The sequence below is a fragment of the Haliotis rufescens genome, unplaced genomic scaffold, assembly GCF_023055435.1.
Source record: "Haliotis rufescens isolate VD_foot unplaced genomic scaffold, xgHalRufe1.0.p SCAF_2, whole genome shotgun sequence".
NCBI classification, from domain to species: Eukaryota; Metazoa; Mollusca; class Gastropoda; order Lepetellida; family Haliotidae; genus Haliotis; species Haliotis rufescens.
The window spans coordinates 27,158,895-27,230,983 of record NW_025963890.1 but is presented as its reverse complement, the minus strand read 5'-3'; the positions used below and the strand labels follow the sequence as shown (position 1 = coordinate 27,230,983).

The 72,089-nt window shown below is 38.9% G+C and overlaps 2 long non-coding RNA genes across 2 annotated transcripts; one reads left to right on the top strand and one right to left on the bottom strand.

The window, feature by feature from the left end:
• The first annotated feature begins 46,678 nt into the window (after positions 1 to 46,678).
• Positions 46,679 to 48,569, top strand: LOC125382044. The gene is made up of 2 exons (XR_007222204.1): positions 46,679 to 46,927; positions 48,362 to 48,569. It is a non-coding gene; the product is annotated as an uncharacterized LOC125382044 (long non-coding RNA).
• A 721-nt stretch (positions 48,570 to 49,290) lies between these two features.
• On the bottom strand, positions 49,291 to 65,523 carry LOC124120812. Its single transcript, XR_006858900.2, has 2 exons — positions 65,278 to 65,523; positions 49,291 to 49,775 (listed from the first exon to the last, which is right to left on the bottom strand). It is a non-coding gene; the product is annotated as an uncharacterized LOC124120812 (long non-coding RNA).
• Positions 65,524 to 72,089: the final 6,566 nt, after the last annotated feature.

Sequence of the window (72,089 nt, the reverse complement as noted above, 5' to 3'; positions counted from 1 at the left end):
TTATCTTTACAATATGTCACTAAATTATATTCTAATCAGTCCAATCCAGCTTTTAATTGCGTCTTCAATCCTCTTTACCAAGATATTTACAATAAACAGTCATCTCTTGTTCCACCACTCGGAATCAGAATCCAGTCTGCCTTGTTTGCTTCCAATATTAAACTGCAAGATATAGCTCCAACTCAACTGTTTTCAACACCTCCTTGGCAAATGGTACGGCCAGAGGTTGACCTTACATTAACAAAACTAAAGAAATCAGACACTAACGAATTAATTTACCAACAAGAATACAGTCAATTAAGAAACAATTATGACACATATAAATCTATCTTTACAGATCGATCCAAGGATGGTGGCGCAGTTGCTAGTGCCACCGTCATTGGATCCAGAACAATATCTTCACGTTTACCTGATAACAGTTCCATATTCACTGCAGAAGCAAACGCCATTTTTACAGCACTTAAATATATCAGTAATCAAGCTAAACATAAACAATTCATACTGTTTTCAGATTCTCTTTCATGCCTTCAGGCGATTAAAAATATGTCATCAAAACATCCACTTTTAATCGAAATTCTCGAATTATTTAATGATCTTGCTACTGGCCAATATGACATCGTCTTCTGTTGGTTACCAAGCCATGTTGGTATCATTGGTAACACAATGGCCGATGCTGCTGCAAAAGCAGCCCTCAACAAATCTGTGACACCACTTCTGATCCCATACACTGATTTTAAACCCATGATTCGATCTTACATCCGAGATCTTATGCAACAGAAGTGGGACGCCCAAGTAGGTATCAATAAATTACATGAAATTAAACCAAATATCGGTTACACCTACTTGGGCTGTCAGTCCAGATTTGAAGAGGTCATTATGCGACGATGTCGTATTGGCCATTCAAGATATACACATGAGTATCTTTTAAATGGTGAGGATCCTCCGTTTTGCATCCCTTGTGATGAAAGAATCACAGTCAAGCATGTCCTGCTTGACTGTATTGATTTTTCCATCACAAGGGATAAATATTTCAGTGTCAAAACAGTTAAGGACCTTTTTAATGATGTTAATTCTCATTTAATATTAAGTTTTTTAAAAGAAATAGAACTTGTCCATAAATTTTGATGTGCTTAATGTATTATTTTATAAATTGGTAGTGCTAATAAATAACTTAGATTGTGAGTGGCTGTACCCTCGAGGGGGGTTGAAGTAGCGTAAAATTATTGTCCCCCTAAGAGGGTATGTAAGTCCCAAACCATTCGTAGTATTTTTATGCATACCAGACTTTTAAATCGTAGTATATTTGTTAGTTTTATTCAATGGCTAAACGGCACTCGTGAAGAGCAACCTCCTCGTGGTGAGTGCTGTGGAACCGGGGCAGAATAATTCCACAGCACCCCATTGCTGGTCGTAAGAGGCGACCAAAGTGGGCAGCCCGTTTGCCGTGGGTTGCGTCCCTGTGTCGGCGGAGGACGGGAGTCTGGTAGTTGAGGGCACTGGTTCCTGGAACTGTGTTCCTTTGCCCAACACACTACTTCGACCCTTACTTCGCCTAGACGGGTGGTAAGATGGGCCCGGTCTTATCAATCGGCTGGTCATGCCAGGCCCTGTGCGTACTATTGTATATGCACTCCTGTGTTGTATTATAACGTATATTTTGGACTTGGCCAAGCATACTTTGTATGAATTACCAATTTTTGATGGAATAAATTGCCTAGAGTCTTACGCCAGAAGGCGGTGGCTCATGGGCCAATCTGGTGATGTTGACCTCTGTATTCTGTATGTCTCCAGTTTCTTGTCATGGACTGAACCTGCCTGGCACTACATCTGGTAGATAAATATAGCTATTCAAGTCATATTTGCTGGAGTATAGCATCCCTGTATCCCTGGTGTTTGCATCCTGGATATCCGGTGCAATATAACACTGTCCTTGTTGATACTCGATGGCGGGTGGGGAACAGGGGTGCTGAATTATATTCTTTCATCATGGCTCAACAACAATCTGGTTCTTTTCGCAATGAAAAAAAGAGACGATTAGAAGACATTGATATTTCGTCTGGAAGTATTTCTCAAAATATTGATACCTGGGCTAGATTCCTGGTTATTGAGGCTGCTGATAACCTGCCTATCAAATTAAATCCTTTTGCCATTTCTAAGGCTGTGTCCGGGATTTGTGGTGAGGTCAAGAACGTCACCCGTCTCCGTAGTGGTTCGCTTCTGGTGGAGTGTGCACGGAGACAGCAATCTCTCAATCTGTTGTCTATTTCTACATTTGCCAATATTGAGGTTGCTGTGTCTGTGCACAGAACCTTAAACTCTTGTCGAGGCATTGTTCGTGACAGGGCTCGTTGTCTGTCCGACATGTCTGAGGATGAAATTGCTACTGAATTGGAAGACCAAGCTGTAACTGCAGTAAAACGTTTCACGATCAAGAAAGACGGTGTCATCACGAACACCAATACCTATCTCATGACGTTTGCCCAAACTTCCCTTCCACAGTCAATAAAAGCAGGTTATTTGAACATCGGAGTGGATGTGTATGTCCCCAATCCGCTCCGATGCTACAAGTGCCAACATTTCGGTCATGGTTCAAAATCCTGTCATAACTCTGTGGTATGTCATCGTTGTGGTGACAACCATGAGAGCATTGACTGTAATCATGATCTGAAGTGTGCAAATTGTTCAGGCCCACATGTTGCTTCATCCAAATCTTGCCCTGTGTGGCAAATGGAATCCAAAATAATGAAAATCAAATGTGAAAAAAACATATCCTATCTGGATGCCAAAAAACTATTCAAAAATCAGACCACTACCCCCTCAACTATGTCCTACTCCGCTGCAGTCTCCCGCTCTGTTACAACATCTACTATTTCGTGTCAGACTGACTTGACATGGGTCACGTCAGATCAACCAGTTGATACTATTCCAATCACTCAGCCTATTCCTACCATCAGTCTATCCAGTTCAGGATCTCAGACTGAGATTCAGTCTGAGAAACCATCACATACGTCAGTCAAACAACCAGTCGTTGTTCATTTGTCGACTAAAGAAAAAAAGAAATTGAAGAAAAAACAACTGCCAATCGTCCCTTCACCTTCAGAGGTTCCTTTACAGAACTCCTTTGGGCCTCTGGACATGGAGGTTACTCTGTCCTCACAGGACAGTCGGGGGAGTAGTTCCTCCTCCCATTCACGCGAGCGATCTCCAATTGAGCCACCATGACTCAATTGTCTAATATAATGCAATGGAATTGCAGAGGACTTAGGCATAATTTTCATGAACTGCAGTTATTAACAAGTGATTTAAATACATCAGCAATTTCTTTACAAGAGACGTACCTTAAAAATACAGATAAGTTTGATTTAAAGCAATATAGTTCATATCATTCCTTCTCTCCTCCAGGAGATAAAGCTACTGGAGGTGCTTCTATTTTAGTGCGGCGGGGCGTTGTTCACAGTCCTGTTCCGCTTGACTCGACTCTGCAAGCAGTTGCAGTTAGACTTACACTGCATATTGCCTTCACACTTTGCTCCTTATACATTCCTCCATCTTCAAATCTTCAGCGTAATGATCTACAAAAACTATACGACCAGCTCCCAAAGCCCTGTGTCATCATGGGTGATCTAAATGGGCATAATCCTTTATGGGGAAGTTCCACCATTAATCAAAAGGGAAAAGTGATCGAGGATTTTGTTTCTGATAATGACCTTTGCATCTTTAATGATGACTCCGACACCTACTTACACCCTGCAACTGGTACGTATTCATCATTAGATCTGTCTTTGACGGATTCAGTTTTGTTAAATGAATTCTCCTGGTCAGTCCATGATGACCTATGTGGGAGTGACCATTTCCCCACGGTGCTTAAGCCCATTAATCCAGCTGTTGATCCACCTTCACCTCGATGGAATTTTGTGAAGGCTGATTGGCTTTTATTTCAATCTTTATGCAAAGATAAATTAAAACCTACTTCTTTTCAGAATGTTACTGACCCGATTCAGTTGTTTTCAGATCAACTGAATGAAATTGCTAATGAATCAATACCTAAGTCCTCTGTCAACCCACGTGTTCGTAAACCATGGTTTGATGCTAATTGCAAACAAGCTAGGAAATGTCGTAAGAAGGCGGAGAAGTACTTCCGTAAACATCCCACTGTCCATAATTTAAATACTGTTAAAATTTCAAATGCCAAGGCAAGACGTCTATTTAAGCTAAATAAACGTCAATCCTGGCAGACTTATGTCTCAAAAATTAACTCCCGTACCCCTATCTCCAAGGTATGGAATATGATAAAAAAGATCAAAGGCAAGGGATCAAATTCTACAGTTAACCATCTGAAGGATGGCGATACTTTGTTAACTGATAAATCTGCCATTGCCAATAGCATTGGTGAAACTTTATCTCATCATTCTTCTTCATCTAATTACGCTCCTGAATTTCAAAAATATCAGCTCCAACAGGAGAAGAAAAAAGTAAATTTTACATCTGATAATGGTGAAGATTACAATGAGGTATTTTCACTACATGAGCTATATACTGCCTTAGGGCAAGCTCATGATACAGCAGCAGGCGCTGATAATATTCATTATCAGCTGCTGAAACACTTGCCCGAATCATGCCTTGAAACTATGTTAAATATATTCGATGATATTTGGACATCTGGGATGTTTCCACCTTCATGACATAAAGCCATTGTTATACCAATACCCAAACCTGGGCGGGATCATTCTGATCCATCAAATTACCGACCTATCTCACTAACTAGCTGTGTTTGTAAAACGATGGAACGCATGGTAAATAATCGATTAGTGTGATACTTGGAAACAAATAATCTTCTTACCAATATACAATGCGGTTTCCGGAAGAACAGAAGTACTATCGATCACTTAGTGCGTTTAGAATCATTCGTTAAAAATTCCATTGTAAATAGACAACATGCTGTATCGATCTTTTTCGATTTAGAAAAAGAATACGATACAACATGGAAACATGGTATTTTAAAAGATCTTCATGATTTTGGATTAAGAGGCCGTCTGCCTCATTTTATATCCCAGTTTTTAACAGACAGGCAATTTCAAGTCCGAGTGGGTACAACCCTGTCTGATCATTATAATCAGGATCAGGGTGTCCCACAAGGCAGTATTTTGTCTGTCACTTTATTCAGTATAAAAATTAACAGTTTGTCAAAAGTTTTAAATGATTCAGTTGATGGATCACTTTTTGTGGATGATTTTAATCTATCTTGCCGGGGTAAAAATATGCACACAATTGAAAGGCAATTACAATTATGTCTTAATAAAATTAACAAGTGGTGTCTAGAAAACGGGTTTAAATTTTCCAAATCAAAAACTAATTGCATACATTTCTGCCGAAAATATAAACCGCATAAGGACCCTGAACTATTTCTGAATGGCACCCCTATCAAAGTTGTTAAGGAAGCCAAGTTCTTGGGACTTATTTTTGATCATCACTTAACTTTCCTCCCGCATATTAAATACCTAAAAGCTAAATGCCTGAAGGCACTCGATCTATTGAAAGTTGTTTCTAATTCAAAGTGGGGAGGGGATCAAACAACCCTCTTACACTTATACAGGTCACTCATCCGTTCAAAACTTGATTATGGCTCCATCGTCTATGGTGGAGCCTGTAAAAGTAATTTAAAAAAACTTGATACGATACATGATCAGGGCCTTAGGCTTTGCCTTGGTGCCTTCAGGACGTCTCCAATTCACAGTCTATATGTAGAAGCGGATGAACCTTCTCTTAAACAACGCCGTCTAAAATTATCTTTACAATATGTCACTAAATTATATTCTAATCAGTCCAATCCAGCTTTTAATTGCGTCTTCAATCCTCTCCTCAATAAAAAGTCATCTCTTGTTCCACCACTCGGAATCAGAATCCAGTCTGCCTTGTTTGCTTCCAATATTAAACTGCAAGATATAGCTCCAACTCAACTGTTTTCAACACCTCCTTGGCAAATGGTACGGCCAGAGGTTGACCTTACATTAACAAAACTAAAGAAATCAGACACTAACGAATTAATTTACCAACAAGAATACAGTCAATTAAGAAACAATTATGACACTTATAAATCTATCTTTACAGATGGGTCCAAGGATGGTGGCGCAGTTGCTAGTGCCACCGTCATTGGATCCAGAACAATATCTTCACGTTTACCTGATAACAGTTCCATCTTCACTGCAGAAGCAAACGCCATTTTTACAGCACTTAAATATATCAGTAATCAAGCTAAACATAAACAATTCATACTGTTTTCAGATTCTCTTTCATGCCTTCAGGCGATTAAAAATATGTCATCAAAACATCCACTTTTAATCGAAATTCTCGAATTATTTAATGATCTTGCTACTGGCCAGTACGACATCGTCTTTTGTTGGTTACCAAGCCATGTTGGTATCACTGGTAACACAATGGCCGATGCTGCTGCAAAAGCAGCCCTCAACAAATCTGTGACACCACTTCTGATCCCATACACTGATTTTAAACCCATGATTCGATCTTACATCCGAGATCTTATGCAACAGAAGTGGGACGCCCAAGTAGGTATCAATAAATTACATGAAATTAAACCAAATATCGGTTACACCTATTTGGGCTGTCAGTCCAGATTTGAAGAGGTCATTATGCGACGATGTCGTATTGGCCATTCAAGATATACACATGAGTATCTTTTAAATGGTGAGGATACTCCGTTTTGCATCCCTTGTGATGAAAGAATCACGGTCAAGCATGTCCTGCTTGACTGTATTGATTTTTCCATCACAAGGGATAAATATTTCAGTGTCAAAACAGTTAAGGACCTTTTTAATGATGTTAATCCTCATTTAATATTAAGTTTTTTAAAAGAAATAGAACTTGTCCATAAATTTTGATGTGCTTAATGTATTATTTTATAAATTGGTAGTGCTAATAAATAACTTAGATTGTGAGTGGCTGTACCCTCGAGGGGGGTTGAAGTAGCGTAAAATTATTGTCCCCCTAAGAGGGTATGTAAGTCCCAAACCATTCGTAGTATTTTTATGCATACCAGACTTTTAAATCGTAGTATATTTGTTAGTTTTATTCAATGGCTAAACTTGCATATAATCGCCAGCGACTGAAGGGATGGTGTAAATCCTGCCGGGGTCCATGCAGGAAGCAAAGGTACTGTAAGTCCCCATGGTCCCTGGTGTGGTGATCTCCCTTTAGTTACTGCCGATCTCTAGCCCATTTTTATATTGTTTTGTTCCTTAATACTTCATTCTTTTAAATGTTCCGCAACTAGTTTTAAAATCTTATCTGTGATATTCTAGTTCTCATACTGTCCTTCGATGACAGATTTTTATAAAGTTTAAATATATGTATATTTCATGTCTAATGTCTCGTCACGATATGGCTGAAATATTGCCGATGTGACGTAAAGCATTACCTCTCTCTCTCTCTCTGTGCTCTCTTTACATTCCTCCATCTGCACCTCTTCAGCAATCTGATCTTCAAGCTCTCTATGACCAGCTTCCTAAGCCCTGTATTATAATGGGCGATATGAACGGACATAATCCACTCATACCAACGGTAAAGGCAAGCTCTTAGAGTGAGTGAGTGAGGTAATGCTTTACGTCACATCGGCAATATTTCAGCCATATCGTGACGAGAAGATACATTTATGATACATGTATGATACATGTATGATACATTTATGATACATTTATGATACATATATTTAGACTGAATAAAAAGCTGTCAACGAAGGACAGTAGAATAACTAGAATATCACAGACTTGACTCAAAACTAGTTGATAATGAATTGTTTATGTTGATTGATGACTGATATATTTTAGTGCTGTAAAAATGACATGTGTTTCTGCTGTAAATATGGAACTGTTATCGGGTAATCGTGAAGATATTGTTCTGGATCCAATGACAGTGGCACTAGCAACTGCGCCACCATCCTTGGATCCATCTGTAAATATAGATTTATAAGTGAGTGAGTTATTATTTAACGTCACATGGGCAATATTTCAGCCATATCGTGATGAGAAGTTACATTTATGAGACATATATGTAGACTAAATAAAAAGCTGTCAACGATGGACAGTAGAATGCTAGAATATCAAAGACTTGATTTAAAACTAGTTGAGAATATTATAAAACAGTAAGCATTAATGAACACCACAATATAAAAATGGGCTAGAAATCGTCAGCAACTGAAGGGAGATCACCATACTGGGGACCATGGGGACTTACAGTACTTTTGCGTCCTACATGGACCCCGGCAGGATTTATATCATCCTCTCAGTCACTGGCGACAGTCACAAGAAAATATACCCATATATACAAAATATACAATTTTTTATATTTTGTATTTCCAAAATATACAATTTTGTATAGTTGGTATTTCCGAAACTATACAATTTTGTATATATGGATAGATTTTACCACTGCTTCATTGAATTTTTTGAACTCGTAAGAGGTTTTCTTGGGGTTTGAAACTAATGTTACCGAACAGTATTTTTGCACGTGACAATAACACGTTAATACTATTTCATTATGGCAACTATGTTTGGAGTGTTATGAAATAATTTTTATTTCTTGATGTTGACAGCATTTTACATAAGAAATAGAACATTTGTGCAGATTTTAGTAACAGATAATGTAAATAATACCGCTGTCTTAATTAGATTGCAGTTTGAAAAAGCACTGTTTGTATAACGAGTGAGTGAGTGAATATGGCTTAACGCCGCATCAGCAATTTTGCAGCTATTCGCGGCGAGAAATGTCTTTTTCGTAATCAGATATCAACCAATAGAATAAAAGTGATGTTGAAAATCACTAAAATCTCAGTCATATATCACATTCAGAGGTAAAAAACTGACTGTTCAGGTAAAAATCTAAATTTTATCATAGAGCTTGATTTCCTTTAAATACGCTAAAATCAAGTGATTAGAAACTGTGGTAAAAAGTTCAGATAAGGTACGAACATTATCATAAAAACGTTGCCTGACAAGTGCAAAATCAACACATTCCAGCAGAATGTGCTTCATAGTAAGAGGGCTATGGCAAGGTATACAAAAAGGTGGATCTTCACCCTTCAATAAAAACGAATGTGAATAATAACTATGGCCAATTCGGCACCGCTGTAAAACAACCTCATCATGACGATGTAAACCAGAACATGCATGACCTCCAATCTGTGGTTTGATAGCATGAAGTTTGTTCATATTCTTGGTATTCCAACTTTTTTGCCAATGGTCATTCACATATTGTCTGATGGAAGGTTTTAGATCAGAATATGGGAAGTTTGTGTTTGAAATTTGTTTATTTAGAGCAGCTTTTGCCGAAGAATCTGCTTTACAGTTACCACTGATGCCAACATGACTGGGCAGCCAACAAAAAATTATATCTTTTCCAGCTACGGATAAATTGAGATGACATCTTAAAATGTCAGCTAAAAATGGATGATCCACTTTTCGATTTTTGATGGCCTGTAAACAGGACAAACTATCAGATAATATGAGAAAACTGCTTTTAGGAGACTGTTCAATATATTGCAAAGCTAATAATATAGCCTGAGCTTCTGCAGTAAAGATCGAACTTCCGTCAGTAATACGTATAGACATAGTATAATTGTTAGCAACAGCTGCAGCAGACACCTTTTCATCATCTTTTGAACCATCAGTGTAAATACTGGTATAAGAGGAATATCGGATCTTCAGTTCATGAAATTCTTGTTGATAAAATAATTGATTAGTGTCTGACTTCTTCAGGTTCACTAATTCTAAATTAACATCAGGTTGTATCGATTGCCAAGGAGGCATTTCTGAGATTTTGTATTCGGCAATGGCAGATAGATTTAAATGGGCATCCTTGATATGGGATTGCATGCGAATTCCAAGTGGTGGGATTGTGTTTGGTTTTCTGAGATATAAATGCTGATATGGAGCATTGAAGATATTGTTAAATGCTGGATGAGAAGGATGGGAGCGGAGTTTAGTGATATATTATAATGCCAGTTTTATTCGTCTTAAGCGAAGACTGGGTTCATTGGCTTCCACATATAGACTGTCAATTGGCGATGTCCTAAATGCTCCAAGACACAACCGAAGACCCTGATGGTGAATAGTGTCAAGTACTTGAATGTATGATTTACGAGCTGAACCATAAATGAAGCAGCCGTAATCAAGTTTAGACCTTATCAAAGTTCTATAGAGATGTAATAGTGTTTCTCTATCACCACCCCATCTAGTATTTGACACTACCTTTAAAATGTCAAGCGCTTTCAAACATCTAGCTTTAAGATTTTTAATGTGGGGTATAAATGATAACTTTTGATCAAAGGTAAGACCCAAAAGCTTGGTTTCTTTGACCACTTTTATTGGAGTATTATTTAAAGTCAATTCAGGATCTTTATGCAGTTTCCGTTTATTGCAAAAATGAACACAGCAGGTTTTAGTTTTGGAAAACTTAAAACCATTTTCTAAGGCCCATTTCTGTATTTTATTGAGACAAAGCTGTAACTGTCTCTCAATGCTATTCATATTTGCACCACAGCATGAAACATTAAAATCGTCAACAAACAACGAACCATCAATATTTTCATTTAAAACTTTAGCAAGACTGTTGATTTTAATGCTAAAAAGTGTCACTGATAAAATACTGCCCTGAGGGACCCCCATTTCCTGATCATATATCTCGGACAATGTGGATCCAACTCTAACTTTAAATTTTCTATCTTCTAAAAAGCGAGTGATGAAATCAGGCATACGGCCACGTATACCCATGTCGTGGAGATCTTTTAATATACCATACTTCCACGTGGTATCGTAAGCCTTCTCAAGATCAAAAAAGATCGACACAACATGTTGCTTGTTTACAAAGCCATTCCGTACAAATGATTCCAATCGGACAAGATGATCGATGGTGCTCCTGTTGTGTCTAAAACCACACTGAATGTCTGTGATCAGATTATTTGATTCAAGAAACCAAACGAGACGCTGGTTAATCATCCGTTCCATGGTTTTACAGAGACAACTTGTCAGAGCAATAGGTCTGTAATTAGAAGAATCTGTGTGATCTTTACCAGGTTTAGGCACAGGTATTATAGTAGCCTCATGCCAGGAAGGAGGGAAGTTACCATTTTCCCATATACTATTAAATATGGATAAAAGGGTTAAAAGAGAAGGCTCAGGAAGACGTTTCAAAAATTGATAATGTACGTCATCTGGTCCAGAAGATGTATCAGGAGCTTTGTTCAAAGCCTCTTGTAACTCAACGAAAAGGATTCATTGTAATCCTCTGCATTATCAGACCGAAAATTCAGAGTTTTCCTTTCCTGCTGATTTTGAAATTTTTGAAATTTTTGAAATTTTGGGTCATAGTTGGCAGATGAGGAATTTTGGCTGAACGTTTCTGCCAACTTATCAGCAATATCCTGTTTTGATGTCAATACATCATAATTAGATTGTAGATGCTGAATCTTGTTCTGTGACCCCTTTCCTTTTATCTTTCTTATCATATTCCATACTTTATTAAGGGGGGTTCGAGAATTTATTTTCGAAACAAACTTTTTCCAGCTTGTACGTTTATTTTGTTTAATTGTTCTACGAGGCTTTGCTCTAGACATTCTTAAGCAGTTTAAATTATTGGCTGTTGGGTGTTTATTAAACACTCTTTCAGACTTTTTCCTATTTTTCCTAGCTTTCCTACAGGCACTCGTGAAGAGCAACCTCCTCGTGGTGAGTGCTGGGTAGCGCTAATAGCTCTTCCCCCGTGTGGAACCGGGGTAGAATATTTCCACAGCACCCCATTGCTGGTCGTAAGAGGCGACCAAAGTGGGCAGCCCGTTTGCCGTGGGTTGCGTCCCTGTGTCGGCGGAGGACGGGAGTCTGGTAGTTGAGGGCACTGGTTCCTGGAACTGTGTTCCTTTGCCCAACACACTACTTCGACCCTTACTTCGCCTAGACGGGTGGTAAGATGGGCCCGGTCTTATCAATCGGCTGGTCATGCCAGGCCCTGTGCGTAATATTGTAAATGCACACCTGTGTTGTATTTTGATGTATATTTTGGTCTTGGCCGTCCATAACTTGTGTGAATTATCAATTTTGGATTGAAAAAATGCCTAGAGTCTTACGCCAGAAGGCGGTGGCTCATGGGCCAATCTGGCATCAATGACCTCCGGGTTCTATTTGTCATCAGATAACTGTCTTGGGCGGAACCAGTCTGACTTTTAACCCTGTTTGACTAAAATAGCTACCTGTGTCCTTTTTGCTGGAGTATAGCACCCCTGTAGCCCTAGTGTTTGTAGTCGGTTTCCACTACATCACTGTCCTTGTTGTCACTCCATGGAGGGTGGGGAGCAGGGGTGTGGAACATCTTTCTTTCATCATGGCTACCCCACTTCACTCTGGTTCTAGATCTAAAACTAAAAGGAGGCATGTAGACACAGATATTGCAATATCTTCTGATGAAGATACTGTACCAAATATCGATTCTTGGCCACGATTTCTTGTTGTAGAAGGAGTTGATGGTCAGCCCCTGAAACTCAACCCCTTTGTAATTTCCAAATCTATTGAAGGTATCTGTGGAAATGTTTCAAATGTTACTCGTCTCCGGTCCGGTTCCTTGCTTGTGGAATGTGCTAGGAGACAGCAATCTCTAAATCTGCTCCAGGCACATCATTTCGCAAATACTGAGATTGTTGTCTCAGTGCACAAGACTCTGAATTCATGTCGTGGCATTGTACGGGACCGTGCGAAATGTCTTTCTGATATGTCTGAGGAGGAGATCGCAACAGAGCTGAAGAATCAAGGCGTGACCTCTGTGAAAAGATTCTCAAGGAAAGATGGTGAGAATTTCATAAAAACAAATACTTATCTCTTCACGTTTGCTCTCACGAAGATTCCAACATCTATTAAAGCAGGGTATTTTAACATCGGAGTGGATGTATATATACCAAATCCACTCCGTTGTTTCAAATGTCAACAGTTTGGACATGGTGCGAAATCTTGCCGTAACTCGCCTGTTTGCTCCCGCTGCAGTAAGTCCCATGATAGCACAGACTGCACAGATACCATCAAATGTGCAAACTGCAGCGGCGATCACATGTCTTCCTTTAAATCTTGCCCCTGTTTTGTGAGACAAACAAAAATTCTAAAAATAAAACACACTAACGACATTTCATTCACAGCTGCTAAGAATTTATTAAACCAAGAGTCACCCAATTCCTCTAGCATGTTGACCTACTCTGCTGCGGTCTCCTCGTCTCCACTCAAAGTTGATGCTGCATGCCAAACAGCGATTAACTGGGTCTCAGACGAGCAGACCCTTTTGTTTCCAGTTAATACTGTCAAGACAACTGTTTCATCTTCAACAGCTTCACAAACTGTACTTTCTACAGAACCTCTGCCAGAATCTGCTCCTGCACCTGAACCTATCCCTGAAATGAAAAATGTGTCTATGTCCAAAGAAGAAAGAAAACGACAAAACAAAAAAGATTCTAAGGCCCTGAAAAACATTGTGGTGCCTTTACCATTGACAGTCCCTCTGGAGGTTCATAACCCCTTTGAACCTCTAGATATGGAAGTCACCCCATCTCCGCCAATTCAACGGAGAGGGTCTTCCTCCCGTTCACGATCTCCAGTCGAACCACCATGAGTTGCTCGGCTAACCTAATACAATGGAATTGTCGAGGACTTCGGAATAATTTTAATGACCTTCAGCTACTCATTCAAGATTTAAAACCATCAGCATTATGTTTACAGGAAACTTTCCTGAAAGCAACAGATAAATTTGATTTACGAATGTACGACTCCTACCATTGCTTTTCCCCTCCAGGGGATAAAGCAACTGGAGGGTCTTCTGTTATGGTGAGGCAGGGCGTCCTTCACAGTCCTGTTCCTCTCAATACCCCTCTTCAGGCTGTTGCGGTACGTGTAACATTAAATATTGTTTTTACATTGTGTTCATTGTATGTACCACCGTCGTACTCTCTTCGACAGTCTGATATTCAAGCACTGTATGACCAACTCCCTAGGCCTTGTGTTATCATGGGAGATTTGAATGGCCATAACCCTCTTTGGGGTAGTAATGACACAAATAATAAAGGAAAGATACTTGAGGATTTTCTCTTGAATAATGATTTGTGTATTTTCAATGATGGTACTCACACGTATCTACATCCTGCAACTGGCACTTACTCTTGTTTAGACCTGTCCGTTGTAGACTCTAATTTACTTGATGAATTTGAATGGTCAGTCCACAATGACCTCTGTGGAAGCGACCATTTTCCTACCATTTTACAATCTGTGACACCATCTGATGTTTCTCCGTCATCACGATGGAATTTTACTAAGGCGAACTGGGCTTTATATGCAACCCTTTGCTCTAATCATCTAAAACCTGATGGTTTTATTGATGTTTCTGATCCCATAAAACTTTTTTCCGATATACTAAATCAAATAGCTGATGAATGTATTCCGAAGTCCTCTTCAAATCCTCACATACGTAAGCCATGGTTCAGCAATGATTGCAAACTAGCTAGGAAGGCAAGGAAAAAAGCTGAACAATATTTCCGTCGCCATCCTATGGTCCACAATTTAAATAAATTTAAAATATTAAACGCTAAGGCACGGCGTACTTTTAAACAAAACAAGCGTCAGTCTTGGCAAACTTATGTCTCCAAGATAAATTCACGTACGCCGATATCGAAGGTATGGAACATGATTAAGAAAATTAAAGGTAAGGGTTCTAAATCTAGTGTTCACCACCTTAAAAGTGGGAATGACTTATTAACAAATACTTCTGATATTGCTAATAAACTTGGTGAAACTCTGGCTCAACATTCTTCCTCCTCGAACTATGCCCCTAAATTCCAAAAATATCAAAAGCAGCAAGAAAAGAAACCAATAAATTTTAATTCAGACAATGGGGAGGATTACAATGAAATATTTTCCATTCATGAGCTCAATACTGCCCTTGGGCAAGCTCATGACACTGCTGCGGGGTCTGATAATATACATTATCAACTCTTAAAACATTTACCGCAACCCTGTTTAGAAACCCTTTTGATGATTTTTGATAAAATCTGGACATCAGGAGAATTTCCTTCTTCATGGCGTGATGCTATAATTGTTCCCATACCCAAACCTGGACGTGATCATACTGATCCTTCAAATTATAGACCCATTTCATTAACAAGCTGCGTTTGCAAAACCATGGAACGCATGGTCAATAATAGATTAACATGGTACTTAGAATCAAATGACTTAATTACCAACATTCAATGTGGTTTCCGTAAAAATCGCAGTACCATTGACCATTTAGTTCGACTGGAGTCATTCGTTAAGAATGCCATTGTAAATAAGCAACATGCAGTGTCTATCTTTTTCGATCTAGAAAAAGCATATGACACTACATGGAAGCACGGCATTTTAAAAGACTTACATGACTTTGGATTGCGAGGCCGTTTGCCTCAATTTATATCCAAGTTTTTATCTGACAGACAATTTCAAGTCCGCGTGGGTTCTACCCTGTCTGATCATTATAATCCGGATCAGGGTGTCCCACAAGGCAGTATTTTGTCTGTCACTTTGTTTAGTATTAAAATCAACAGTTTAGCAAAGGTTTTAAACGATTCAATTGATGGATCGTTGTTTGTAGATGATTTTAATGTTTCTTGCCGTGGTAAGAACATGCATACGATTGAGAGGCAAATGCAACTGTGTTTAAATAAAATTCAAAAATGGTGTCTAGAAAATGGCTTTAAATTTTCCAAATCTAAAACTAACTGTATTCATTTTTGCAGAAAATATAAACCTCACAAAGACCCGGAACTAATATTAGATAACAACCCCATTAAAGTTGTAAAAGAAGCGAAATTTTTGGGTATAATTTTCGATCATCATTTAACCTTTTTACCACATATCAAATACTTAAAGAATAAATGTCTGAAAGCCCTAGATTTGTTAAAAGTTGTCTCTAATTCCAAGTGGGGAGGGGATCAGAAAACCCTCCTCCAACTATACAGAGCTCTTGTACGCTCAAAACTTGATTACGGCTCCCTCATCTATGGTGGGGCTTGTAAGAGCAATTTAAAAGTATTAGACACCATTCATCACCAAGGCCTGAGACTTTGTCTTGGAGCTTTCCGTACTTCACCTCTTCACAGTTTGTATGTGGAGGCTGATGAGCCATCCCTTCAACACCGACGCATTAAATTATCTTTACAGTATATATCTAAATTACGTTCTACTGAATACAATCCAGCATATGACTGTGTTTTTAATCCTCTGTACATAAATCTATACAATAAAAAGCCATCTCTTATTCCACCCCTTGGAATAAGGATACAATCTGTTGTTTCTGCTGCCCAAATCAATCTTGAAACCATAGCCCCCACTCGGCTGTTCACTTCTCCACCATGGCAGTTAGTGAAGCCCGAGGTAGACCTAACATTAAGTAAACTAAAGAAATCCGACACAAATCAATTAATTTATCAACAGCAATATAATGAATTACGAAGCACGTATGATACTCATAAATCTATATTTACAGATGGATCCAAGGATGGTGATGCTGTTGCCAGCGCCACCGTCATTGGATCCAGAACTATCTCAACCAGATTACCAGATAACTGTTCTATCTTCACAGCAGAAGCACATGCTATTTTAACGGCTCTAAAATACATCAACAACCAAACTAAACATAAACAGTTCATTATTTTTTCAGACTCTCTTTCTTGCATTCAAGCTATTAAAAACATGTCTTCCACGCATCCACTTTTAATGGAAATTGTTGAATTGTTTAATGAGCTTGCTACTGGCCAATGCGACATCATTTTCTGTTGGTTACCAAGCCATGTTGGAATCACTGGTAATACAATGGCCGATGCTGCAGCTAAAGCAGCACTCAACAAATCTGTGACACCACTTCTGCTTCCATACAGCGATTATAAACCTGTAATAAGAAACTACATCAGAGATATAATGCAGCAGAAGTGGGACACCCAAGTAGGTATTAATAAATTACATGCTATAAAACCAACCATCGGTTACACCTACTTGGGTTGTCAGTCCAGATTTGAAGAGGTCATTGTACGACGATGTCGTATTGGCCACTCGCGATACACACATGAATATTTGTTAAAAGGTGAAGATCCTCCGTTTTGTATCCCTTGTGATGAGAGAATCACGGTCAAGCATGTCCTGCTTGACTGTATTGATTTTTCCATCACAAGGGATAAGTATTTCAAAGTTTCATCGTTAAAGGATCTTTTTAATCAGATTAATTCTCATTTAATTCTTGGTTTTTTAAAAGAAATAGAATTGCTTGATAAATTTTGATATGTACATGTACTGTAAAAAGTATGTGATTTTAATTTGGTAGAATGACGTAATAACTGAGATTGTTAGTGGCTGTACCTTCAAAGGGGGTTGAAGTAACGTAAAATAATTGTCCCCCTGAGAAGGTATGTAAGTCCCATTTCATTCAAAGTATTTTTCATTTTCCATGTTTTTAATCGTAGAATTCTTGTTGTTTTTAAATGTTTTGGCTTAAACTTGCCGACAATCACCAGTAGCCAGAGGGATGGTGTAAATCCTGCTGGGTTACCATGTAGGTAGCAGAAGTATCGTAAGTCCCCATGGTACCTAGTATGGTGACCTACCTTTGGTTATTGGTGATCTATAGCCCATTTTTATTGTGTACTGTTCTGAATTGTTCTGAATTTTATCATGATATGCTAGTTTTAAATCTACATCTGTGATAGTCTAGTGTTTTTACTGTCCTTTGTCGACAGATTTTAATGTCTCTATGTATTAATATATAACTTGATTTAGTCACCATATGGCTGAAATATTGCCGCTGTGACTTAAAATATCAACTCACTCACTAGCTTTCCTACAATCTTCTTTATACCATGGTGTTTTTACATGTGGATTAATCGAGGTCTTGGGGATGGTTTCTGTGGCAATGGAAATCAATTAATCCGAAAATGATCTGATTGGGTAAGGATCATCAGTAAAATTTTCGAAGGTCAATTCATCACTGCACATGGAACTAAACGTTTGCCAATCTGCCTTGTTAAGTTTCCATTTAGTAATGGGTGGGTCTTTACAAGGAACGATAGTTTTGAGTAAGGTTGGGAAATGATCAATCCCACACATTCATCATGTACTGACCATGAGAACTCATCCAAAAGAGACGGATCAACAAAGGCTAAATCAAGAGCAGAGTAAGTACCAGTCGCTGGATGTAAATACGTGTTGCTACCATCATTAAATAGACAGAGATCATGCTTCTGAAGCAACTCCTCAAGTATTTTCCCTTTATGATTTTGATCACTGGAACCCCATAATGGGTTGTGACCATTAAGATCGCCCATAAGCAAGAAAGGCTTAGGAAGTTGGGTGATCAGATTATCTAAATCTTTAATCTGAAGTGCTGATGATGGTGGTAAATAAAGCGAACATAAAGTTACAGCAATATGCAAAGTTAAGCGGACTGCAACCGCCTGTAGGTTGGTATTTAGGGGAACAGCACTATGGATTGTCCCTTGTTGAACGAGAATGCTCGCACCACCTGTCCTTTTACCATTAGTAACCTTCGCATATGAATGATACATATCATATTGACGGAAGCTAAGATTAACGCAGTCACCTAAATACGTTTCTCGAAGACTAAAAGCCACTGGATTAAACTCTTTTGATAAAAGTTTCACCTCATCAAAATTCGCCTTAAGCCCTCGACAGTTCCACTGTAGGATTGTATTATGATACATTTAAAGAGCATTGACAGGAGACCGGTCTCGGTCTTTCTTCTTTGGAGAATGGCTCCTTGAACGTGTGTTTTGTGGAGAGGACACGTCCATGTCCTCGAACACACCAAACCTATTAAACATTGAGACTGGATCTCTATGACCTTTTGGGACACGATCTGAGTTATTCTTATTCTAAGAGGCACTCGTGAAGAGCAACCTCCTCGTGGTGAGTGCTGGGTAATGCGAATAGCTCTTCCCCCGTGTGGACTCGGGGTAGAATTTGTCCACAGCACCCCATTGCTTGTCGTACAAGGCGACAAAATTGGGCAACCTGTTTGCCGTGGGTTGCGCCCCTGTGTCGGCGGAGGACGGGAGTCTGGTGGTTGAGGGCACTGGTTCCAGGAGTAGCGTTCCTTTGCCCAATACACCACTTCGACCCTTACTTCGCCTAGACGGGTGGTAGAATGGGCCCGGTTCTATCAATCGGCTGGTCATGTCGAGCCCTGTGCATTATTTGTATTTGCACTAAATTTGTATTCAAATTTCCTTTATCATTTAGGTCTTGACACATTGTTTATGTCACAAAATTTGTTTCTTTGTTTGACACTTCATTCACATGCCTAGAGTCGTATGCCCAGAAGGCGGTGGCTCATGGGCCAATCCGGTGGATTAATTAATTTTCAATTAATTCTTCTGCTTGAGTATACCATCTCAGTATCCTTGGTGCTGCCAGTTGGAGATCCACTGGTGTTAAGCATCGTCTTTATGACACTCCGTGGTGGGTGAGGAGCTGGGGTGATGAACCGTATCCAAAATCAACATGGCACAATCCAAAAAAACAAAACGTTCGCTGGATGATTCCTCAGACGATGAAAATACTATTTTGAAGAATTCTTCAAACAACAGTTGGTCTCGATTTTTAGTGGTTACTGCTTCTGATGGTACCCCCTTGAAGCTTAACCCATTCGCGATTTCGAAGGCTCTTTATGGCATCGCTGGCGATGTACAACATGTCAAGAAAATTCGATCTGGATTTCTGCTGGTGGAGTGCAAAACTCCGAAACAATCTTCTATCTTACAAGCTGCAAAACAGTTGGTTTCAACTCCTGTTCTGATTACTCCTCACAAAACTCTAAATTCGAGTAAAGGCATTGTCAGAGACAGGGATCGTTGTCTCTGTGATATGACAGAACATGACATAGCCGCCGAATTACAAGATCAGGGAGTGACAAATGTAAAACGTTTCACTTACAAAAGCGATGACACGATTTTTCAGTCAAAAACCTATCTCATGACGTTTTCAAAACCAACTCCTCCAAGAAGCATTAAAGCTGGATATTTCAACATTGAAGTGGGCAAGTATATTCCAAACCCCCTTCGTTGTTACAAGTGCCAGCAGTTTGGGCATGGTGCTCAATCATGCAAAAATCGTTTGATCTGCCATCAATGTGGAGAACATGACCATGGAACTGATGAAAAATGTACCAAACCACCTAACTGTGCAAATTGTTCTGGAAATCATGTGGCTTCTTCAAAGACCTGCCCACAGTTTAAACTTCAACTCCAGATTGTGCAATTAAAACATGAAAAGAACATAACCTTCCCTGAAGCAAAGCGTTTAATCAAGGCTACTACATCGCCAACCACAGCTGTTTCCTACTCTGCAGCTGTCACACGCACATCTTCAAAATCAACCATGTCTGTGCAATGCCAGACCGACATAACTTGGGTTTGGGGAGACAAATATTCTTTGTTACAATCCAGTTCTTCTTCCCAAACAGATGAAGCACCTGTGTCACCACCATCAGTAGCAGCTGCGCCAGCACCGGCTACTAAACCAACTCCTGTTGTAAAATGTGCAAACAAGAATGTTGATTATTCACAAAAATCAGATCGTGTACCCAAGGGTCAACGTGACCCTATACAAATTTATAACAGATATCAAACCTTGGAGGACATGGATGTCTCTCCTCAACCTAATGGGCGCAACAGAAGTAAGTCGCCTAGAAATGGGAGACGCAGATCTCCTGTTCACCCGCCAGTTACTTGAACATTATGAATCCACTGATTCAGTGGAATTGCAGAGGTCTTAGGACCAATTTTAATGAAATACATTTATTAGTTCAAGATTTTAACCCATCGGCAATCTGTCTCCAGGAGACATATCTAAAAGAGACTGATAACTTTGATTTGCGTCGGTATAGTTCCTACCATTCATTTTCTCCTCCAGGTGTTAAAGCTACTGGAGGATCCTCTGTTTTAGTGAAGCAGGGAGTGATCCACAGCCCTGTTTCACTTCATACCGATCTGCAAGCTGTTGCAGTCCGACTGACTTTACACATCACCTTTACACTTTGTTCTTTGTATATTTCCCCTTCTTCTGTGCTTCAGCGATCTGATCTTCAATCTTTATATGACCAGCTCCCTAAGCCATGCATGATCATGGGTGACTTAAACGGCCATAATCCATTATGGGGAAGTGTTGCCGTCAATCCAAAGGGAAAAGTACTTGAAGATTTTATTTCTGATAACAATTTATGCATCTTCAATGATGGATCAAATACTTATTTACATCCTGCTACTGGAACTTATTCCGCTTTGGATCTGTCGATAACAGATTCGAATCTTTTAAAAGAATTCACGTGGTCAGTCCATGATGACTTGTGTGGGAGTGACCATTTTCCCTCCATATTAACAGCACTTAATCCATCAGATGTTCCACCTACATCAAGGTGGCATTTTACCAAGGCCAACTGGCCTTCCTTTCAGGAACTCTGTGCGGACAGATTAACACCTGATATGTTCAGGACTGTTATTGACCCAATCCAATTGTTCTCTGATAAGTTGAACGAAATTGCTGATATCACCATTCCTAAGTCCTCTGCAAATCCACACCTTTCGAAAACCATGGTTTGATAAAGAATGCAAACAGGCTAGAAAGTGCAGGAAAAAAGCGGAGAAATATTTCCGCAGACATCCAACTGTCCACAATCTAGATCGTGTTAAAATCACAAATGCCAAGGCACGCCGTACATTCAAACAGAATAAGCGTACGTCTTGGAGGAATTATATCTCTAAAATAAATTCTCGCACGCCAATTTCCAAGGTGTGGAACATGATAGCAAAAATTAAAGGCAAAGGTTCAAAATCTAGTGTTCACCATCTTAAAGACGGTGACCATCTGTTAACAGATAAATCGGACATTGCCAATAAATTGGGTGAAACGCTGGCCAAACACTCTTCATCATCGAACTACCATCCTAAGTTTCAAACTTATCAGAAACAACAGGAGAAGAAGAGGGTTGATTTTACTTCTCAAAATGGAGAAGATTATAATGAGGTATTTTCGCTCCATGAGCTAAATACTGCCTTAGGTCAAGCCCACGATACTGCAACAGGAGATGATAATATTCATTATCAGCTCCTGAAGCATTTGCCTATCTCATGTCTAGAGACGCTTCTTGATATATTTGGCACTCGTGAAGAGCAACCTCCTCGTGGTGAGTGCTGGGTAACGCTAATCGCTCTTCCCCCGTGTGGAACCGGGGCAGAATATTTCCACAGCCTCCCATTGCTGGTCGTATGAGGCGACTAAAATGGGCAACCTGTTTGCCGTGGGTTGCGCCCCTGTGTCGGCGGAGGACGGGATTCTGGTGGTTGAGGGCATTGGAGCCAGGAACCGGTGTTCCTTTTGCCCAACACACCACTTTGACCCCTACTTCGCCTAGACGGGTGGTAGAATGGGCCCGATTCTATCAATCGGCTGGTCACGCCATGCCCTGAGTATGGAAAATATTCACGTTGAATGTATTTTGCTTTTGCAATATTTTGATGCTGTTTGTACAACATTTTATATTGACAATACAAATTTTGCCTAGAGTCCTATGCCAGAAGGCGGTGGCTCATGGGCCAATCTGGTTATACGGACCCCTGAATTCTGTGTTTCTTGAGACGCGTGTTATGGGCAGAACCAGCCTGGCACTTGTTCTTTTAGTTATCATAGCTATTCATGTCTTTATGTACTGGAGTATAACACCCCTGTAGCCCTGGTGTCGCAGACTGGCTTCCACTGCAGCATCGTCCTTGTTGACACTCCATGGCGGGTGGGGAGCAGGGTTGTCGAATTTTATTATCACATCATGTCTCTCCACAATCAATCTGGTTCTTCTAAAGCAAACAAACGTAGACATATTGAGTCTGATGAAGAAGTGTCTTCACACAGTTCTGATTCTTGGCCACGGTTTATCGTCATTGCTTCTGCAGACGGTCTTCCATTGAAGCTGAACCCTTTTGCTATCTCCAAGGGCATCCAAGGTGTCTGTGGAGAAGTTAAAAATGTCACTTGCCTCCGTAATGGTTCACTGTTGGTGGAATGTGCTACGAGGCAACAATCTGTCAATCTGCTAGGTCTCAAGCAGTTTGTTAATACTCAGGTTGTTGTCTCGGTGCATAGGACACTGAACTCAAGCAGAGGGATTATTAGAGATAGAGCTCGATGTCTTTCATACATGAGTGAAGAGGAAATTGTAGCTGAACTTACCAGTCAAGGTGTCACGGCTGTAAAGCGTTTCACCAGAAAGCAAGAAAACATTATTATCAACACAAATACGTACCTGTTTACGTTTGACTGTCCGACTGTTCCGAAATCCATTAAAGCGGGATATTTCAATATTGTAGTGGAGGTATACATACCGAACCCTCTCCGTTGTTTTAAGTGCCAAAACTTTGGTCATGGGGCAAAGTCCTGTCGTAGGAATAAGACCATTTGCTTCCGTTGCAGTGGAGCTCATGAGAGTTCCGAGTGCACATCTGAAACTCTCAAGTGTGCAAACTGTTGCGGGGAGCATGTAGCCTCTTCCAAGTCATGCCCTGTCTTTGAGCGTGAATCAAAGATCCTGAAAATCAAACACACTAATAACATTCCATATCACGAAGCCAAAAAACAAGTTCCTATCTCTTCTTCAGCTACTTCAACAGTTACCTATTCAGCTGCAGTTTCCTCTCCTCATCGACCCGTTGTTAAGCCGACCAGTGTCTCTATGTCTTGCCAAACGTCAATCAGTTGGGTCAATGATGATTGGATCATTCTTGAACCAGTTGTCTCTGTACCATCAACTTCAGTATCAGAAACACAAACAGATGTCCAACTGACACAACAACCAGACATAACATCCGAACCAGAATCTGTTACGGAAAATGAAGTAGTCCAGGGCGTTGCCCATAAAACCAGACATGAAAAGAGACAGATGAGGAAAAAGACCAAGGCCCTCCAACACTTGGAGGTGCCTTCTTCCCTCTCAGCCCCTGTCCAGGTTCACAATCAGTTTGAACCTTTGGACATGGAGGTCAGCCCTACACTCCCTGTTCTTAGGAGTGGCCCTCCATCACGCTCGCGTTCACCGGTTGAACCACCATGAATGGTCACAGCCATGTACTACAGTGGAATTGCAGAGGACTTAAGAATAATTATAATGATTTGCAGTTATTGACTCAAGATTTGGAGTCATCAGCATTTTGTTTACAAGAAACATTCTTGAAAAATACCGATCAACTCAATATCAGAAAATATGATTCATATCATTTCTTTTCTCCTCCAGGAGCTAAGGCAACTGGGGGTTCTTCCATCTTTGTGAGGCAAGGCGTTATTCATAGTCCGGTTCTTCTCACTACCCCTCTTCAAGCTGTTGCAGCACGCATCACCTTGCACGTCGTTTTTACTTTGTGCTCCCTTTACATTCCTCCGTCTTCTTCACTTCAACAAAGTGATCTTCAAGCTCTTTATGACCAGCTTCCTAAGCCCTGTATCATAATGGGCGATTTGAACGGGCATAATCCACTCTGGGGTAGTGTCCATACAAGTAGTAAGGGAAAGATTCTAGAAGATTTTATTTCTAATAATGATTTATGCATTTTTAATGACAGTTCGAAAACTTATCTACATCCTGGTACAGGTACTTACTCATCACTTGATTTGTCCATTACAGACCCAGATCTGCTGAATGAATTTGAGTGGTCAGTCCACGATGACCTCTGTGGAAGTGACCACTTTCCAACCATTCTAAAACCTGTTATACCATCTGATGTTCCGCCATCCTCCAGATGGAGTTTTTCGAAAGCAAACTGGCCTTTGTTTGAAGTACTGTCTTCAAGCAAATTAACACCCGATATGTTTATCGACGTTCCTGACCCCGTTCAATTATTCTCTGATGAACTCAACAATATTGCTGATGAATGTATTCCGAAGTCCTCTGCAAATCCACACATCCGTAAACCATGGTTTAACACTGACTGCAAGCAAGCAAGGAAGGCACGGAAAAAGGCTGAGAATTATTTCCGTCGCCATCCTATGGTGCATAATTTGAATAAATTTAAAATGTTAACTGCTAAAGCGAGACGTACTTTTAAGCAAAATAAACGCCAGTCTTGGCAAACGTATGTCTCAAAAATCAATTCACGTACGCCCATGTCTAAAGTTTGGAACATGATTCAGAAAATTAAAGGTAAGGGTTCCAAATCCAGTATCCACCATCTACAAAATGGGGATGTCCTACTAACTGATAAATCTGATATTGCAAACAAGCTTGGTGAAACTTTGGCTAAACATTCTTCCTCGTCTAACTATGATCCTAAATTCCAAAAATATCAAAAACAGCAAGAAAAGAAAACTATTAATTTTAAATCAGATAACGGGGAAGATTATAATGACCTTTTCTCTATTCATGAACTCCTTACAGCACTTGAACAAGCTCACGATACGGCTGCCGGAGCTGATAATATTCATTATCAACTCCTGAAACACTTACCAGAATCATCTTTAGTAACATTATTGACTATTTTTGATCAAATTTGGACATCTGGAAAATTTCCACCTTCATGGCGTGATGCTATAGTTATCCCGATACCCAAACCTGGGCGAGATCATACAGACCCTTCAAATTATCGACCGATATCACTAACAAGCTGCGTTTGCAAAACCATGGAACGCATGATTAATAATCGCTTAGTTTGGTACTTAGAGACCAACAATCTCATAACAAACATACAATGTGGTTTCCGGAAAAATAGAAGTACCATCGATCATTTGGTTCGATTAGAATCATTTGTTAAAAATGCAATAATAAATAAACAACATGCAGTGTCTATCTTTTTCGATCTAGAAAAAGCATATGACACTGCATGGAAACATGGTATTTTAAAAGATTTACACTATTTTGGATTACGAGGCCGTTTGCCTCAATTCATATCTGAGTTTTTAACCGACAGGCAATTTCAGGTCCGCGTGGGTTCTACCCTGTCTGATCATTATAATCAGGATCAGGGTGTCCCACAAGGCAGTATTTTGTCTGTCACACTATTTAGCATTAAGATCAATAGTTTATCAAAGGTTTTAACTGATTCAATTGATGGATCGCTTTTTGTGGATGATTTTAACATTTCTTGTCGTGGTAAAAACATGCGTACTATTGAAAGGCAACTCCAATTATGTTTAAATAAGATTCATAAATGGTGTCTCGAAAATGGTTTTAAGTTTTCCAAAGCTAAAACCAACTGCATTCATTTTTGTAGGAAATATAGGACACTTAATGACCCTGATTTAGTTTTAGATGGATCTCCGATCAAAGTTGTCAAGGAGGCCAAGTTTCTTGGTATTATTTTTGACCATCACTTGACCTTTCTACCGCATATTAACTATTTAAAGACCAAATGCCTGAAGGCTCTTGATTTATTAAAAGTAGTTTCAAATTCCAAATGGGGAGGGGATCAGAAAACCCTCCTCCAACTGTACAGAGCCCTCATTCGTTCTAAACTTGATTACGGCTCCATCATCTATGGTGGAGCCTGTAAAAGCAATTTAAAAAAAATTAGATACAATTCATCATCAAGGCCTAAGGCTCTGCCTTGGAGCCTTTCGAACTTCTCCGATTCAAAGTCTATATGCAGAGGCAGATGAACCGTCACTAACGCAACATCACATTAAATTGTCTTTACAGTACATTTCCAAATTACAGTCTAATAACTCCAATCCAGCTTTCCATTGTGTTTTTAATCCTCTCTATTCCGATCTCTATAATACAAAATCGTCTCTTACTCCACCCCTTGGTATAAGAATCAAACATGATATTTCTGCTGCTAACATAAAACTTGAAAATATAGCCCCAACTCGTCTTTTGTCGTCTCCACCGTGGCAGTTAGTTAAGCCAGAGGTGGATCTATCATTAACTAAATTGAAGAAATCTGAAACAAATCAACTTATTTATCAACAAGAGTATAATCAGTTAAGAGCTAAATATGATAGTTATAAATCTATATTTACCGATGGATCTAAGGATGGTGCCGCAGTTGCCAGCGCCACCATCATTGGATCCAGGACTATATCTTCCAGACTTCCAGATAACTGTTCCATTTTTACGGCCGAATCCAAGGCCATATTAACAGCATTAGAGTACATAAGTAAACATTCCAAACATAAGCAATTTATTATATTTTCTGATTCTCTTTCTTGTCTTCAGGCAATTAAAAATCAGTCTTGTAAACATCCACTTTTAATTGACATTATTGAATTATTAAATGTTCTTGCTACTGGCCAGTGCGACATCGTTTTTTGTTGGTTACCCAGCCATGTTGGTATTGTTGGGAACACAATGGCCGATACTGCTGCAAAAGCAGCTCTCAACAAATCTGTGACACCACTTCTTTTACCTTATAGTGATTATAAACCTGTCATTGGATCTTACATCAGAGATCTAATGCAGAAGAAGTGGGACGCCCAAGTAGACAATAAATTACATGAAATTAAACCCACTATTGGTTATACCTACTTGGGTTGTCAGTCCAGATTTGAGGAGGTCATACTACGACGATGTCGTATTGGCCATAGCAGGTATACAAATGAATTTTTATTGAAAGGTGAGGATCCTCCATTTTGTATCCCTTGTGATGAAAGAATCACTGTCAAGCATGTCCTGCTTGACTGTATTGATTTTTCCATCACAAGGGATAAATATTTCAAAGTGTCCTCTATAAAGGATCTTTTTAATCAAATCAGTGCTCATTTAATCATCGGTTTTTTAAAAGAAATAGAATTAATCGATAAATTTTGATAATAATATGTATAGTATAAAGTAAATGAATTTTAATTTGGTGAAAATGAAATCATAACTTAGATTGTTGGTGGCTGTATCTTCACAGGGGGTTGAAGTATCGTAAAACAATTGTCCCCCTGGGAAGGTACGTAAGTCCAGTATCATTCAACGTATCATTTCCTTTCTCTGTGCTTTTAATCGTAGTATTTTTGTTGATTTTAACTCTTTGGCTAATCTGTCTGATAATCGCCAGTGGCCAGAGGGATGGTGTAAATCCTGCTGGGGTACCATGTAGGTAGCAGAAGTACCGTAAGTCCCCATGGTCCCTAGTATGGTGGCCTAACTTTGGTTGCTTGCGACCTACAGCCCGTTTTTATATTGTATCGTTTGTATTGTATCTGATTATTTTATTGCTCTAAAACTAGTTTTAAATTTATAATCTGTGATATATTGCTGGTTGTTGTACTGTCCTTCGATGACAGCTTTTAATATCTAATCTAAATGCCTAACTTGTTCAACCTAGTTCACATCGCTATATGGCTGAAATATTGCCGATGCGATGTAAAATTTAACTCACTCACTCTTGATATATTTGATCAGATCTGGACGTCAGGAAATTTTTCCGCCTTCGTGGCGTAATGCAATAGTTGTTCCCATACCCAAACCTGGTAGGGACCATACTGATGCATCCAATTATCGACCAATCTCACTAACCAGCTGTGTGTGCAAAACCATGGAGCGAATGGTAAACAATCGACTGGTGTGGTACTTGGAAACTAATAATCTTATGAGTAACATACAATGTGGTTTCCGTCAGAATAGAAGTACCATTGACCATCTGGTACGTTTAGAATCCTTTGTCAAAAATGCAATTGTCAATAATCAACATGCAGTTTCAATCTTTTTTGATTTAGAAAAAGCGTATGATACCACTTGGAAGCATGGTATCTTAAAAGATCTACATAATTTGGGGTTAAGAGGCCGTTTGCCTCAATTTATATCCCAATTTTTAACAGACCGACAATTTCAGGTTCGTGTGGGTTCCACCCTGTCTGACCATTATAATCAGGATCAGGGTGTCCCACAAGGCAGTATTTTGTCTGTAACTCTGTTTAGCATAAAGATTGATAGTCTGTCAAAGGTTTTAAATGATTCCATTGATGGTTCACTTTTTGTGGACGATTTTAATATTTCATGTCGTGGTAAAAATATGCGTACCATCGAGAGACAGTTACAGCTATGTCTCAACAAAATCGAAAAATGGTGTCTTGAAAATGGTTTTAGGTTTTCAAAAGCTAAGACCAATTGTATTCATTTTTGTAGAAAATACAAGCACCACAAAGATCCAGAACTATTTTTACATGGCACACCTATCAAGGTTGTAGAAGAGGCCAAGTTCCTGGGTCTCATTTTCGATCACCATTTAACTTTTAAGCCGCATATTAACTATCTTAAAACTAAATGCCTGAAGGCTCTAGATTTGTTGAAAGTTGTTGCCAACACGAAGTGGGGAGGTGATCAGTCAACTCTCCCACACTTGTATCGGTCTCTAATCCGCTCTAAATTAGATTATGTCTCCATCGTTTATGGTGGAGCCTGTAAGAGCAATTTACAAAGATTAGATTCTATTCACCATCAGGGCCTAAGACTATGTCTTGGCGCCTTTCGAACGTCTCCTGTGGAAAGCTTATATGTAGAAGCTGATGAACCATCGTTAAAGCAGCGCCGTATCAAATTATCGCTTCAATATATTGCAAAATTACGTTCTAACCCGTTAAACCCTGCATATAACTGTATATTTCAACCCCATTACGAAGACCTTTTTCTTAGTAAGCCTAAGCTGGTCCCACCACTAGGCATTCGGATTAAACCCCACATTACAGCTGCACATATTGATTTAGATAATATTTCTCCTTTCAGGCTTCTGTCTTCCCCTCCTTGGCAACTTATCAGACCGGAGGTGGACTTGACTCTCACACAATTTAAAAAACAAGACACAAATCAATTACTATATCAGCAAGAATATTTACAAGTTAGAGCTAAATACGAATCCCACCGTTCTATTTTTACAGATGGATCCAAGGACGGCAGCACAGTCTCCAGTGCTGCTGTCATTGGATCCAAAACCGTCTCATCTCGCTTACCAGACCATAGCTCCATTTTCACTGCTGAAGCCAAGGCAATATTAACTGCTTTGGAATATATCCAAAAACAGTACAGTTGTAAACGGTTGATCATCTTTTCAGATTCATTATCGTGTCTACAGGCAATCAAATCTAGCTCTTCGCATAATCCATTCATTTTAGATATTTTAGAATTGTATAATGACCTTGCTACTGGCCAATACGACATCGTCTTTTGCTGGTTGCCCAGTCATGTTGGAATCACGGGTAACACTATGGCTGATGCTGCAGCAAAGGCAGCTCTCAACAAATCTGTGACACCACTTCTACTACCATATAGTGACTATAAACCTGTTATTAGATCCTATATCAAAGACCTAATGCAGAAGAAGTGGGACACTCAAGTGGGTATAAATAAATTACATGCAATCAAAGCAACTATCGGTTATACCTACTTGGGTTGTCAGTCCAGATTTGAAGAGGTCATTTTAAGACGTTGTCGTATTGGCCATTCTCGTTATACTCATGAACATTTACTAAAAGGTGAGGATCCTCCATTCTGCATCCCTTGTGATGAAAGAATCACAGTCAAGCATGTCCTGCTTGACTGTATTGATTTTTCCATCACAAGGGATAATTATTTCCAGGTTTCATCTTTGAAGGATCTTTTTAATACAGGTACTCATTTAATTATTGATTTTTTAAAAGAAATAGACTTGATTGATAAATTTTGATATGTATTGTTGTAAAAAGTATATTTTTAATTTGGAAGAATGAATTAATAACTGAGATTGTTAGTGGCTGTACCTTCAAAGGGGGTTGAAGTAACGTAAAATAATTGTCCCCCTGAGAGGGTACATAAGTCCTATTTCATTCAAAGTATTTCTCATTTTCCTTGGTTTTAATCGCAGAATACTTGTTTGTTTTTAAATGCTTTGGCTTAAACTTACTACTAATCACCAGTGACCAGAGGGATGGTGTAAATCCTGCAGGGGTACCATGCAGGAAGCAGATGCACCGTAAGTCCCCATGGTCCCTTGTGTGGTGGCCTAACTTTGGTTGCTGGTGATCTCTAGCCAACTCTTATATTGTATTGTATTGATTAGTCCAAATTTTATAGTTACTTACTAGTTTTATATTTATAGCTGTGATATTCTGGTTATTTTACTGTCCTTTGCCGACAGATTTTATAGGTTATAGTTATGTATTATTACTGTACAACTTGATTTAGTCACGATATGGCTGAAATATTGCCGATGTGACTATAAATCTTAACTCACTCACTCACTCACACTTTCTTCTTTGGAGAATGGCTCCTTGAACGTGTGTTTTGTGGAGAGGACACGTCCATGTCCTCGAACACACCAAACCTATTAAACATTGAGACTGGATCTCTATGACCTTTTGGGACACGATCTGAGTTATTCTTATTCTAAGAGGCACTCGTGAAGAGCAACCTCCTCGTGGTGAGTGCTGGGTAATGCGAATAGCTCTTCCCCCGTGTGGAACCGGGGCAGAATATTTCCACAGCCTCCCATTGCTTGTCGTATGAGGCGACTAAAATGGGCAACCTGTTTGCCGTGGGTTGCGTCCCTGTGTCGGCGGAGGACGGGAGTCTGGTAGTTGAGGGCACTGGTTCCTGGAACTGTGTTCCTTTGCCCAACACACTACTTCGACCCTTACTTCGCCTAGACGGGTGGTAAGATGGGCCCGGTCTTATCAATCGGCTGGTCATGCCAGGCCCTGTGCGTAATATTGTATATGCACATCTGTGTTGTATTTTAATGTATATTTTGGTCTTGGCCGTGCATTACGTGTGTAAATTCTCTATTTTTGATGGAATAAATTGCCTAGAGTCTTACGCCAGAAGGCGGTGGCTCATGGGCCAATCTGGTGATGTTGACCTCTGTATTCTGTATGTCTCCAGTTTCTTGTCATGGACTGAACCTGCCTGGCACTACATCTGGTAGATAAATATAGCTATTCAAGTCATATTCTCTGGAGTATAACATCCCTGTATCCCTGGTGTTTGCATGTTGGAGATCCGGTGCAACAACACATCGCCCTTGTAGCACTCAATGGTGGGTGGGGAGCAGGGGTGCTGAATTACTATATTTCACCATGTCTCACCAATACCCCGGTTCATCCCGTTCGAAACGTAGACATGTCGATCTTGATGACATTGATCAAAGTGAACAATTATCTCGTGGCTTGGATTCCTGGGCCCGGTTTATTGTGATTGAGGCAGCTGACAAACAACCCATTAAACTAAATCCATTCGCCATTTCCAAAGCTGTCTTAGGAATTTGCGGAGAAGTGAAAAATGTTACACGTCTTCGCAGTGGATCTCTTCTCATTGAGTGTTTACGGAGACAGCAATCTCTGAATCTTTTGTCTTTAACCACATTCGCAAATATTGAGGTTGCTGTGTCTGTACACAAAACCTTAAATTCTTGCCGAGGCATTCTTCGAGACAGAGCTCGTTGCCTGTCCGATATGTCAGAGCAAGAGATTACTGATGAACTGACAACTCAAGGTGTAACAGCAGTTAAGCGTTTTACTATGAAATCGAGAGACGGTGACATCATCCCGTCTAACACTTATCTGCTTACCTTTGCCCTTTCGGCCCTTCCTAAGTCAATTAAAGCTGGTTATCTCAACATCGGAGTGGAGGTGTATGTCCCTAATCCACTCCGATGTTTCACTTGCCAAAAGTTCGGACATGGTTCTAAATCCTGCAATCACTCTGTGGTCTGTCAGCGCTGTGGCGAAGGCCATAACAACACCAACTGCACAGGTGACGTGAAATGTGCAAACTGCAAAGGAACACATCTGGCTTCATCGAAGTTATGTCCCGAATGGCTAAAACAATCAAAAATCTTGAAGCTCAAACATGAGAACAATATCTCATTTTACGAGGCTAAGAAGCTTATTGAAAATCAGTCTCCACAAACTCCACTAACCAGAACGTATTCTGCTGCTGTATCTACCGCTGATCCTCCAAATCCTCCAAAAACTACAATTTCTATCCAGACAGATTTGACTTGGATTACATCCGATCAACCTGTTAATATATCTTCTGTAGTAACTTCAAATACATCTTCTACTCAAACATTAAGCTCATCTGAACCTTTGACTGCTGAGGCTGATGTAGAGATTGTTACTAATGAGCCAGAGACTGTAGAACCAGCTACTATTGAATCTGCTGTTGTTACTTTGACCAGAAAAGAAAGAAAAAAATTAAACAGAAAACAAAGTACGATGAAATCCTCATCTTCAGAGGTTTTGCTCCAGAACTCCTTTGATGCTCTGGACATGGACGTAACCCCATCGTCCCAGAGCAATAGTAGGAGTCCATCTTCCTCACGTGCCCGTGAGAGATCCCCCGTAGAACCACCATGACTCAATCTCCTAACATAATTCAGTGGAACTGCAGAGGACTTAGGAATAATTTCAATGAAGTCCAATTATTAGCACAAGACTATAAACCATCAGTTTTTAGTTTACAAGAGACCTATCTTAAGCATACTGATAAATTTGAATTGGGTCAGTACAATTCTTATCATTCTTTTTCACCTCCAGGTGATAAAGCCACTGGCGGTGCTTCCATTTTGGTGAGGCAGGGCATCATCCACAGTCCTGTTCCTCTCCACTGTAACCTTCAGGCTGTTGCTGTCCGTCTTACTCTACACATAACTTTCACACTTTGTTCCCTATATATTTCTCCATCCTCAAATTTGCAGCAGTCTGACCTTCAGGATTTATTTGACCAACTACCTAAGCCCTGTATCATCATGGGTGATCTTAATGGGCATAACCCTCTATGGAGAAGTTCAAATACAAACAATAAAGGGAAAATCCTTGAAGATTTTATTGCTAACAATAATCTATGCATCTTCAACGACGGCTCGAACACATATTTACATCCTGCAACAGGTACGTACACTGCATTAGATCTGTCAATCACAGATTCTAACTTATATAATGAATTTGTATGGTCAGTCCATGATGACCTTTGTGGAAGTGATCATTTTCCGACAGTGCTTACAGCTATAAACCCCACTGATGATCCACCTATAACAAGATGGAATTTTTCTAAGGCAAATTGGCCGTTATTTCAGAACATATGTACTGACAGATTGCAACATGAACTTTTTCTGGATGTACCTGACCCGATTCAGTTGTTTTCCGATCAACTGAAAGGTATAGCTGATGAAACTATTCCTAAGTCCTCTGTGAACCCACATATTCGTAAACCATGGTTTACTTATGAATGCAAACAAGCTAGGAAGCGTAGGAAGAAGGCCGAGAAATACTTTCGACGCCATCCTACTGTTCATAATTTGAATACTGTAAAAATTACTTATGCCAAGGCTCGACGAACTTTTAAACTCCATAAACGACAGACCTGGAAGGATTATGTTTCCAAAATAAATTCTCGCACGCCTATGTCAAAGGTGTGGAACATGATCCAAAAAATAAAAGGCAAAGGTTCCAAATCAAGTATTCATCATCTCAAAGATGACAATAATTTATTGACCGAAAAATCAGATATTGCAAACAAACTGGGTGAAACTTTAGCCAATCATTCTTCTTCGTCAAACTATAATCCAAAGTTTCAGAAGTATCAACAACAACAAGAAAGGAAAAAAGTCAATTTTATTTCTGACAATGGCGAAGATTATAACGAAGTATTTTCACTACATGAGCTACACACTGCTTTAGCTCAAGCTCATGATACTGCAACTGGTGCTGATGATATCCATTATCAGCTTCTAAAACACTTGCCTGAATCTTGTCTTACAACACTACTGAATATTTTTGATGATATTTGGACAACGGGACATTTTCCTCCTTCGTGGAGAAATGCCATCGTTGTACCCATACCAAAGCCTGGCAGGGATCATACAGATCCATCCAATTACCGACCTATTTCATTAACTAGCTGTGTTTGTAAAACCATGGAGCGCATGGTGAATAATCGCTTAGTTTGGTTTTTAGAAACCAACAATTTAATCAGTGATATCCAATGCGGTTTTCGTAAAAACCGAAGTACAATTGATCATTTGGTTCGTTTAGAATCATTCATTAAAAATGCTTTTATAAACAAACAACATGCTGTATCTATCTTTTTCGATCTTGAAAAAGCTTACGATACCACTTGGAAGCATGGTATTTTAAAAGATTTACATGACTTTGGTTTAAGATGCCGCTTGCCTCAATTTGTATCACAGTTTTTAACTGACAGACAATTTCAAGTTCGTGTTGGATCAACCCTGTCTGATCATTATAATCAGGATCAGGGGGTTCCACAAGGCAGTATTTTGTCTGTGACCTTGTTTAGCATAAAAATAAATAGTTTATCTAAAGTATTACATGACTCAATCGATGGGTCATTGTTTGTGGATGATTTTAATATTTCATGTCGTGGTAAAAATATGCGTACAATTGAAAGACAGTTACAGTTGTGTCTTAATAAAATTCAGAAATGGTGTCTTGAGAATGGCTTTAAGTTCTCACAGACAAAGACAAATTGTATACATTTCTGTCGGAAATATAAAACCCATAACGACCCACAGCTCTCTTTAGATGGTACTCCAATTAAGGTTGTAAAAGAGGCCAAATTTCTGGGATTGATTTTCGACCACCATTTGACGTTTTTGCCACATATTAAATATTTAAAGACTAAATGCCTGAAGGCCCTAGATTTGTTGAAAGTCGTCTCGAATTCTAAGTGGGGAGGGGATCAGACATCCCTCCTTCACTTATATAGATCATTAATCCGCTCTAAATTAGACTATGGCTCCATTGTGTATGCTGGAGCTTGCAAGAGTAATTTAAAACAGCTTGATTCAATCCACCATCAAGGACTTAGACTGTGCCTTGGTGCTTTTAGAACTTCTCCTGTTGACAGTCTCTATGTCGAGGCTGATGAACCCTCTTTGAAACTACGCCGTATTAAATTATCACTTCAATATATCACAAAATTGCACTCTAACCCTTCTAATCCTGCATATGACTCCGTTTTTCATCCTCAATATGAAGAACTGTTTCTGAGGAAACCAAAGCTGGTTCCCCCACTTGGAATTCGGATTAAATCAAATGTTATTGCTGCCCATATAGATTTAGATCTCATCTCTCCTTACCGCCTTTTGTCTTCTCCTCCCTGGCAGTTGGTGAGGCCAGAAGTAGACATTTCCCTCACACGTTTTATAAAATCTGAGACCAATCCACTCGTATATCAACAAGCATATTTACAGTTAAGAAATAAATACGACACTCACCGTTCAATCTTTACTGATGGATCCAAGGATGGTGGCCAAGTAGCATCTGCCACCATCATTGGATCAAAACATTTATCGTCCAGAATACCAGATAATAGCTCTATATTCACTGCTGAGGCCAATGCTATCCTTACAGCCTTGGAATACATTCAAAAACAATCTGTATATAAACGATTTATAATCTTTTCTGATTCTTTATCTTGTCTTCAGGCACTAAAAAAAGTCTCTTCTAGTCATCCAATCATTTTAAACCTTTTAGAACTTTATAATGATCTTTCAACTGGCCAATACGACATCGTCTTTTGTTGGTTGCCCAGTCATGTGGGCATAAAAGGCAACACAATGGCTGATGCTGCTGCTAAAGCAGCCCTCAACAAATCTGTGACACCACTTCTACTTCCATACAGTGATTATAAACCTGTGATCAGATGTTACATCAGAGATCTTATGCAAATGAAGTGGGACACCCAAGTAGGTATCAATAAATTACATCAAATTAAGCCAACTCTCGGTTACACCTACTTGGGGTGTCAGTCCAGATTTGAAGAGGTCATTTTAAGACGATGTCGTATTGGCCATTCAAGATATACACACGAATATCTATTAAAAGGTGAGGATCCTCCGTTTTGTATCCCTTGTGATGAGAGAATCACAGTCAAGCATGTCCTGCTTGACTGTATTGATTTTTCCATTACAAGGGATAAGTATTTCAAAGTTTCGTCCATCAAGGATCTTTTTAGTATCAGTGCTCATTTACTCATCGGTTTTTTAAAAGAAATAGAATTAATAGATAAATTTTAATTATAATATGTATAGTATATAGAAAGTGATTTTAATTTGGTAAATTGAATTCATGACTTGGATTGTTAGTGGCTGTATCTTCACAGGGGGTTGAAGTATCGTAAAACAATTGTCCCCCTGGGAAGGTACGTAAGTCCGGTAATCATTCAAAGTATCTTTTCATTTTGCTGTGATTTTAATCGTAGCATTTTTGTTGATTTTAACTGTTTGGCTAATCTTTCTGATCATCGCCAGTGGCCAGAGGGATGGTGTAAATCCTGCTGGGGTACCATGTAGGTAGCAGAAGTACCGTAAGTCCCCATGGTCCCTAGTATGGTGGCCTAGCTTCGGTTGCTGGCGATCTACAGCCCGTTTTTATAAAGTGTCGTCTGATTTAATTTGATCGTTTTATTGCTCTAAAATTAGTTTTAAAATTATAATCTGTGATATATTGCTAATTGTTGTACTGTCCTTCGGCGACAGGTTTTTATATGTAATATAAATGTTTAACTTGTTCAAGTCACGATATGGCTGAAATAGTGCCGATGTGACTTTAAATATTCACTCACTCACTCACTTATTCTAAGAATAATCAACGTTTGGGTTTTTTTTGTTAGCAGGAGGTATTGATTTAGTAGTCTGTGAACTAGATGTTTTAGATGCAGTTGTTTTAACCAGAGAAAGTGAGATGACTTGAGGAGACTCAGTTCTTGTCCAAGTGTAATCTGTTTGGCAACCAATGGATGCAAAGGAAACAGACCTTGAAACAACTTTTGAAACATTACCTGAAACAGGTCTAGAAGCTGTAACTGAGTAAGAAGGCACTGTTGGATGTGCTTCAGCTAGTACAAGTTTCTTAGCATCTTGAAACGATATGTTCTGTTCGTGTTTCAGTTTGACAATTTTTGCTTCACATTTCCAAGTTGGGCATTCCTTTGAGGAGGAATAGTGGTCCCCAGAGCAGTTGACACAAGATGGCACATTATCACACACAGCACTGTCGGCACAACTGCCACCACATCGATGACAAGCAGATGGATGAGTGCATGACTTAGAACCATGACCAAATTTTTGGCATTTGTAACATCTCAGCGGATTAGGGATATACCTATCCACCTTGATGTTACAATAGCCTGCTTTAAGTGAGTCTGGGATTTTAGGAGATCCAAATGTAAAAAGATAAGTGTTTGTTAAAACAACTTCATTTTGTCTTTTGGCAGTAAAGCGCTTCACCGACGTTACACCTTGACCTTTAAGTTCCAATACAATTTCATCTTCAGTCATATCTGCCAGGAATCGCCCTCTATCTCAAACGATTCCCTTGCTACTATTGAGAGATCTATGTGGGGATACCACAACAGGAACACTGACAAGTGACTGAAGTGAGAGCAAATTGACGGCTTGCTTTTGTCTCTTACATTCTATCAATAAGCACCCAGACCGCAATCTTTTGGCATCTGCCACATCTCCAGCTATGCCTTGTATTGCTTTCTCAATTGCAAAGGGGTTCAGCTTTAACGGGGTGCCATCCGAAGCAGATATCACCAAGTATCGAGGCCAGTTGTCAACAGTAACAGGAGAAGTCCTTGGACTAACATCTTCAGAATCAAACCAGTCATGAGATACATGAGAGCGTTTTTTTAAAGGGGGTTCCATGTTGGTATTAAGTGTGTTTCATCCTCTTGGGTCCCCACCCACCATGGAGTGTCAACAAGGACAATGCCATCTGCCTGTGGGCCTCCGACAGGCGACACCAAGGATACCAAGAGGATATACTCAAGCAGAAACAAAAGATATTGTTCTACCAGATTGGCCCATGAGCCACCGCCTTCTCGGCATAGGACTCTAGGCAAATTTCAAACTTGAAATACATACATTGGAAATACAAACATTTGAAATTGAGACATCAGTCAGAATAATCAGGGCCAAGCCTCAAATAAAATACAATTCTGAAACATAACTTGTGCAAATGCAATTTTGAATGCACAGGGCTCGGCATGACCAGCCGATTGATAGGACCGGGCCCATCCTACCACCCGTCTAGGCGAAGTAAGGGTCGAAGTGGTGTATTGGGCAAAGAAAACACTGTTCCTGGAACCAGTGCCCTCAACCACCAGACTCCCGTCCTCCGCCGACACAGGGACGCAACCTACGGCAAACAGGCTGCCCACTTTGGTCGCCTCTTACGACCAGCAATGGGGACCTGTGGAAATATTCTTCCCCGGTTCCACACGGGGGAAGAGCGATTAGCGTTACCCAGCACTCACCACGAGGAGGTTGCTCTTCACGAGTGCCTGTTTGTACGAAAGGCTGCTGCTGTTTTAATTAGGTCCGAGTTAGAAAAGCAATGTTTGTTTAACGAAAGGCTGCCGCTGTATAAACTTAATTGGGGTAAGAAAAGCACTGTTTGTATGGGGAAAGGCTGCCGCTGTCTTAACTAAATCGGGGTTAGAAAAAAAACTGTTTGTATAGCGAATGACAGACGCTGTCTTAAATAAATCGGGGTTAGAAAAGCACTGGTTGTATAACGAGAGGCTGTCGCTGTCTAAACTAGAATAACCACTAAATGGAATAGCAAGAGAGTAGCCTTTTAGCGATTGTCACGATCATTGCAAAATAATAGATAAAAAATCCATGAATTTAAAATTGTACAAGGAAACATATATAGGAAACACATCGTTGGAATAAATTCCTATTATATTACGTTCACGACATTAGTTCTGGAGTTTTCAAAGTAAAATTTAATATATATGTTTCTGTGATTTCATGTAATGGTGATTCTAAATATGAAATATTGGTTGATATTGTTTGTCAAACAGTTGTACACACCGTCCATTGTGATACTTCTACTTAAGGATGTTTGTTTAGTCAATTGGCATGCGTTCATTGTAAACAAGGATCATTAGTGTGAAAGGATTACTAAGTTTGTCATCCAGTATAATGCACTTCCACGATTAGCATAATTAGAACAGAGTTTGTAATTAGGTACATCCGGACTCCAGTTAATCAAGGCAGCTACATCAGTTGAGAGTGTGAGCAACTGGAGAAGAGGCGAGCAACTCAATGTGATTAATGAATTAGTGGAATTTTAATAAATAAACGAACGCCTGTCGCATTCGAACATTGAACATGCACAATCGCAGATTTCTATGGTACATTTGAGGGTGAACGTGAACGAAGCCGTGGACACACAAAACACACCATAAAGTTTGTTTACTTCCGGCATGGTCTGATGCCATTTTGTCGTGCACTAGCCCTCCTTCAAATCCACTTCCTACCCAAATTGGGATCTCGAACCTAACCATATCAGGGATATCGAACTAACGACTATCCATCTACATCAGCGAACGCCACTATCGTTCCACGGCCAAGTCGGCCCCCGGACTAGGAGACCTACTCGCCTCTCCGTCCGGAAAACTACTGGCATCCATCCAACAATCTCCAATCTTTTTATTACTGCTAAGTATATCTACCTTTATCCCCTCCTCCCATACTGCATGCTTACTTACTCCCTTTTTCTTTATACTATTGTGCTATTACTGTGTTACCCCCCCACTGTACTCACATTGTCAATACTCATACCCCCCCCATCCCCCCAAACCCCATTCCAACACGACCCCATAATGGACTCCCCCCCTCGTTCATCTCCCCAATCCACCTCCCTTTTCACCACACCCATCAATAGCAAACAACACTTTCCAGGTCTCACCCCAACACACAACACAAACCCAATCCCCTTTGATTTCGGCCTCGACCTGGAAGAATTAAACCTTATCCTCCCCCCACCCCCGCCAGGTTCATCCCCCCCTCCCCCGACCCCAAACCCAACCACTCCAAAACACCACCCCCCTACCCACCAACACATTGAACCCGATGTTATAATTCAACAACCCCAAACCCCAAGCCAGGCCATACAACCCCCAACAGAAAACAAACATCCATCACCTAAACAAACAAAGCGCCCTTCTCACTCACCCCCCGAAATAGAACAAACTACCAAAAAAACCTGCTCTCAACAAACCCCCCCACAAACAACTACACTAACCAAACACATTCTACTTGCATTCTCTACAACATCCACCCCGTTAAACGACACCTTTTCCACCAACAAATTCGCCCTCTGCCTGCACAAAGCAAATATTACCTACAAACACATAAACAAATGCGGCAGGGGATACAAACTTACATTTCCAAACCATGAAACACTCACATATGCCAGCAGACAACCAATCATAGACGGACTTAACATCACATGGCAGGTGCCTAAATGGTTTACACAGATACAAGGGGTTATTTACATAGATTACAGGGATACACAAGAAGACATCCAAGACTACATCAACATGGCCAACAAACTTCACACCCAACCCAAGATCATACATTTCAAAAGCATCAACAATCGTACACCCATCCCGGGCAGGACAACAACCCAAACAATATTTCTTACATTTAAAACAACTGAACTCCCTACAACACATTACTTTCGGCACACTTACATTCAAAGTCAACCCAGTTAGAAAAAAAAACCCTCAATGCTCCATATGCCATTCATTCACCCACCCAACATCCACATGTAGACAGCCAACCATGTGCCAAAAGTGCCGCTCATACAGACACGAAGCCGCAGAATGCACATGGGCCGCATATTGCATACACTGTAAATCAGAAGGACACACAGCTACCCAAAACACCTGCCCGATCAAACAGTCACACATCCTTAAGCTCAACAAACATATTACCAAAGCCCAATTACCCAAACCAGCTACAATTCCCATATACAACTCCATCCCCGACTTCATCGACCTCGACTCAACATCTGACTCCCTGTCCAGTTCCCTCCCAGAAACCCTCCCCCCCCCCGCCCCGCCCCCAAGGGAGAAAACGTAAACAACTCTTTGGGAAATATAACCCCTCCCAAGCACCACCCCCCCTCTACTACCCACCCCCGCTCCCACATCCTCCTTCTCCCTACCCTCCTCCTCCCCCCCAACCATCCCCACACCCCTCCCACAGGCCCCAACCCCCAACAGCTCCCAAATTGGCTCTGTTACCCACCCTCCAACCCCACCTGCCCCCAGCCCCTCACCAATCCCCCTTCCTAATCCCTCCTGTTCAGCCCCCTACCCCCCCACCCCAACCCTCCCATCCCGGCCCTCCTCTTCTTTCAAACTGCCCCCCCCCCTCTGACCCAACCACACCCATACAGCCCCAACCAGACCTATCCCTTCCCAAACCCCTCCACCCAGCCAGATCAGCCATTCCAATTCCATCAAACCAACCCCAACACAAAAACAAACAAATCAACTACAGGATCAACACAACACGCAAACAACTACTCTCCCACAAACTCCAAACACTCAAAACAACCCCCCAAGTTATAGTCACACCCAAAAAGCTTCACTCAAATACACACAAAATCATCGAATTCATCTCAGCAGCCATTCTCCTTAGAAACCCCACCACCAAGAAACTCCACTCCCTAGCCCACCAAGCAAACATATACCAAAAAACCCTACAACAATTCCAGGCAGCCATAAGGACCCTTAAATGAAACCCTGTCTACACTATTCCAAATTAGCCCCGGAACACCATCCATTCAACTTCCCCTTCATTCTAAAACCAGCTAATGGTGTTCATCCAGTGGAACTGCAACGGGATCGCCACCAATGGGCATGAGCTTAAGGCCCTCATCGCCCTTCAAAAAATCTCTCCATTATTAATCGCAGCCCAAGAAACTAAATTATCCCCCAAAAAGACCTTCAAAATTCCAGGCTATGTTCTCATTCGGAAAGATAGACCCCGACCCACTAACTGCCCGGGACCACCACATGGTGGCCTGGGCATCTTTATCAAAAACCATCTTGATTATGACATAATAGATATTCCTACCCCAAATCTTGAATGCCTGGCCATCAAAACAACTATAAACCAAACTAAAATCAGTCTTATAAATGTCTATCATAGCAAAACAAAACCCTTCTCAGTTGAAGACCTTAATGTCTTAACCAAATTTATTGAACCAAACACCATCTTTCTAGGCGATTTCAATGCTCATCATCCACTGTGGGGCACAAAAAACTATACAGATAGATTCGGTAAACTAATTCAAGAATGGTCAGAATTAAACAACCTTATTTGCTTAAATGATAACCAACCCACTAGGTACCCCACAAGCCATCTCCAATCCCCCACAGCAATCGACCTTACCTTCACTACCCCCCATCTCCATCCTAAACTCTGCTGGGAGGCCCATTCGGACACTTGGGGCAGTGATCACACGCCCATCAAAATTTCTTTATCCCTACCCACCCCAATCCCACCCCTATCCCAATCCCAACCTGCCACCCCATTAGACAACACCCCCCAGCAACCCAAATTCAATCTCAAAAAGGCTGACTGGAAAACATTCCACCCACTCTGCAATCAAATAAACACACATCATATACACAACATTGACAACGACATTTTCAATACAAACTTTACAAATACAATTCACAATATAGCCCTCCAATGCATCCCAACAGTCAAAATCTCACCACACCATATCACTGTCCCCTGGTGGAGCTCAGAAATAGAAAACTCCAGAAAACTTAGGAAAAAGGCACTAAATAAAGCCAAGCGGGACATAACCAAACTCCCCTTGGCAAAACATCTCAGAAATTCAACTAAACAACTTATAAGAGCAGCCAAAAGAAAACATTGGCAAACATTTACCAGCTCCTTGAAAATGGGGAAACAAAATACCAAAATTCTATGGAAAAAACTTAAAGCCATAAAGGGCACTTCAAAAACCTTCTCAGCCCCATCTTTTCCTAACCTAAATACAGACAGAGAAAAGGCTAACGCCATGGCTGCTCACTTTTCGGCCACTAGCAGCTCCGCCAACCACACCCCCATCATGCAAGACACTATTAAAAACCACCCCACCTATTCTCACAGACCACCTCTCACAAGCATGTCATACAATAAAACAATAAACATCTATGAACTACAAACAGCCATCAATAACAAAAATACAGCCCCAGCCACAGGCCCAGACAACATTAGCTACACTATCCTTAACCACCTTCCCCCTAAAATTCAAAAACTCCTTCTCCAATTATTTAACCAAATTTGGATTTCTGGCTCCCTCCCCCATTCTTGGAAAACAGCCCTAGTAGTACCGGTTCTCAAACCAGGCAAGCCCCCCAAAGAACCGGATTCCTACCGCCCTATCTCATTAACTTCCCATATTTGCAAAATAATGAAATCCGTCATAAACAATAGACTAAAATTCCAAATTTCATCCCAAAAATTACTTAATGAGGACCAGAGTGGTTTTATGTCTAATCGACAAACTTTAGACCACGTTTTACATCTAGAACATGACGTTAAAACAGCACTCGCCCAAAAACAATATACTGTGGCCATTTTCATCGACTTTAGTAAAGCATTTGATATGGTTTGGCATCATGGCCTAATCCAAAAACTTAAAGCAAAAGCCATAGATGGTAGAATTCTAAATTTCATACACTCTTTTCTAACAGACAGAAACATCACAGTTAAAACCAACAACACCCTATCTGACCCCCATCCTTTAGACAACGGCACCCCACAGGGTAGTATAATCTCTCCAACACTTTTCAATTTTATGATTGACGACATTTTTCCATCTAAAATTAAAAAAACAACTACTGCAAAATTCGCAGATGACATTTCCTTCTGGACGTCGTCAACATCTCTAAAACAGATCCAAAAAAGAATTCAACCCCTCCTGAAACACATAGAACTTTGGGCAACCCAGTGGGGATTCCAAATCAACACTAATAAAACCATCGGCTTACTCTTCAAAAATAGACACATGCCAAATTGTACACCCAAACTCACCCTTAATGATCAGACCATTTCATTCAAAAAGGAAGCTAAATTTCTGGGAATTACTTTTGACCAGCACCTAACATGGGCTCCCCATATTCATAATTTGGTCACATCATGTCAAAAAGACTTAAATCTAATGAGAGCCATCAGCGGCACTGATTGGGGCGCTGACAAACAAACATTACTGAATATATACAAGTCACTAATTCAATCTAAGATTGACTATGCTGCTCCAGTCCTCAACTCCATATCAGAAACACTCAATAACAAACTAAACTCCATACAATATAGAGCCCTAAAGATAGCCCTGGGTACCAGAACCGGTACAGCCCTAAATACCCTCCAGCTATTATCAGGAACCACCTCCATCCAACTCCGCTGCAATCAAACCACTCTCAACTACTGGGCTGGGGCCCAACAAAACCCTATCCTAAAACAAATCATCACTAAATACAACACCCTTAGACCTGCAACCTTAAAGAAATTCAAAAACAATCACACACTAGCCCCCTATCTCACACATCTCTATAAACTCTTAAAAACATATAAGTTAGAAAACATCAAACACATAGACCCCCCAAACATATTCATAAATGACAAACCCCCCCCTGAAACAGACCTCTCACTCCACAAAACATTCATCTCACATCCTGACCCCAAAAACCTTGACAAAAAAGAAATATCTAATAACTACATACACCAAAACTGGCCCAACCACACCCATATCTATACCGATGCATCACAGACTAATAATGACATAACAGGACTAGGCATACAGATTACACAACCTATACCAATCACCACAAACTTCCACTATACCAACTACACACATATCACCACAGCTGAACTACTGGCTATACAATGTGCATATCACTACATAAAAATATCTACTGACACTAACTTCCTTATAATTTCAGACTCATTAGGTGCATTAACCCAAATTCATAATAAACAATCTAAATCAAGGCAAGACATAATAAACAATATCATAGACATCCACACAAAACTCATAGAATCCAACAAAACAATAACTCTCCTATGGGCACCTGCACACACTGGCATAACAGGCAACCAATTAGCAGACACAGCGGCAAAACTAGCCACCACCCAACCATCACCAAGTATTGACTTCACCACCAGTAAAGCCGAGATAAAATCACTAATCAAAAGAAACACATTATCTCAAAATTTCAAAACAAATATTCAAAATTGTAAGTCAATCTTGACAAAATCCCTTTTCAATAAGCCAGTCACAAAGTGTCGGAACTTCACAAAGTCCATTTTAGCAGATAAAATCATTAATAGAATGTTAAGCGGCCAAACTAATTTGAACGAAACACTCCACAAACAAAACAGACACCCACATCCAAACTGCATACACTGCAACACACCTGAAACACTAGACCATATATTCAACCACTGCTCACAATATAAACAACAACAAACACAACTATACAACTCTCTTCCCCCACAGCTCAAAAACAACATCCAACTGCTCCTAGACCCCTTCAACCATACCGCTAAATTTACCCATATAGCCACATTCCTTAAAACAACAAATCTAATAAGCAAACTTTAGAAAAATCCCAACAAATTACAGCATAAACACTATATCTAAAATCCACACATTTACAATTTAGGATCGGGATCCAAATTCTCAGCGCGGACTGACTTCTCCGACGTCCGCGTGACAAATTCGCCCATATCCATACTATAATAAACATGACCGTTTAACCAGCCACCAACCCAAGCTCAGCTCCCACGCGCACGGCCAATAGGGCCCGTAAGTCTCGCGAAGCGCTACTTCCGGTGCCAGCATTTCCGGTGACATGCCTATACTCGTGAACTAGTTCTGCTTTCGAAATGCGCGACCGCAAAAGCTAACTCTGTAGACGGTACCAAGTAAACTACCACGCTTGGTTGTCACCGCTGTTGACAGTCGTAAAAGTTTACTTATTTCAGAATAATATGATCGGTTATTTGTCATTCCTGTTAGGTTTATCGGTTCCTGACTGACATCTGACAACCATGGGACCGTTCGTAAAGGTATGTGTTCTTTCCTTTACCTTTAAAATAATTTTGACAACCAGTGTGGTACTATCGTTCAGACTTGTATTTATAGTCTCAGCGGACAGTGTTTTATGATTACTGAGGATGTGTTACATGTTTCTGTGATGTAATATTATTTATGAAGATGTAACTACTAATAGGTAGGCCACTTTACCCAACTTACAACGGTATTCTGATATCTGACAGCATGAGCAGTGTCAAGGAAGCCGTGCCTTGACAGTTTGAATAGGCATTAAATTAGGCAAGATTTGGAGGATGAAATTTGGAAAATCTATGCTATGAATATATTTGTAAACGTGAAATTTATTTTAGTATATTGTATTAATTTATTTTGTTATTAATAATAGTACTCAATAACCCAGTCATGTGTTTGGAACTTAAAATTTAATATGCACTATATTTGGTCATATTAATATAGTAAATAATTTTCCATTAAGAAATTTGTTACTTTTGAGAAGAAACTTATTTTTAAATATTTTTTTATGAAGGAGACAAGAGGGTTTTTATGCAATGTAGAAAGCCTGTTCATAAATTAGTTTGTATATTAAATGTGAATAGATATAATAATGCAGATGTACTACTACTTGCTCTTTGGTAGTTTGCACTATAAGTTAACTCTCATCTACATGTACTGGATGACTGTATGGAAGTGCGGATGTCAGAAATTAACAAGAAAGACTCAAAAGACCCCCAAAAAGAAAAGAAAAGAAAAGATAATAATTAAAAAAATGTGTTTTTTTTAAATAATTAAAAGTTGAGAGAAAATGAATGATCTCCTCTACTTTGGATGAATGACAGTCATTACTGCATGCCAAATAGATTTTCTTAGCCCTGCCTGTAAATATTGATCCCAAAAATTATTATCCAAATTAAATTAAATAAAGTTCTTCTCATCAACATGCACCAAAAAAGAATGTATGGGAAAATAAACATAAAAACTAATAGTGTCACAAATCACTCAACAGTTAATCAAATAATCAAATAACCATGAAGGCAAGTCAATACATTATATTGATTACTATAATCTAGTATTTGAAATAAATATATCAAACCCTAACCTGTAAAATACACATGACCCTTAATTTTGAATTACATTTGAATATGCATTATCATGGTTATAATAAAAGTATGTAAGTCAAATTGTTTTATTTTACTCACATATTTCAATGAAAGACCTCTTAGTCTCAGGTGGTTTCAGGTTTGTGCAACAAGTACAAGTAAATACTGTTAGTATTCCATATGAATATTCATAGTGATATACCTATTTTTCAAATTGTGTAAACATTATTTGTTAAGTCCGGTGATGAATAGAACTGGTGTTGGACAATGGTAATTATACACTGTGTATGTACTTGATGTCTAGCTCTATGTTGTTGCAGAACATGAATGGGTTTTTTCTTGGTCATACAGGAGTGAATTTCTGCTGTACAGCAACCAAAAGATGAAGCAGCATCCAGCACACAGCAACTTCAAGTCAGAAGTGGCCAAAATGCAAGACAAATACACTGAATTATGGAGGCGATCACCAATGACATGTCCTACATTAAGAAAGATACTTACTAATATATGAAGTGTAATGTTATTCTGAGGGAAGAAATAAAAGTGTTACACCTTGTCAGCAATATAATTGTTTTGACACTGCAGACTTTGATTGATAGCAGGGGCAAGATTAAAAGATTAATTGTGATGAACGGTAGGGTTTTTTAAATTAATATTTCTGGTTGTGAGGCTCAATTGAACCAAGTAAAAAAATTGCTACAAGTCCAAAACATTAATTCATTCACCTTATCACTCAATCAACACTGTGGAACACAAATTTAGTGCAACCATATTGACTTGATGCAGAGATAGAAACAATTGCACCTATTTTTCATATATTTGTGTATTTCAAATATTCTGCCAAAAAATCCAAGTCAAACAAATGAGGTAACTGACATTTCACATTTTCCGCTATCCATTTGGACCAATCTGTTTTAAGATCTGGTCAAGAAATGTCAATGTTTATTGGCTATTGTTCTATGAATCAGTGTAATTTGTATGCTGGACCCTAAAACAGCGATGCAAAAAACAAGACATGTTGATATTTCAACGAAGAATTAATTTCACAAAGCAACAACTGCTATGCCATTGGTTAAGTTAAATTTTCATTGGTAAGCATCTGTTGTATTCTTTTGGAAACTTTTGACCCATAAACTGGAAATCTATTATCACACATTCCATGTGCATTGTTATGATATTATATTCAATACCAATTCAGTATCATGGCTGATACCAGAAATATTAAAAAACCTTTTTTGTATGGCATTATCCCAGACAAAAAACAATAAATAAGCTTCAGATCTATTCAGTAATTTTATTCCAAGGTCATGAGTATTAAACATTCATGGCAAATATTCCAAAATGCCAAGCCTGAACAAATAAATGTGCCAGCATGCACTGTTTCTGGTGTCAGTATCTAGATTCACACTGGACTTTATGAGAGAGTCCCAAGATGTTCTGCAACACCATGTTGATGACAAGTAGGTCCTGTTCCAGCAAGTGTCCAGTGTATATGGTGTATTCTGATGGTCACAGACATCATTTACAGAACCAGTACTTCAGATAGAACTTTAATATGTTTACACCTGTATACACAACAAGAGTTGTTCTTTCATAGGCAATGCAATGCTTGACCACAAAATATTCCAAGAAATATGTTATAGTCCGAGATGCTCTTGAGGTGCAGTTATGTTTGGCATCAAGGTAATTCTGGTGATCCATATGCATCTACTCGTGAGTCAGATGAGGAAATCTTTCTCCCCTCAAACATGGAAATATGGCCCAACTGCAAAAGATAAATAACACTTATGAGATCATATAATATATACTTCTAAAATACCAACCATTTCTTACAATGCCCACATCAAGATATAATTAATAAATTAAGCATGTACATAGTACCTTCAGTAGTATAGGTAATGGGGGTTCTGGACCACTTCCACTGGAGCCAGATTCATATACCTATACTGCTACTACAGGGGGGGATTTTTTATGTCAAAATGATTATGTGATTTAACGATAGTCATGAGTTGTATTAAACGAAATATCAATATTAATTAATAATGGATAAAATTTACTATAGCCCACGAGGATATTGGAAAGGTGTAGGAGCAATAAAAAAATTAGCCACCACGGCTAAGGTATCTAAAGATGTGGCAAAGGATTGGTTAAAGAAACAAGCGATGTGGCAGATATATTTACCGGCACCGCGTTATATACCGAGGAAGAAGTTTGATATTTTTACGACGAATCAAGTTCATCAGGCTGACCTCTTGTTTCTTCCCCACGATAAGGTAAAACGCAAAACGTACAAATACGCTTTAACGGTAGTGGATGTGGCTAGTCGATACAAAGAGGCTGAGCCATTAACATCGAAAGAATCAACAGAGGTAGCTAATGCACTGAGTCGCATATATAAACGCGGACCGCTAAAATGGCCTAAGCTATTTCAAGTAGATCCCGGTCGCGAGTTTATGGGATCGGTAACTAAACTGTTAACAAAGAACGATGTCGAAATCGTCCGTGGTGAAAGAGAGGCCCACTGCAGTCAAGCTATCGTCGAAAGATTTAACAGGACATTAGCGGAACGTTTGTTTGGCTATCAGTATGGGATCGAAATGAAATCCGAGCGATTGAGATCAACCGAATGGGTGACACGATTATCAGCCGTTGTATCAGCGCTGAATAATGAAGTAACGAGATTAATAGGGAAGAAACCATCCCATGCTATTAAAATGAAATCCGTGACTTCCGAATCTTCAGCACCGAGGAGAGGCAAAGAACGAAAACTTCCGGATAGAGTAAGGGTAAGATATTTATACCAGGCCGGTGAACTCGAAGGAGGCCTACGTCGCGCAACCGATCCCATATGGTCCCTTAAGACGTATAACATTAGTCGATTGGTTACGAAAGAAGGAGAGCCTATTCTTTATTATCTTCAAGATGGACCGGGTAGGGCATTTGTACGAGAAGAGTTGTTCATAGTTCCCGACGGTACGGTATTACCACCATAACCATAAGCATAGGTATTTACACCATCATTATCAATCCATCTCTTTGTATCTAAGGGGGATAATGATGTCTTGTTCATTCTTAATCCATATATCCTATGATCGTAACTTCTTAAAGAGTTCATCTCGTGTTTGAACGTTCTACCGTTAAATAATGATTCTTTATACTGTTCGTGTTTGATATGCTTTTTTACAACATACTTCTTAACGCCCTTTGCTTTTCTTATCTCTCCATTATCGGACTTCTTTATAGAATACATCTTAGGTCTTAATCCCACATACTCCGCTATAGGGGTCCCAGCACATTCATCCTTCATCTTACCTAACACCTTTTTATTTACTACGCTGTGCAGTGGATTATCTTTTGGGTAATCGCTCGTGTCGTACATATCTATTTTTTCTGCCATATCTTTATACACATCCTCGGTTTGTATTTCCATCAACAAAGAATCTGTGTCGGTATATAACACCTCGCATCTATCACCGTATTGCTTCTTAAGTTCGTTGTAATAAAAGTCATACATTAAGTGTTTTGACAAGTCGAGAATACTCATACCGACGTACACCGGTCTGTTGAACTTTATATTACTCTTCTGCATATGCAACGCGGCTAAGTCGTTATCAAATATCTTGCTTCTGTTAAAAGCCGGACTGGCTATAAGTTTCCTGAGTCTTTCTTCCTCATTAGATCTGACTAATTTAACATCAACACGCTTCCTTAGATTCTCCATGGTTTTACCAAATACCGAGTTATTCATGAGCTTATATAGATTCTTTTTGAAATCGCTGGTAGCTATCTTTCTTAAATCTGAGTTCAACCTTATATAGGGCTCCATCCAAGGGCTTTGATCGAACTTTAGAACTCTGTGTATTTTCTTAAGTTTCATACCTAACGATAGATACAACTGGAGATTTCTGTAGTGAACTATATATTTTGTCTTATCCATCAAATTTGGTACGAGTTTTTCTACGTTAGCTAACCTACTATTACCCATCAAGGAGCGTTGATATTCCGACATCCAATCTTTATTAACCATTAATCTTTCGGGAGCTAGCGGATAACTGTTATGATCTTTATGTAACGAACTTGGATATTCCAAGTCAACTTCTAGTATGTACCCTTTATTCACTTCGATATTATGGATATCATTCACATTGATATCATTGACCCATTCAAAACCACCCGTGGGTAAAGGTTGACTCATAGCCCATCCGTACAAATTGTTAGCGTCGAGATATAATATGTGGGTGTCGGGTTTACTGGGATCGTATCCTTCCACTAATTTATTATTAGCCTTAGAATACCTTTTAGCTGCCATCGATATACCACCTCTTAATCCTTTCTCAATAAACAAGTGCATATCGTAATCTGTGAGTAGTTTTAGTTCTACGCCGGTCTTCTTCAACAATGCATCCCACGATAGTCCGGGACTGGAATAGTACCATGCCGGGTCCAAGCCATATTGTTTGAAACATGTCTTTCTAAATATCTCGAATATATCGGCGAGTAACAGTACATCTGTTTTCAAGTACAGATCGTGATAATCGCCTAAATTCTTACAACCTAATTTATCCCAGACCGTCAGAGCGTGTTCATAATCGGCATCTGTTATTCTAGATTCTGTTAAGTTACTATAGAATGATTCGAGGGGTGGTAATTCAGTTTATTCGAATCTAGACCAATCATCCATATATTCGTAAGGATATACACCTTTTCTCAGCAACAAATGACGTGTTATCTTATCGGTATATTTATTTGTTATCGCAAAGTCATCGGGATTGTTCGCATTAGCTAAATTGTCCAGGGAAGATAACAGAAACTGTACGGAGTCTATGAATCTAAGCCCATTACTTTGCTTTGTTCTAGATTTCCCATCCTTGTCCCTATAATGTATAGGTTTAGTCAACGAGAACGATATGTATTTTTCCATATTATTAGGAATGCACGTTAAACCGCCGTCGGTCTTCGAGATAGCTTGCATAATGAGATGTGAATCGTATCCCCTAAGGTTGTGAAACACAACGGGGATGGGTATTGTTTGAGAGTTCATTTTTAGTTTCAAGTTACACTCGTTATGAGCGGCTCCCCGATAATTACCCGTGACGTGACAATGATCTCTTACGGAATCCCCATCCAGGGGTTTATTACAAACGTGACAACTCGTTGACTTCTTATGGGCCCTCCAATCATCCCTCGTCATACGCATGGGTATCTTACACGATAATTTTTCCCTGATTATTCTCTCTTCATTTTGTAGATATTCTAGGAACTTTCCCGCTGCATCGGGACCTCTGTAAATCACGGGAGGGTTTGTTTTCCCATCATACCTTACAACTATATATCCAAACCCACAAGGAATATGTTCTTGAGTTTTGTACGTAAAACTACTATCAGTATTGCTACGGTTGGTATTTTCTATGGGTTTGATAAGCGCTTCGAAATCGGCGTAAATTACGTACGGTACTGGCATTTGATTACAATAATGTTCAAATTTTAATATATTTTTTCCCTCTTTAGGCATATCGATCCTGATAGCATTCTGTCCAACACCTCTACAGTCTTCTTTATGCGCTTCTAATAGATCTTGTCTGCTGTACCCATGCAGGCATCTTTCGCAGAAATATTTCTTTTCTTTATGTTTTGTTTGATCGTATAGCAGCCTGTTTAAACTCTTTATCCACGTATAATGATATTTACCATCTTTTTCGATCAGAAATGAATTGATTCTGGGGATATTTTCCGGAGAGGAGCTTATCCTGTGTACAACAATTCCTTTAGAATGTCCGAAAACATTTATAGCTAAATTATTTTGCTTTTCTACCTTATCAATTTGTGATATTGGTGTAGGTTCGTCTATACCATCGAAGTTGAGTCCATCGTTTTGGGGATAGCTAGAAGGTCTATCCGGATGCTTGTCTACGGGGAACAATGCAGATCTTATCATCATTCTTAAACAGTCATCGGATTTATTTTTTACGTTAATTATGGCTTTTTTCTTCTTATAATACGGGGGTAAATCTATATAAGATCCACCTTTGAAGGGCATATAATTCGCTATATCTAAATATAAACTATCGATTTTATCCACACCCCAACCCGAACCTCTATTAGTCCAGCGTTCTAAAGTTTCCTGTATTCTCTGAATTGATGTATCTAATGATGAGTTTATAGTATCGGATTCGGTTATAACTTCTTGATTGCTACGGAAATATGGTTCGGTATATTCGGTGCTATCGTCTGTGTTACTTTTACTCAATGTCATTTTAATCGTCAGCTGGTATTTTATACTATGTAAGTCATCTAATTCCTCGTTAATTTTACTCGATATGATGGGCTTAATATCGTTAACATCTATGTTGGAATTAATATCCATCTTCCAACCTCTTAGATATTTACCAACGCCGGCGGATGTGGGTACAAATATTAATTCTTGTTGTTGTTGAATATCATCAACATTATTATGTTGAATATCATCATTATCATCATTATCATTATCAACATTATCAATAGGTTGATTATTATCTAGTAAAGCGATCAATTCAGCTCTTCTCATTCGAGAATAACCTCTCAGCCCACCGTTTCTCGCTCGAGCTTTGAGTTCTCTAACAGTATCTGGTTTGTTGTATTCCAAACCGAGTAAATCCATCAATTCAGCTTTTCTCATTCGAGAATATCCACGCAGTCCACTTTGCTTTGCCATAGCTTTTAATTCTCTGACAAAAACCATTGTGGTTGAATGGTATATACAAAATGATTCATTTGTCTAAATGGTTGTTTTTCATATATAAATACGTATTCTCCCCAACCTATTCCTCTCATTGATGTAATCTCTCTTCCTAGCATAAATAATCTGCTTCCTGACCTTATCAGCACCGTGACTCTTACATAAACTGTAACTACATTTGACTCCAATCCCACATACAGAACAAACGTAATTTTTAAAACCCTTTCTGATGTTATAAGCGTGAGTGCCACAGTAAATACCCACCGATGGCTTCTGACATTGAATCGATTTCCCCATGAGCGTATATTTGCATAGATTCATGGTGGTTATACACATATCATATCATTTGTCTAAAAGGTAAAACACATCTACACTATTGATTAGGCAGTCAGCCAACGCTATTTATAGATCGCTCATAGCCACAGCTGTCACTCCGACTTATGCATGGTATAGCTGAAAATCAATACAGAAGTCAATCCCAACATGATAAATGTGATCTCTCGGTTCTTTTGTTCCTCTGACGGTGTATAAAACTGACTCATTGTTGGTCTTGGTATTGGGTCTAGTTTTTTCCCATAAACGAGGAAGTATTCGTGCATGGCAGATTCAACATCCTTAAACGTTTGAATTGAATGTCCTTCCTTAATCAGTTGTTCATGAATAAAGTCTAATCTCTTCATTCTCTGCTGTGTATATTGTAACTGGGCTGCTTGGTATTGTTCTAAAGCTTTATTATGTCTTTTCTGCTCCGAACCTCTCATACTAGAAAATAAAAAATTACTCCCCGAAAAAGCTAGAGCATTAACAATAGCTCCACCGACCATCATCGCAATTGATGCCATATGTATAATAATATAAAATGTTTATATAAATATAAATATTCAAATGTTTAATTACTTCATTATGTCTTCCGGGATAAGTCCTTGTTTGATGAGCATATCCTTCGTCGCCATAGCTAATCCAATATCCAGAACCATCATTGGTATGTCATATCCATTAAAATCTAGCTTTGGAGGTGTGGCTTTAGTAATCATTTTAACCATACGGGCATAGCCAATGGCCAAGCCGGTGACCACCGCTGAATGATACGTCGCGTTTACCAACATTTTACCGTCTGTAGCTGGAGTAGTCATGCTTCTTATAGCATTATATGAGGACTAACCTCTAATTGAACTTGTTGTTGCGGTGGGGGTGACGTTTTATCTTCTCCGGACTTATAAAAGAACCATACAACCGCTATACCAGCAACTCCTACTAGTGCCCATGTTTTAATCGGATTAATATTTGAATTATTTATTAATTTCGCTTTGCGCGCCAGACCACCCTTTCTTCCTGCAGCTATTTTCAAAGGATTCTTTGTCACTCTGGGTTTTAGTATTTTCTCATTCACATGTTGTGTTTTCACATTCACATCCTCATTCACTTGTTGTTCCGCAATCTGTTGTTGCGTTTCCACAATCTGTGGTTCCTCGTTCACAATCTGTGGTGTCACCTGTTGTGATTGTGTCTCCATTATTATTAAGTGGGCACGTATGTTTAAATTGACAATACCTAGCCGTTATTAAAGCTGTGGTGAACGGAGCTAAAAACATTCCGAATCTATGATAAAACTCACAGCTCACTGCGCTTATAGCGTGTTCGATGAATGGGTCTTTCTCGAGAGATTCGCATAAATACAGGCGATGTTCTGCCGGGATAGGGAGAAACGTACTAGCTACGGCTGTGTATAGTTGTAATATAGAAGACCCTATCGTTTTAGTCATGGTAGCTCCCAGTCTAGACTCGTAACGCGCGTACAGTTTTTTAATCTCTTCGTCGGTCATGTTATCAATTTTTTCGATGGTATAATTTTCTCCCAAATATTGGGAACATTTTCCACCGGCTACCAAAGCGGCGAGTCTTTCTCTATGTTTATCTAAAGATTTATCTACATGTTGATCTGCATCAGATTCTTTGAGCATTTGTTCGATGAGTTCGTCGCATTCAATAATGTAATACCTAAGGAGATATTTAAGTCTAACATAATATAATATGACATATCCAATACAACCCGTAATAATGAACTGTTGTGAAAGAATGAGGATTTCGAACCACATTTTATGTAATATTAACCCCTAATGTTCAATTTGCTACATTTTGCTATAATTTTGCTACATTTTGCTACATTTTGCTACAATTTGCTAAGCAATTGCATAAGCAGCTGGTTGATCGGTTTTTAATACGAGTTTACAGTGCTTCATTGCCGCTAACACTTTTCTGACTTTATCTCGTTCGCCCTTGGTATAAATGACATCATTTTCGCGTAAACATTCCTCGAATGAATCTCGATCTTTGCAATGAAACAGCGCTACCCATTTGGTCTGCTCTCTGAGATCTTTCAGGACAGAGTTGTATTTTTGAGTAAGTACCCAAACGCTATGTTGAGTATGCCGACCGGAGAATGCTAAATACGAAAGCATATCTTTCTTTTTTGTGAGTTCTTTACTCGCGCTGCAGTCGTCTATTACGAAAAGTGTCGATTCTCCTTTGTATTTTTCGTGACATACTCGGAGACAGTCTTGTAAACGATCGCCCGGATCGACTCTGTGTACCCCGTCGTCATTCATTACCCAATCTCTCGATAGGTAGGTTTTATTAACGCTTATAGTCGGGCACAGAATAATGATATGATCAAAAAAGTCCCGATAATGACTTTCTAAAATATCTAGAATAAAGGCTGTTTTTCCGCAGCCCGTTTGCCAGCATATGATAGCGCAGTGCGGATCTTTAGGTAAAAGATTATCAATAGATTGCTTGCACGAATCTCCCATTCTGTATATTAAGTTGCGCATCCATAATCACGTACAAATATATGTTTAATTTACCAGCCGCTTCCTGGAGCTTCGTTATCTGTATGGTGGCACCCTCGCTAGCATTTTCTATTCTCCTCCCACTGCCGTGTAATTGGTCATCGTCCGTTGTTCGCATGTCGAGCCATAGCGCGTACTTCGTGGTGAGGTATTCACCCATCGATACACTCCCGAGAGACAGATCTTTCACGACCGCGTTAACTTCCGGAGAACGTTTTATAGAAGGAAGTTTTTTAATCTCATCCCACTGGTGATACGCTATCATTCCTTGGCTATATAGTTGATTAGGAACGCCCTCGATAGTTAATTCTACTTTTGTAATCTTGGGATTGTAGAACTTCTCGGTATTTCTTTTAAACGCATCGGAGGGGTCCTCTAACAACATTAAAATACCCTTCAGCGACCTCGTGGGGACGTTTAGATTGATATTCCACATCGTATCTTTTTTGTCCCTCGTGATCTTTCGGTGTCGCAGCACGCGATCGTACAAAATGGCTAAGCTTCCGGTATACTGGTTACGAATTTGTCTGGCTAATTCGGGATCCGTTATCATATCGTACTCCAGCGAGATATTGTCAATGGAATAGCTAGCATCATCATTAGCAGATCTGATTACTCTACCGTAGTCATTAAAAGTGAGTTCGTATTCTAACCTATCACCTAGGGATGCTTGATAAAAGGGCATGTGGGAATCTAGTAATTCAAAGTCTAGGGGAACATAGAATCTGTTACCTAATGCGTCGGCAATGGCCTTATCTTTTTCGTTGGTATCAACACCATTTTCAGCACCCACGCGCAGTCTCAATGTGTTCTTATTACAAATACCTTGGTACTGTAAGTTTTCCCGCTCTTTATCCGTTCTCCAGAGATCCATGTAGCAATAGTATACATCGCTATCGTCGATACTCAAAACCTCATTACCGCTAATTTTAATGGCGATTTTCTTAACGATAGCACGACCTATGTTCTGAACGGGCTCCCTGTTAACGTCTGTAGAAGTCAAACTAATCGTAAACGCTAGTCGGACAGTTCCCGGAACTAACACATCGTGTGCGCCGAGATTAGGAAAGCGAACCAGAAGCGTTTGATTCTGATCTATGGTACTAGGGTTATTAGTTATAGTTACAGACTGACGAATTGCTTTGACCCCTAATGGATCTCGAAGTCTACGTTGTGGGTTTAACTTGCGTCCGTATTGCGAAGACATTGTTTATATTGAAATTATGTACCCTATGTTTAATATAAAAATGGCTAATTTTGAACATAATGAATTAGATCTAAGTACATTTGATGACTTTGATAACCCAAAAGAAGAGGGTACTGATGAAACCAACTTTGGTGGCACGAATCTTAACGATGAAATTTTACAATCAACCGTCAATGATTATTACGATGCATTAAAAGATGATAAAAATTATGTTATCCCAATAGGTCGTGACTATTCAAAGTTTAAGCTAGATGGTAAAGGAATATTGCGAGTGCGTGACTCTCCGCATATTGATCTTATGCATTATAGTACTCGTAAGCCCCTAGCCTTGTCTACTATAGCTGGTAAACATAGTCGCGAGTTTGTTCGTGATAAATTAGGTTTTGTAGAATATGGACGAGCAAAACTTCCCGCGAAGACTACTAAAGTTCTTCGAACCGTGCGTACTGAACTCGGTAATACAGATAATTTGGAAGAAGCCTCTAACGTGGCCTCGAACGGACTCGGAGAAATCTTAGATACCTATTACGATAATTCCACGGTCAGTGTATCACCATATTCAGAGTTCAGTATTAGGGAATTACGAGGTCTTGACAAGGCAATGCGAACAGTGCGGGGAGAACTCATCAATAATACAGCCAAGATATCCGAAATCGACAAGCATATAGCTAAAGAGAAAACAAAACTCGAACAGGCGGGCGATGAGTTCAGTAGACGCCGCGTAGCAGAAAGATTGCGTAACTTAGAAGACGAAAGATCGGCCCGCCTCGAAGCTGCTTCCAGTAATAGAAAGGCACTTCGTTCGCAAATCAGTCGTATTCGAGAAACTATCGATCAAGTCCTCAACGATGACACTACACTGGCCGATAAAATTAAAACATTGTTCAGAGAACAGGGAATAACCATTGCCAGTATTTTAACCGCGTTGGGATTTATTATATCGACTTTGACTCTCTCGTTAACAGGTGGTAGTACAGGTGGAGGTTCACCTCCTAGCGATAAAAATGGTATTAAAGAGTGGATAAAAAAGCATTTAAAAGCATTAGGTTCAGCACTGGGAAAGCTCGCTGAGAAAGCCGCGGCTGCACTTCCCGGTATAATAGGGAGTGTTGTTTCCTGGCTATTGAATTTATTAGCTAAGACCACCACTTGGCTTAGTCAAAACTTGTGGGGGTTGATCGTAGCAATTGCAGGGCTGTTGTACGTATTCGCTAAGAACTATTTATCCACCAAATCAGTTCGCTAACCAAATCATGAGTAAACCAACCGAGACTCCACCCACTACAAGCGCTGTTTTTTCATCGATATGTTGTTGATTTTTAGCCTCAATATGCGGTGGTACTTGAGCATTAGTAGATGGTTGATCGATAAAAGATGGTTGAGCGATAGTTGGTGTTTGTGGCTTGACTATTCCCTTTTCGCCCGTGATCGTTTGCGTTATTAATTCGACGTTAATATCTGAATTTATACCTGTTTTTTGTTGATCGGTAGCGATAACAATTTTATTATTATAGCCTATCACTTGACCGATCTTAAGTTCCATATTACTCGGGGACATGTATAGTCCCGGCGCATAAACGAAGTCCACTTTGGATTGAGCGTACTGTAATGCATCTTGAAAACGCTTTATAGACGATGGTATGTCAACTGGTGAATTAATGGCGTCCTCCACGTTTGCGACAAACTGTTTTTGTGCATCGAGCGCCGTCCCAGTACCGATAATGGATGTTCGTGTTTGCGATTGTGCACCGAGAATTGCCCATACATAAGTTCTTATCGATTCATTAAATCTTACAAATCCTGGGTTAGTAAAATTATTTTCCGTTTTATCATTAAGAAATTCATTCCAAGCGTTTGCGGTATCGTTCATTTGTATAAATTTTGTAACAATATAAGCCAAACCACCCTTAAAACTCATAAGGGAACCTCTCCAATCGTTACTCGAAAGTTCCCAGCCATGATTAAGATTATGCAATCTTACAAAAAGAATTTAAATGGATTGAATGGTTGATGAGTTTTTTTAACTAAATCATCGCTGACTTCTTTAACAGTTCTTTGTCCGCTGTACGGAACACCTAGACCATGGTTTGCTCCTTTAATGCGCCAATCTTTACTCGTAGAAATATTAAATTCATTACAAATACGCTCATACGCGGACCTATCATAATTATTTTTTGTGGAATTCCACGCTCGATCCTGCGGTAATGGAGCACTAATTTCTTTAAGTATACGTCTAATCTGATAATACACATGAAATAATAAAACAGACTTATTTAGCATAAATCCTGGGGCATTAACAGATACGCCACATCCCGTTGTGGCACACCATATGGCAAAGTTTAACTGATTCTGCCAAAATTGCATCGGATTGTGAAACCAATCGTGCACCATTTTATCGCTAGTTGCCGTGACCCTGTAATTTTCAAAGATATCTGGGAATTTAACGAAAAATTCAGCACCAGAGGCAGTTACTATAATCGATTGATTAGTAATGTATCTCGATTTCATATTTAAGTTATGATATAGTATCATTGTATATTTAATATGTATGTTACACTACCTGGAATAACAAATGGTCAGTCTATTGAACTGCTTCATACTATCGATAACTCGGATGGACAACTCGAAGTCGCACTATGCGATGTAACGTATTACCAGCTGTGGACCAATATAAGTGCTGCGAGAAGAAATAATGAGATACATATATTAGATGACCAAGATAGAATTAATAATATTATTACTATACCTGATGGGTATTACAGCATAAGCTCACTCAATTATTATTTTAAGGATGATTATAAATTTGCTAATACTGGTAAAATTAGTATCACACAAAATGAGGCGACTGGGAAAGTGAAAGTCATCAATGGATACAGAAAAATAATTATTAGTGATAACTTAGGATACACAATTGGATTGGGAAAGGGAGTAACATTATCACGCGGCGAATTAGTGGCTGGAAATTATGAATTACCCTATTTAGTTCCCTATAAAGAGTTGTTCATTCATCTTGATCAAATAAGCACGACGGATAATATTCAACAAGAAAGTCCTTCAACTCTTCTCAGAAGTGTTCCAGTGAAAAATGAAAAATATAATAGCGGTAGAACGGAATCTTTCTCGTTATTACAATATAAAAAATTGCAGCGGGGTATTATTTCAGACCTTAAAATTTCTGTATTAGATGTAAAACACCAACCAGTACATATAGGATACTTAAGTGTAACACTCCATATTATATAATGGTTGATTCCATATTTAAGTTATGATATAGTATCATTGTATATTTGATATGTATGTTACACTCCTGGGAATAACAAATGGTCAGTCTATTCAACTGCTTCGTACTATCGATAACTCGGATGGACAACTCGAAGTAGCTCTATGCGATGTAACGTATTACCCACTGTGGACCAATATAAGTGCTGCGAAAATTAATAATAGGATACATATATTAGATGAAGATGCTCCTGACAAATACATTACTATACCTGATGGGTATTACAGCGTATGCTCACTCAATGATGAAATTTTTAAGCCTAATGGAATTAGTCTCTCACAAAATGAATCGAATGGGATGCTGAAAATCGACACTGGAGAAAATGGTGTAATTCTTATCCCATACTTAGGAATTACACTTGGATTTGAGCTTAAAATTATAAGTTCTAACGAAACACAACATGGAAATACATTGCCCGATTTAGTTCCCTATAAAGAGTTGTGCATCCATCTTGATCAAATCAGTACGACAGATAATATTCAACAAGAAAGTCCTTCAACTCTGCTCAGAAGTGTTCCAGTTAAAAATGAAAAATATAATAGCGGTAGAACGGAATCTTTCTCGTCATTACAATATAAAAAATTAAAGCGTGGTATTATTTCAGACCTCAAAATTTCTGTATTAGATGTAAAACATCAACCTGTACATATAGGATACTTAAGTGTAACACTCCATATTAAAAATAATGGTTGATGCATCAGGCCCTGGAACAGTAAGACAATGTAATACAATTGCGCTTTCCGATCTCGGAGACACGGAAGGATTTGATAAACCCGGTGACAATGGTAAGTTATACGCTTTACACTTACACGATAATGTATACAAGCGGAAAGAAGTCACATTCACGGGTAATCTAGGAGATTTAAGCGATGTCGACGTTAGTAGACTCCTTAAAAACACTTCGTACAATATTACTCGCAACGACGATAATAAATGGACTATGGTCGAAGCAAACATCGAGTGGCTACTGAATATCGTCATTACCCCACCTTATGTGATGATGGGTAAGGGACATAATTTAACTAAGATAATAAATAGTGGCATCGTACTCGCGGCTTATATCCCGTCAAAACGAAAAAGTGTGTTGGTCACTCCCCTGCCAGATGATCCAGGTCATATGATATATAGTCGTCCGGCCTTAAAAAACATTAGTTTAAATTTGGTTACTGAATTTGAAGAAATTAAAGTTAACCTAAGTGCAATACCTAATCTTTCTACGCTTATTATTGAAGTCTTGTTCGGAGATGCACCGGTAGATGCCTTCGAAATATTACCAGGTCTATCGATTAAATGGTTCAAGAATCACGAGCGTCAACGTTGCAGTATTATTCATATCGGAGCATCGCCCGTTGCAACCCTCGAGGGGGTCCAAATTATTAAAAGTGGTAGTATTTCTCTTTCTAAGATATTATTGCCGTATAATATACATTTAATAAGGTTGATGTATAGTCTCAAAACATTTAAGCAAGACCAATTAAAGACTATTATATGATCGTTATATACACTATGAGTTTATATCCGGCGCTCAATGAAGCATTTGAAAAGATGGAAACTGTTGATGGATTTCGATTACATCAAATAAGCGACATAAAACATCGAATAGGGAAGGATAGGGAGTTGAGACTTGGATTGTATAAAAAGTATCGCAGAGCCGTGAATGCTCTGGACGGAGTTGACACCGCTCTTGTAGTATCTGGCATGGGACTCGGTGTAGCGGGTATCGGTTTACTATCAACTATAATCGCCGCGCCTATCGTGCTAGGCATGGAAATAGCCGCTGGAGTCTCGGGACTGGCAGGAATAGCGATAAAATTCATTTCTCGTGGGTTACAAAAGAAAGCATTAAAACACGATAATATTCGGATACTCGCCGAAGCAAAGTTGAACAGCATCGAGGATCATATTTCGACAGCAATGGCCGATTGTAAGATATCCGAGGATGAGTTTCGTTTAGTGCTGTCGGAACTCAACAAATACAATAAAATGAAGCAGGAGATTCGATCAAAATCTCGTAAGACCAGTGATATTAGCGAAGACGAGAAAAAAAAGTTCATAGAAGAGGGGAGGCAACAAGCGCGTCAATTATTCCGTGCCAAAACCAAAGAACTGGTTGGAGATTAAAAATAGATTGCTTACTATCGTTTGATCACATTTAGACAATTGCTTACATAAATATATAATAATGGAGAAAGCTATTAAATGGAAAGAATTACCACAAGGTTTTTATTATATCAGTGATGTCAAACCAACCAAATACGGTTATCAATTGTTTCTTATCAATTTACAAAAAGAGTGTAGTTATATAGTCTGGTCTCCTAGTAAAATTAACAAAGAACTTAATAAAAATGTTGAACATCGCTTTATCGATAAAAATAATCAAGAATATTTTTATTACCATTTAGGCTCATCTAAAGCAATGATTGGCCCCAGGTATTGGTGAGCTAGAGCCAATTTAACTTAATCTCATGACTATCGTTAAATCACATAATCATTTTGACATAAAAAATCCCCCCCTGTAGTAGCAGTATAGGTATATGAATCTGGCTCCAGTGGAAGTGGTCCAGAACCCCCATTACCTATACTACTCCTTCAACTGAATATGATAAACAAATGCTAAATGGGGTTGTAATGATCAAGTCTATTCACATCATACAGAATACATTTAAGTGAGGTCACTTTTCAGAGATCTTAAAAACAAACAACGCAAGGATTTCATCATCATTATTTACAAATTAGATTAATATTTTTTGGTGTGAATCAAAGCTGATTTTACAGTGCACATAACATTATCATCGTGATGTTGGCACATATCCTTATTTATTAACACAGGCACCCCCATAAGTCTCCTTGCACAACATTAAGTATTGACAAAATTTGCATTGCCAACATGCACATGATAGGTCTTCTTAAAATATGACTATAGTTTGTGTAATCTCCCCTGGACATGCTGGACCTACACATATAATTCTGTGACGTTCCTTATCAGAGCTGAACATTTATTATTGGAAAAGGCTCAGGATAGATGTAATGGAAATTTGCCATAACATTGTATGGTGCACAAACCGAGAGCATATTGCAAATACCTTCAGAACGAATGTTTTATGCTCATTTTTCAACGCCATCACCATTGTACGTGTGATGATGAACCATGAACCGATCAGTATTGCCTTATCAACACTGACAATTAAACTTATCAGAAGTGTGCAAAAAACTTACCTCAATATTTATGAATGGGTAGCGGCCAGTTTGACATCGACCATAGGACGTCTTGACAACACTGCAACTGCTTTGACAAGCCAACACTTGCTATTCATGTTCCCCATCTCGAGTGTTTTAATGACTGTGACAGTGTCATGTTTTTCTAAGTTACACCTGCGTGTTCCAAATATGATTCGCCGGGCCCTGTCCGACGTGACACTGCTGTCGCCATTGCCGCGAGACGTTGTTTGTCACCGGATGTAATAAATAACGTTAGGTCTCGCGTAGTCCCGTGACGTACTTACACCCCCTATACTCACCCCCCCCCCCCCCCCCCCCCCCCCCTCTCTCTCTCCTGACTCCCTACCCCAGCCAGTAAGCCCAAACTTTTTATGATAGGTTTTTTCCACCCTTCCCACTGTTATTTTTCATTTTATAATACATATTATTACATAGCATAACAGCCTAACTGATTATATATCATACTAAGTCTTTACACTAGTTACTTCCCTTAGACTAGGTTTCTTACAGCTCTACACTACTACTGCTAAACTTCTTTCCCCTTCACACCCCTTTACCATATTTCTTTCTTCTTTAATCCCCCTAATTTACATTTTTTGGGGCCAGCCGATTACTTATGTATTACCCACTATTGTTTATTATTGTTTAACCCGTCTGGCCCCGACTGCGAAATAGCCAACGGCTGAAGCGGTCGTAAAATCTATAATACTACTACGAAGCCGTGCAGAATGCCTAACAGCGATTTGTCTTCAGAACACACAGTGAGCTCAGGTGAGTTTATTAATGATGATATTTTTATTCATTCATAGATATGGCGATCATGAGCGCTGACACTATAGAACATTTGGAAGACTAGACACGTATTGTATCACTTTATGACTACATCAAATCCAGTATTTGTTTAATCCAACAGGTTTAAAGCATTCAAAATTGTGCATTATTATAAAATACAACGTGTGTCGCTTCGTCTCCCATGTAAAATACATTAATTATTTGTTTTAAATATAATTTAATATTACTATGAGTTTTACATTATAACTAAAATTATGGAGTCTTGCATGTCGAGCCAACAAACTATAGTACATATTATTCACATTGGAATTTCTGTTTACTGTGTTTGCGGTGGGGTCCAGACAATTCCCCAAAGGGACAATTCCAAATACTACTGCGTAAAATATTAATGCTGATTTGGAGAAAATTACCAAATGGATGAAAGTAAGTAAAATTGAATCCAGAGAAAACAGAAGCTTTCTATTTCACGTTAAATTAAAGTCTTCCCAATTGCAAAACCTAATCTTAAAATGAAAGGAATTAATATTTATGACTTTGGGAATAATATTTCAGTCAGATTCTGATATTGACGAGTTAAAAAGGAAATCCCTATGATTAATTGCCTTAGAAGTCTTAGATACCTTTCTGGTGTCCACCGCCGTAAACCATACTCACTCACTTTGATTTTATAAGACCAATGTTGTTGTTACAGATTCAGGGACCGACTAGGTTTATTACATGTCATAAAAGTGCCGGGACATAATGTGGTGGCGGTTATCTCCCAAAACCCCTACATCCCATTTCCCCTACAACCTAGTTCCCCTACAATTAGTTAAAACAACACGCGGCATTTACCTGTCTTGCATTATGAACTCACCTAAAGGAGAGATTAAGGTCTGGAGTAGAGGTAGTAGAAATGAAAGGGGTAGAGCTTTAGGGGATTAGGGGACTTAAAGGAAAGTTTAAAAAAAAATATTAATGTAATTGTAATGAAAGATGCCTGTATGATGAGAAGACAATTTTTAGAAATTACAAAAATAACAATAGGAAGAAACAATTATTACACTGAGAAACTGAGATGAGACGATTTACAGTTGAGATGAAAAATGAACATTTTGTTATAATGTATTATGAATTTTGAAAAATGAACATTTTATTACAATGTATTATGAATTTTGAAAAATGAACATTTTATTATAATGTATTATGAATTTTGAATAATATCGTAATCGTAATTAAATATTTATCTCAATCTATTCGAGTTTCTTGGGTTGTTCCATTGTATGAAATAGGTAACAGACTAGGGATTAGCAGTGCCATGGACTGTGAACTTTGTTGTCTTAAGCTGTAGGGAAAATGGGATGTAGGGGTTTTGGGAGGTTACCGTGGTGGCAATACATTCTCTAATTGTCACCTGTCACAAAGGGACGGGCCGTTTGGGTTTGTCCTCAGGGAATGTGTTATGCAATTTGTGTATTCACGAAATAACATTCAACAAGTCGGGTGATTAAGGATTGATGCATTTGTACTTCATATAAATAAATGAATTACAATATTTTCTTAATCGTGTGCGAAATACGCATAATGTCGGAAAGCGCAAGTTAAATCCCCAAATACTGACTTCGTTCCTAAATAAATCACAACCCTCACTTTTAATTGTATCACTGTATCACTTTAAATTTTAATGATGTAAATCACGTATCTGTCACTTTTTAATGTAGAATACGTCAGTCACTCAACCAGTTCCACTATTATTTTCCCAAAAGATCAAAGATAAAAAAAACAGTTATCAAGATTTAATTTCCATATCGTTAGATATATTTAATCTTAACATTGAAACATCTTCATGTATTATTCTGTATTGAATGACATTAGATATATGCTGCTATACCGCCGCTGGTGTCTTAATTTGCGAGAATTAAACATTTAGTTTGCATCCAACCATGCGCGTCCCAAATTATACAGCGTCAAGCTTTCAGAGCTCCAAATTAGTTTTCCAAAGTAGAAATTAAGCAAAATGAATATTTATCAAGTTTCCTTTTGCTAGAACATATGCATGCTGTTATGGTTTTTCAAAAAGAAATCTTCGTTCTCTCTGTTGTTAACAATATTAAAACAACAAGTACTATAAAATATAATACGGAAATATATTACATATCATTTACGCATCCGGCTGCTCACAAAACAATGCTATTAAACAATATTTGTGTCCCAGGGACTGAATACCAGTTAGACCAAGCCAGCTCTACAGATACTGACTCTCTCAAAGACAGCAAGCTACATTATACAGTTAATTGAAAACTGTAATCTCAAACACATCTAATGCTACTTCAACACTTTATCATATACTTAGCAGTTGAATATTCTGTAAAATTGAAATTAATCCTCTATTAGTTTACAGTGACGATTCTTGCAGGCTATATACTGCAGGCACGGCCCGTTATGTATCATTCAATCTTTATCTTTCTCACTTTCTTATAAAGGCATAATGATCGATAATCTCTTCTGTTGCAGTGTGAAATGTTAATTTATTGTGAGTAAGGCTAATCCCTTTCTCCAGACATAAATTGATCAGTCACCAACAACTGACAAGGGATTACTCCTCGTTAAGGCAATACTAAGTGATACAATATACTGCAGATTAATTAACTAATTAAGGGTTAAATGAGATTGTTTACTCAGAGTGTGATGTAATCCGTTTGATGTCGAATAACACAGAGTGAATCTTCAAAAAGGGTAAGCATACCCAACACTACCAGTAGCACCTGGCATTCCCAAATAGTGTTGTTCTAATACATCAAGCTATAATACTGACACGTTGCTTAAGGGTTATCGGGATAAATTGGAATTTGATTTTCACATATTCTCCTCCATTGCTCATGAGCATATACATGGATATACATACATATGCATTATAAATTTGAAATGCAATTGTAAATAAAGTTGTTGTTTTTCTTCAGAAGAGTTGTAACCGTCTCAAAAGCCAAAATGGTTGGTTGTTTAAATAGTGACACTTTAATAAACTATTCTTCTTCTTTTTCTGTTTGTTCATTGTCAAGATGCTGTGTATTACTTCCCAGACTGATGACATGTGTCGTCATTTTTTATCTTCAAATATCAGGATGTGCCCACTGATACCGTCATTATGTTGATTGCCTGATTGTTTAGAACTATCAGTCGCGATATGTTATATGATTGCTTTGTATAACATCGGCATGCTGTTCACTTTCATTGGGACTGGATGCTTTGCACAATAGCGATAGTATCACACTGTTAATTATTTTTTTATCATTTGCATTTACATAAGTAAAGAACATATCAATTTAATCTGAATACGTCAATGTGTCAATTTCTTGTTCTAAAAAGTACAGGTATAAGTATTCATATTCGACTTCTTATCATTTGTTTTTGTAAAAAAAATTTTAAATTTTCTTGAGCCTGTTGTACATTACATTTATGGTCGTAGTTTGTTGACTTTGCTAACAATATTAGACTGAGCCCCAAGAAATGTTTTGAACATTTGATTGCATTTTAAGCAATTTTGTGCCGTCTGGACAATATTCATACCAACAAATGTAACAGTGGCAAAAGTAAAAAAACAAAGATGGCGGATGTAAAATTTCGGAGTTAAATCAGTACTTTTAAAAAATCGGGAATAGTTTCTGCGCACCCGGCCACCTGGGTTCCAGCCACTAATGCCTAAGTCCACTTTTGCCTACAAATAAATAAAACAGTGTGGAATAAATCCTACACAATGAAAACAACATACCCATGCTAGGAAAGAACTCTTTGAAATTTCTTTGAAATCATCAAATATCTGCTGGTGTATATACTATAAGAACTAATGCAATGATGCAGAAATGATGCACTGATAGTAGGTGTCGCTGAAAATCACTGGTGCATGACTTTGTTTATTGTAGGCCGATTTTCCGCGTTCCGCCTAGATTTGACATTATAACAATGTTTTCCCTACAATTAAACCGACACCTCAGAACAAACCAAATTCAACACTTTAAATTAATAATAAAATAGTTTTCATCCTCTGTGCAATCCACACTGTTGGCTAATCTGCCATGTGCACGAGAGCATGTTACAAATCACATCGCGGCCTCCCCGTACAAACGAATCCAAGCTCAGTACAAATTGATTTCAACACTTTCAAAACAGAAGTCACCGCCAATGCAATCACCCCCGACAGCTAATCCTCTCTGTGGATTTGACCATAAAGTCTACTCACATACCAAGCACCGCGCCAGGAAAAGTACCAGACGCCTCAATCGCTTACCCGTCAATATCATTGCAAGGAGAGTATGTACTCCCGCTAACAGTGTGGAGTACTAATTAAACATTCCAGTAATGTTACACGCCACTATATCAGTTTTTTTTGTAACTTGCTGATACTATTTTGCACATACAAAACAATTATCCTCCTTTACAAACATATACAAAGAAACTTTAAACACTTCAATTTGCATATATATATATAATAATTATACACAAATACATAACAATTATCTCCCTTTACCAATATATACAAAGAAAACGAATTTGGATATACCATATATACAAATTTGTATATTTTTGTATGTGTCGTATATACAAACTTGTATATTTTTGTATATATCATCATTCCAATCTTGTATATCCTTTGGAAATATCATCTTTCCAAAGGATATACAAGCTTGTATATATGGATTTTTTTTGCAGTGAGTGTACCAGTTAAGCCTTAGATTAAAATAACGAAGATACTACGTTTAAAAGCCTAGTGTGCAGAAAAATACTTCGAATGATATGGGACTTACATACCCTCTTAGGGGACAATAATTTTACGCTACTTCAACCCCCCTCGAGGGTACAGCCACTAACAATCTAAGTTATGAATTTCGCACTACCAATTTTTAAAACAATACAATTGATACATCAAAAATTATGAACAAGTTCAATTTCCTTTAAAAAACATAATATTAAACGAGAATTAACATCATTAAAAAGGTCCTTAATTGTTTTTACATTGAAATATTTATCCCTTGTGATGGAAAAATCAACACAGTCAAGCAGGACATGCTTGACTGTGATTCTTTCATCACAAGGGATACAAAACGGAGGATCCTCACCTTTTAACAAATATTCATGTGTATATCTTGAATGGCCAATACGGCATCGTCGCATAATGACCTCTTCAAATCTGGACTGACAGCCCAAGGAGGTGTAACCGATATGTGGTTTAATTTGATGTAATTTATTAATACCTACTTGGGTGTCCCACTTCTTTTGCATCAGATCACGGATGTAAGATCTAATGACAGGTTTAAAATCAGTGTATGGGATCAGAAGTGGTGTCACAGATTTGTTGAGTGCTGCCTTTGCAGCAGCATCAGCCATTGTGTTACCAATGACACCAACATGGCTTGGTAACCAACAAAAGACGATGTCATATTGGCCAGTAGCAAGATCATTTATTAATTCGAGAATCTGGATTAAAAGTGGATGTTTGGGTGACATATTTTTAATCGCCTGAAGGCATGGAAGTGAATCAGAAAAAATAATAAATTGTTTATGTTTAGATTGATGACTGATATATTTTAGTGCTGTGAAAATGGCATGTTCTTCTGCTGTAAATATGGAACTGTTATCGGGTAAACGTGAAGATATTGTTCTGGATCCAATGACAGTGCCACTAGGAACTGCGCCACCATCCTTGGATCCATCTGTAAATATAGATTTATAAGTGTCATGGTGTTTCTTAGTTGAAGGTATTCTTGTTGGTAAATTAATTGGTTAGTATCTGATTTCTTTAGTTTTGTTAATGTCAGGTCTACTTCTGGCTTTACCATCTGCCAAGGAGGAGATGAGAAAAGTTTAGTAGGAGCTATATCTTGGAGATTAATATCAGAAGCTGATATTGCAGATTTTATTCTGATTCCGAGTGGTGGAGTGAGAGTTGATTTCTTATTGTAAAGATTTTCGTAGAGAGGATTGAAGATGCATTCAAAAGCTGGATTGGACTGATTAGAATATAATTTAGTGATGTATTGTAA